At 38.9% G+C, this 72,089-nt stretch overlaps 2 protein-coding genes across 2 annotated transcripts; both read right to left on the bottom strand.

The window, feature by feature from the left end:
• Positions 1–23,301: 23,301 nt before the first annotated feature.
• Positions 23,302–55,303, bottom strand: pdgfra (platelet-derived growth factor receptor, alpha polypeptide). The gene is made up of 29 exons (XM_067383671.1): positions 55,103–55,303; positions 52,564–52,642; positions 51,711–51,971; positions 51,370–51,621; positions 50,179–50,351; positions 48,168–48,330; positions 47,742–47,928; positions 47,032–47,147; positions 46,603–46,893; positions 46,179–46,445; positions 44,515–44,645; positions 44,214–44,382; positions 43,885–44,074; positions 42,657–42,772; positions 41,629–41,755; positions 41,227–41,423; positions 39,706–39,800; positions 37,785–37,917; positions 37,361–37,465; positions 34,836–34,946; positions 34,451–34,604; positions 31,740–31,900; positions 30,748–30,863; positions 29,664–29,786; positions 29,408–29,519; positions 29,211–29,310; positions 29,015–29,120; positions 26,010–26,251; positions 23,302–25,616 (listed from the first exon to the last, which is right to left on the bottom strand). Exons 2-29 carry the CDS (start codon positions 52,619–52,621, stop codon positions 25,472–25,474), a joined length of 4,401 nt encoding a protein of 1,466 aa, XP_067239772.1. The 5' UTR covers positions 52,622–52,642; positions 55,103–55,303; the 3' UTR covers positions 23,302–25,471.
• A 9,031-nt stretch (positions 55,304–64,334) lies between these two features.
• On the bottom strand, positions 64,335–65,617 carry gsx2 (GS homeobox 2). The gene is made up of 2 exons (XM_067382956.1): positions 65,230–65,617; positions 64,335–64,956 (listed from the first exon to the last, which is right to left on the bottom strand). The coding sequence occupies exons 1-2, from the start codon at positions 65,615–65,617 to the stop codon at positions 64,616–64,618; spliced, it is 729 nt and encodes a 242-aa protein (XP_067239057.1). The 3' UTR covers positions 64,335–64,615.
• Between the last annotated feature and the right edge of the window lie 6,472 nt (positions 65,618–72,089).

A 72,089-nucleotide genomic window follows, 5' to 3' on the forward strand; every position in this document is an offset into this window, starting at 1 on the left:
ATTGTGGCCAACGTGTTTTGGAGAAAAACATTTATTTCATAATGTGATTTTCCCCCACTTTCAATTCTTTTCCTTCAATGAAATGTTAGATTTTTGCTAATTTTATGAATTAAAGATCAAAAGGCTAAACAATGCAGATCTATTTTTATAATCATCTTTGATCATATTTACCAAGGGTGCCAATAATTCTGACCACCACTGTATATTGTGAAAATCTGTTAACATCCGGTCAGTGAGGATCACTAGTTTTGATCCTTGACCTCACACAGTATTGTACAGTGCAGAACAAACACAAAGGATGGGAAGAAAAGCAGGGAAGTGCTAATTAGACTTTTCCAAGCTGAGTACTTACAGTAAATTGCATAGAACTGTTATATGTGCTGATTTGTATTTGCTCTAATTGTATGAAGACATCTACAAAACAAATGCTGAGAGTAGCAATCCCCTTTATTTCATTGTCAGCATTAAAAAATGAGAATGATGCCGGTTTGAAAGAAAAAAATGTCTCATGGGGCATGGATTTTTCAAGGATTTTAGTGGGAGTTGGCTTAAAGAAGAGAAGAAGGTTACACAGGGACAATATATTTGAGTAAAATTGAGAGGGACAGAAAGGGACACAGATAAATAAAAAGAGAGAAATGAGAAAATATGACAAAATTTGATTAAATTCTCTAGAAACTAAACTCTATTTTGACTTCATAACCTTTGGCCTCACTTTGGCATGAGGAATTCTTGCAATTTACTGCTCTTGCAAAAAGAAAAGGGTTTGTTCTTCAGGATGTCACTGTTGATCAGATGTTGACCTCATCAAACGCGGCCAGCTGGTGGTAGACAATTGACCCCTTGACATTAAATATTTGTAGGTTATTATGCATTGACCTTCATAGCTGTCCCACTGGGGAGGTCCACTAGTTTTTCCAGTGTGGAAAGTGTTCTTAACATGTGAGGACACTTAGAGAAAGGTTAAGATCACTTCTTGCGTAAAATGATTGGCTGGTTTGATACATACTGCGCTTTTGGAAATACTGTATCTTGAAAGTAATTTTAAAGGTGCCCTTGATTCAAATATTGAATTTATCTTGGCATAGTTGAATAACAAGAGTTCAGTACATGGAAAAGACATACAGTGAGTCTCAAACTCCATTGTTTCCTCCTTCTTATATAAATCTCATTTGTTTAAAAAACCTCCGAAGAACAGGCAAATCTCAACATAACACAAACTGTTACGTAACAGTCGGGATCATTAATATGTACGCCCCCAATATTTGCATATGCCAGCTCATGTCCCCAACATTATGAAAGGGATTACACGTCTGGATGTGCAGAGCTGAATCAACAGACTAGGTAAGCAAGCAAGAACAATAGCGAAAAAAATGGTTCATGAAACATGATCCATGATAACATGATATTTTTAGTGATATTTGTAAATTGTCTTTCTAAATGTTTTGTTAGCATGTTGCTAATGTACTGTTCCCATTCAGTCGGTCACGTTCGACGTACGTCGGACAGACCGACGAATAGGAATCTCGCTAGAGAGGCCAATCTACTTCGAGTGTAACTAAACGAGCCAATGCACATTGGCATGCAATCATATGCATCAGCTGCTCGCCTCGCAGCGCGGGTATATAATGAGCAGCAGGTGCGTTGCATCTTCAGCTTTTCGCTTCGGAGCCGAACGGTGTTTGTTCCTGTTCTCTGCAAGCGAGTGTCTGCTAGAAGACGAGTCAAGCTTTTTGGTTGAACTTCTCTTTTTTTCCGAGTGCGGGCGAACAGCACAGCAGCGGGGTCGACGTCCTCTCTTTTTCTGTTTCGTTTGCCGTTTTTGAGCAAATAGCTGTTTGACAGCGTCAGAAGGCTGTTCTCACGGCCGGTACGGTGCGCTTTTGAGCGCTGAAAAGCCGTTTTTACGGCTGGTAAGAGTGAGCGCCTTCAAAGAGAGAGAAAGCACATGACAGGCTGCACACAATCCCTGTCTGTGTTGCGGTGGCCGTTCCCCTGCGTGCTTCAGCACTTCTAAAAGAGTAAAGTCCCTGAAAGAGCTTACACAAGTAGATTCGCGTCTTTTTAAAGACGACATCCTACTTGTGTTTCTGGATGCGATCGTTCCTGTCCTCACTGACGGCCACGATCACCGTTTCGCATGTCTGGGCGCGTGCTGAAATGATGTTCGTGGGTGTTCATGTTTTCATATGAGAACATGATCACGTCGACACGCCGGTCGTGACTCTTCTTTCTCCGGGAAGCTTGAGTCCCCTCTGTTGTTGGCCAGCTGCCGCTTGTGTGTAAAAGCACAGCCGCGGCTCTGCCCGACACTCTGGGAGACCGCGGAGATCAGCGAGAGCAAACCTCTCGCTCCTCTGCGTGTCGTGTGCCGTCGAGCTGCCAGGCTGCAGCGCGGGTTGTCACGGCAACCCAGCGCTCGCTCGGCGCTCTAGATGCGCGGTTCCCTTGCGTAATCTCCATTGTAGCGCCCTCTCTGGTGCACCAGAAGAGGTCTACTTTGCTGATATGGCTTGGGTGACATGAGGTTGAGGGGTTCCTTCGGGGAACCAACCCCCTAGGGCCCCTCCCTCTCTAGCGCATTGCAAGCTGTGCAGTTTCTGGATTGGATTGCTGGTCCTTTTCATAGGGGAACCTAGCATTTCATTCAGAGCTCCAGCTGAGGGACAGACGTCGATTGCAGCATCGGAGAGAGTGCTGTTATGCTCTGGAAATGAGGGTGACGCTGCCCACTGTAATGGTGTGTGCTTATGCTGACTCAGATTCAGAGTTTACAGCCATGCTTTCCTGGGTCTTCCAGATGTGCATGGAAAACTTGGCAGTATGGGGGTATATTGGTGCCATAAATATGGAATGCCAAAGGTGCCAATCTGCATAAGTTTTTCCTCTCTCACTACCCTCTTGGATGGGGTGGCTGTACACAGACCACACCCACCCTGCATGTGAGGCCAAGGCACTCTTTTTGCATGAGGGTAGTTCTGTGCTGGGGTTGAGCTGCGCTTGTTGACTAACCGTGATCAAAGTCACGGCGCAGGCCCTCAGCCAGACGATGTCCACCTCCGTGGTCCAGAAGTGCCCCCTGGCTTACCTTGTGAGGTGTGAGAGGTTGTCAAGCTAAATGCTTTCTCAATGCTCCCATCTTACGAGGTGGCCTTTCGGTGACACTGTCGAGGACTGAGCCCAGCGGTTCTCCTCAGTTAGTAGCGGATAGGGGAGCTTCCCATGACAAACCATTGAGTTCCTCTTGGGCCGCCCCTCAGTCTGCTCGTCGCCAAGGGTGTCGTCCCCTGCAAGAAACTCCGGCCCAGCAGGCTCTGCTGTATCCATTGCGGGGAGATGACGCCTCCCGTCTCTGCAGCTGTTTAACTGGTTGGTGAAAATCGCCCCTGAGACGGGCGACCCAGAGATGGGTGGGGCTGCTCTTCCACCCCTGGAGGAGGGCCAGGTGGTAAATCCTTTATTGGGTTTGTTTCTGTTCCGCCGCTGACCCAAGAGGCAGCGGTACCCAAATTTTAAAGAGCAGTTCCTCCATTTCCAGGTCTGAAGAGGGTTTGGAGAGCAGTGGGAGGAGAAAAACCTCACCACTCTCATCCCCCTCTTCTGTCGCCAGCGGACAGCAGCGAGCAGCGGGCAGCCAAAGCCTCGACTGCTCCCTCTGTCCATCCGTGGAGCCAGGTAAGTGTTGCCTAGCACACTGTGACGCCGCTTCGGGCCGCCTCACAAAGAGAGCCCCCCGAGCCGCGTCCCTGTGTTCCACCTCGCTGCCCTGCTGCGGGTACACCGGTGGTCCCTTTGGTCCTGCTTGTACGGTCTCTGCGAGCCGGGTTAGCGCTCCCCAGTCCGTCTCGCTGGCTCCTTCGGACCATCAGGGTCGGCTTTGCGATTCAGTTCGCCCGGCTCCCCCCCCAAGTTCAGGGACGTCCTCTTCACTACAGTGAAAGATGCCGATGCCCCTGTCCTGCGTGCGGAGATCGCAGTCCTACTGGCGAAGGACGCGATAGAGCCGGTCCCTCCAGCCGATTTGAGGTCGGGGTTCTACAGCCCCTACTTCATTGTACCCAAGAAAAGCGGCGGGTTACGACCGATCTTGGACCTGCGAGTTTTGAATCGGAGCCTCCACAAGCTACCATTCAAAATGCTCACGCAGAAACGCATTTTCGAGTGCATCCGTCCCCGAGATTGGTTTGCAGCGATTGACCTGAAGGACGCGTACTTCCATGTTTCAATTCTTCCGCGACACAGGCCATTCCTGAGATTCGCGTTCGAAGGTCGAGCATATCAGTACAGAGTCCTACCCTTCGGGCTGGCCCTGTCTCCCCGCGTCTTCACGAAAGTCGTGGAGGGAGCCCTTGTTCCCATGAGAGAACAGGGTGTTCGCATTCTCAACTATCTCGACGACTGGCTCATTCTAGCACAGTCCCGGGATCAGTTGTGCAAACACAGGGATTTGGTGCTCAGACACCTCAGCCAGTTGGGGCTTCAGGTCAACTGGGAAAAGAGCAAACTCACCCCGGTGCAGAGGATCTCTTTTCTCGGTATGGAGTTGGATTCGGTCGAGCAGATAGCACGCCTCACAGAGGAACGTGCTCGGTCAGTGTTGAACTTCCTGAATACATTCAATGGCAGGACAGCGGTCCCACTGAAGTTCTTTCAGAGGCTCCTGGGGCATATGGCGGCTGCTGCGGCTGTAACACTGCTCGGTCTGCTTCATATGAGACCGCTTCAGCACTGGCTTCACGGCCGAGTCCCGAGATGGGCGTGGCAGCGCGGCACATTCCGGGTGCCAATCACTCAGGAGTGCCGCCGAACCTTCAGTCCGTGGTCGGACCCCTTGTTTCTTCGGGCAGGAGTGCCCCTAGAACAGGTGTCCCGGCATGCTGTGGTGTTCACAGATGCTTCTGCCACCGGCTGGGGTGCCACGTAATACGGGCATGCAGTCTCAGGGGTTTGGACGGGACCCCATCTGCATTGGCACATCAATTGCCTCGAGTTGCTGGCAGTACGCCTCGCTCTGAGCCGCCTCAAAGGCCTGCTTCAGGGCAAGCATGTACTGGTCCGTATGGACAACACTGCGACCGTTGCGTACATCAACCGTCAAGGTGGTCTACGCTCCCGTCGCATGTCACAACTCGCCCGCCATCTCCTCCTGTGGAGTCGGAAGCATCTGAGGTTGCTTCGCGCCATTCATGTCTCCGGTGTGCTCAACCGTGTGGCCGACGAGCTATCACGAGCTGCGCTGCCAGGAGAGTGGCGACTCCACCCCCAGGTGGTTCAGCTGATCTGGAGAGAATTCGGAGAGGCTCAGGTAGACCTGTTTGCCTCACCAGAAACCTCCCACTGCCAGTTGTTTTACTCTCTGACCAAGGGGACATTCGGGACAGATGCACTGGCTCACAGCTGGCCCCGGGGCCTGCGCAAATATGCGTTTCCCCCAGTGAGCCTACTTGCACAGACCCTGTGCAAAGTCAGGGAGGACGAGGAGCAGGTCTTGTTAGTTGCGCCTTACTGGCCCAACCGGACCTGGTTCCCAGAACTCTCACTCCTCGCGACAGCCCCTCCCTGGCCCATCCCTCTGAGGAAAGACCTTCTTTCTCAGAGACGGGGCACTCTTTGGCACCCGCGTCCAGACCTCTGGAAACTCCATGTCTGGTCCCTTGGACGGGATGCGGAGGTTCTAGGTGACTTACCCCCTGAGGTACTTAACACCATCACTTCGGCACGTGCACTGTCTACGAGACGTGCTTACGCCTCCAAAGTGGAACCTGTTCGTCGAGTGGTGCTCTTCTCGCCGGGAAGACCCCCGAAGATGCTCGATCAGAGTCGTGCTTTCCTTCTTGCAGTAGGGTTGGAGCGTAGGCTGTCCCCCTCCACCCTCAAAGTCCATACTGCTGCTATATCCGCTTACCACGACCACTTAGATGGCAAATCTGTTGGTCAGCACGACCTGGTCATCAGGTTCCTTAGGGGGCGAGACGGTTAAATCCTTCTCGTCCCCTCTCCATACCCTCTTGGGACCTCACTCTGGTGCTGAGAGCACTTCAGATTGCTCCCTTTGAGCCTTTGCTGTCAGCAGACTTAAAGATTCTGTCTATGAAGACTTTGCTGCTGGTGGCGTTGGCCTCCATCAAGAGGGTAGGGGACCTGCAGTCATTTTCGGTCGACGAATCGTGCCTGGAGTTCGGGCCGGGTGATAGCCACGTGGTACTAAGACCCCGGCCTGGCTATGTGCCCAAGGTTCCTACCACTCCCTTCAGGGACCAGGTGGTGAGCCTGCAAGCGCTGCCCTCGGAGGAGGCAGACCCAGCCCTGGCTTTACTCTGTCCAGTCTGCGCTTTGCGACTGTACATAGACAGAACCTAAAGCCTCAGGACCTCAGACCAGCTCTTGTCTGTTATGGAGGCCAGCAGAAGGGAAAGGCTGTCTCCAAGCAGAGGATGGCCCACTGGATAGTGGATGCCATCGCCCTGGCTTACCAAGCTCAGGGTGTGCCCTGCCCGCTCAGGTTGCATGCTCACTCCACGAGAGGTGTCGCATCCTCCTGGGCGCTGGCTCGTGGCGCCTCGCTGACAGACATTTGTAGAGCTGCGGGCTGGGCGACACCTAACACGTTCGTTAGATACTATAGCCTTCGTGTCGAGCCGGTCTCCTCCCATGTTCTCGCCACAGGTCAGAGGCACGGAGAGGCCCCGGCTTAGTGTCGGCTTGCTGCGCTACATGCGCTTCTTTTCTCCAGAGAGTCCCTACAAGGCAGACCCTGTCGAGTCCTCCGATATCCCTTCGGCAGCCGACGTGGCGGAGCGTCTGGCGCCAGGCCTATACTCCGTTGTATCCTTGAGAACCAGGTTTAGGCTGGGTTCCATATGTGTGACCCTACGGGGATCCCATATGGTTGGTTCCACGGTTGCTCCTAAACGAAGCCCGTGTCTTTCCCTCTGGGAGAACCTACCCTTCATCGGGTTGGAGTCACCCCAGCTCTTCCATATGTAGCACAGCCCTACAGGGTTAGTCCATATGTACTTCTCCACATAACTCCTTCGGGGAAGGATGTGGCTTCCGCAGCGTTCCTTTCCCAGCGAAGGGTACGCTTTCCCAGCGTTATCCAATAGTCTCACTGAATGGGTTTTGGGGAACAGCAGTGATCGACTCTCTCTGTGTTAGCCCTGTCCCACCATCCTCAGGCAAGGGGGTTCAGGTGGCTTACAACAGAGCGCTGGAAGGGGGCAGCTCCTGTGGCGCTTTGGTAGGGATTCCTATTCGTCGGTCTGTCCGACGTACGTCGAACGTGACCGACTGAATGGGAACGTCTCGGTTACAAAGGTAACCCTCGTTCCCTGAAGGAGGGAACGGAGACGTACGTCCCGTCGCCACAGTCGCTGTACCCCGCTGATGCTGCCGCCTATCCGGTTCGGCTCCTCAGCGAAAACCTGAAGATGCAACGCACCTGCTGCTCATTATATACCCGCGCTGCGAGGCGAGCAGCTGATGCATATGATTGCATGCCAATGTGCATTGGCTCGTTTAGTTACACTCGAAGTAGATTGGCCTCTCTAGCGAGATTCCTATTCGTCGGTCTGTCCGACGTACGTCTCCGTTCCCTCCTTCAGGGAACGAGGGTTACCTTTGTAACCGAGACGTTAAATGTGGTTAACATCGTTTCTTACTGTATTCACGGAGAAAAAAGCCGTCGCTGTTTTCATTTTTAAACACTTGCAGTCTGTATAATTCATAAACACAACTTCATTCTTTATAAATCTCTCCAACAGTGTGTAATGTTAGCTTTAGCCACGGAGCACCATCAAACTCATTCATAACCAAATGTAAACATTCAAATAAACACTGTATTAGGCATGCTGCATGACGGACACTTTGTAAAGATCCATTTTGAGGGTTATATTAGCTGTTTGAACTTTTTTTATGTTGTTTAAGGCAAGCGCGAGCTCTTGGGGTGTGGAGCACCAGATTTAAAGGGCCACACACCCTGAATCGGCTCATTTCTAATTATGCCCCAAAATAGGCAGTTAAAAAAAATGAATTAAAAAAAATCTATGGGGTATTTTGAGCTGAAACTTCACAGACACATTCAGAGGACACCTTAGACTTATATTACATCTTTTAAAAAAAAGTTCTAGGGCACCTTTAATTTGATTTCCATTAAAAAAAATGTATCCCTAAATAAATCAAAAATACTTTGAAAAATAGTTTTAAATCAGTTACACTCACATAAAGACTCTAGTACTAAAAGATGTTTTATTTACATTAAATGGGTAGCTTCCTGGTGGTGGCCATGTTGAAATCACGTGACCATAAAAATAACATTAATAACATGCTTTTTCTCTGTAACTCCTCTATTATGATATAAAACAAAGAAAAAAATCCCCAATCTATATTGAACAAAACTAAATAAATGATTAACCTGAGTGAACATGACTGTTATTTACTGCGTTGTCTAGTTGTCACCGTGGCCAAATGTTGTCAATGTATCTATATCACTACATTTCAATCAAAAATACCTTTGCAAGATTGTGAGATTATTTTACTGTCTTCCTGCATGTGTGAGAAAGAGAAAGGATGTTTGTTTCTCAGCTTATACTTTGCCTGTAGCACATTCACATGATAGAGAAAAGCTTGATCTTTGATCATAAGACCCAATAGTCCCTTTATTAGTCTCTCTACCTACTTTTTTTTTTTTTTTTTTTGCTAAATTACAGCACAAAAAGAGAAAACACCAGGGGTATTTGTGTGTAGATAAATATGTGTTGTACTCATTGTATGTGTACATAATGCCTGCCCCCAAGTTGTTTTACTTGTACTTAAGGCAGTTGACTTAACCAGGATGTCTAAAGCTATAGACCAGATGACAACCTGCTGAAAACTGGACAAACATTTCTTACCTGCCAACACATCGTATTGTGGCTGGATTGGTGTTGAAAAAAAAAAAGGTTAATAATATTTACTGAGCAAATATGGATTAATAGTATCAAGCAGCCGTGAAGTACGCTGTGAAAACAAGTCAAAAACAAGTCTGACACATAATGACTCATTTCAGTCTGGCAAATACCTACAATAAAAAAAGTATGAATAAAAGGTATGTATGCCTATTGGAAAATATCAAATGTATGTGAATGATAATGAAATGTAAAAATGTACCAGTTTTTGTCAAAATGCCAGTAGGCTACAGTTATTGTTAATCTGTTATTATCTGTTATAATCTGTTAATCTGTTTTATAACAACACTAAGAAAAAGTAGCAAAATATCTCACAGGACATTGTATCATGGTAATAGCTACTATGTTTTTAGGACATGTTCAATATAAAAACTAGTTGTTTTTTTTTAATCTTGGCATTTACATACTAAAATAGACTATATTAATATTCATTCAACCATTTTGTCATTTTATAGGCCTACAATACTTTTTTTTCTGAGGATTTATAGTTAGGCCTACCATAGTAAATTCTTAGGCCTAAAGCATATGCACTCAGAACCAAGGGAAGGGCCGTTTTTCCTGCGCAGCTTTTGTCAGTTTTCGATTTGTATTTTGTTGCGGCTGTTATTGTCTGAGTGATAAATCAATCAAGGTATCACTTACAGAAATGGCGTTTTAATCTAGATGCGATACCCTGTTCAAACAACAAGAGCGGTCTGAGCACCGGGCCATGGAGACGGGCTGGTAACGAGAGACGGGCTCCGGGGAGGTTGCGGGGTCCAAAGACGACACAGCACAAAAGCCCGTCCGAACTCTCTCTGAGCGATATTCTCTCGACCGAGCCAAGCGATGAGAGGTGATGAGAGAGCAGCGCTATTAAAGCGGGGATTCAGTTACACCTGAAAGACTGAGAGATTACTAATGCGATTATCCTTCACATGCATCTGCAGCCAAATACATCATAAATCCAATTTTACCCCGCTGCTTTCACATAAAGCACAACAAACCAATATCTTATTTCACTTCATTGCTCTCCACGGATTGAGTTAAATCGCATACTCTTTGATACGCCTTACGCTTGCACGCCTTGTTCTATTTGAATCGGTCCAAAATGCTCGTGCTGAGATTGTTTTCTTTTGTAGTTTACAATCTTTACATGACAGAACATGCAAATGTCAGCTGAGCTCAGTGCCCAAAAGTATCACTGGCAGGTAAAAAACAAGACCTGTTGAACTCACTTGATGATAACCCATTCAATGCTGGTAGACTAGCTCGTGCTTAATTTTCAGTGATGATGTCATCCTTAGGCAGGTCTGGGCCGGGAAGGCAGGACTATTGATGAACTATGGAGTTCAGTAATTAGGTGGGAGTATTTCTCTAACTGTCATCAAGAAGATAGGCTATTGTGGGAAAGCGGTTAAGATTATACACACATAACCGCAAATGTCTTCCCCACATCAATGAGAGGTGCATAGGTGGGGCTAATATGACTCTTTTTGAGTAAAGCTGTTAGGCCTATTTGTTGAAGTATTTTGGGGAAGTTTGACCTTTAGTGCACTCTAAAAAATGCTGGGTTAAAAAAACCCAAGCTGGGTAAAATATGGACAAACCCAGCAGGTTGGGTTAAAGGGCACCTATTATGCCCTCTTTCACATGATGTAATATAAGTCTCTGGTATGGTCAAGTTTCAGCTTAAAATACCCCACAAATTTGCCCCTATTTGGGGGTGAGCAAAAACATGCATTTTACTATATTAATATATTGCTGGCTAAAAAAAAAAATTCAAAATTGGTTGAAAAAAATGGCTGGGTAAAAACAACCCAATTCCTGGTTTTGTCCATATTTAACCCAGCAGTTTTTAGAGAGTAATGTTTAAACATGAAAAGTTCAGTAGGTTGATTGGCATTCATATCTGTCTTTACTTACGTGATCTAATCACCTGTGGAAAAAGAAAACAGCGTATGTTTATAAGCAAGCTTTCTTCCACCACATAAGGATAAAAAATACAATGCTTTGGTAAATCGCAATTATAACATAAAATCTTATAATTATGAGGAAAAACTGAATGTTTTGGATGGTTGCCTATCAGTTTAGTATACTTTGAAAATCAACAATTTAAACACATTTAAAGGGGAATCCAGTTTTAAAGGTGCCCTAGAACTTTTTTTTAAAAGATGTAATATAAGTCTAAGGTGTCCCCTGAATGTGTCTGTGAAGTTTCAGCTCAAAATACCCCATAGATTTTTTTATTCATTTTTTTAACTGCCTATTTTGGGGCATAATTAGAAATGAGCCGATTCAGGGTGTGTGGCCCTTTAAATCTGCTGGTCCACGCCCCAAGAGCTTGCGCTTGCCTTAAACAACATAAACACAGTTCAAACAGCTAATATAACCCTCATAATGGATCTTTACAAAGTGTTCGTCATGCAGCATGTCTAATTGTGTAAGTGCAGTATTTATTTTGATGTTTACATTGATTCTGAATGAGTTTGAGGCTATGCTCCGTGGCTAACGGCTAATGCTACACTGTTGGAGAGATTTATAAAGAATGAAGTTGTGTTTATGAATTATACAGACTGCAAGTGTTTAAGAATGAAAATAACAACGGCTCTTGTCTCCGTGAATACAGTAAGAAACTATGGTAACTTTAACTACATTTAACAGTACATTAGCAACATGCTAACGAAACATTTAGAAAGACAGTTTACAAATATCACTAAAAATATCATGTTATCATGGATCATGTCAGTTATTATTGCTCCATCTGCCATTTTTTGCTATTGTCCTTGCTTGCTTACCTAGTCTGTTGATTCAGCTGTGCAGATCCAGATGTTCTGCCCTTGTCTAATGCCTTCCATAATGTTGGGAACATGGGCGGGTATATGCAAATATTGGGGGCGTACACCCCGACTGTTACGTAACAGTTTGTGTTATGTTGAGATTCACCTGTTTTTCTGAGGTCTTTTAAAGAAATGAGATTTATATACGAAGGAAGAAACAATGGAGTTTGAGACTCACTGTATGTCATTTCCATGTACTGAACTCTTGTTATTTAACTATGCCGAGGTAAATTCAATTTTTGAATCTAGGGCACCTTTAATGTAAAAGGAAGCTGATGTGCATTCTAACAAGCAACTAATTTGGATAATAATGTATCTAGAAAATATAATAATATTCACTCGTCCCTTTTCTTAAACGGTGGTTAAAAGGGTTGAAATGTGATGTTTATCATTTTATAAAAACTTTTTGTTTTGAGGATGTTACCATAGACATGGAGTTTTTCTAAAGCATTGCCACCTGAACATGCAGTTCTATTTTAATATTTTAAAATTTCAACTGGTGATTCTTCCCCCAGAATTTAAAGAGTAGTCTATTAATGGTTGTTCTCACTCTCACAACCTGTTTCATCACATGAGGCTATGATGCTGTTTTTAGTCAATAAGCTGCAAGATTGAGGACATTGAGAAGCACATTTATTTTTTATTTTTTTTAAAAAAAAGAAAAGAGTGTTCACAATTCTCCCATTATTCTGCATAGACAACTAAAAAAAACAAAAACAAAAAAAATACATGTAATTTACTAGAGATTCTGACATAATGTTAGTTGCTGCAGTCTATTTACAAAAACCATTAATTATTTTGAATGAATTATTATTTTTTAAAATCAGTTTGAATAAATTATTTATTGACTCAATTACTGTATAAAGATGTCACTTGTTTCATAGATGAATCAACGTTTTTGAACAATTCTATGTAATGAATGATTCAATGACAAATACATTTTAACAATCATTTGTCGCCACCTACTGGTGTAACGAAGTTACTTTCAAAGAGTGATTTACTCTATTTTGTTCACTTCCGATTGGGATGGGGGACTGGTTGTCTTCCTTGGTTGTGAAGAGTTTGGATTTGCTTCCTCGTGAGGTTTATTTATTTGTTTGTTGCATTATTTTTGCAAAATTGTCCACACATGCAAAGTTGGTTGATAACACAACTACAATAGAGTAACAGCCTTTAGTTAGCAATTACTTGTTTACAAAGTGCCATGGAAGTCAAACTATATTTACTTAAAATGCTGTTATACTGAACATGTTAATTCTTGGAATACAACCATTTTTTTTTTTTTTTTCTAATGGGCATATCTGTCAAATAGCAGAACACATTTGACACATGAGGAAACTAATGTTTAGGCAATAATTCAAGAAGATCCATGATTCTAGCTTGGCCTTATGAAAAAGTAGTTCTACCAGAAAGACTTGGGAGGCAAGATAACGTAACAACGATATTTATTACCAAACAGCATGCAGAATATAAAAGGTTAACGTTCTTTGGCGTAGGCCACGTTCGTAGCTCACGTCCTGAGGGTTGCAGACTTTGCGTTTCCTGCCTGAAGCTGAAGGCAGGGGCGTAGCCGACTCCCAGGAAGTATGGACAGGGACCATCCTGGTGGTGGGGAGGATGGAGGTGAAGGTTGGCGTCAGCATGTGCGAACTCAGACGTGGTGTAAGTACCGATTTTTTATACTCCAAGTGTTAGATAATGATTGGTTAGATCTGAACTAATAAGTGACGTAACATTTGAGTCTTCCCGGCAGAACTTGCGTTAGAGCTTCATTTCTTGTAACTGTTTAATCATAGCATTTGTTACAATAAGGATATAATTACAGGTAGACAATTGATGGCTCCTCATTGCACGCTTAGGGCAATTTTTTTCTCTCTTTTTTAAATCTATTCCCTTAAAAGTTAAAATCTACCACAATAAATACAATAGAACGTGATTCATGTTTTCCCCTCTTTTCCTAAGTCTTTTCAGTGGCTGTCTTTAGATCATGTTTGACTTTCTCCATAGCGTTTTACTATATGATGTTTTATAAACGTAGTTCAGGAGGAACAAGTCAAATAAGATACCCAATCATTACATCATCTTAATCATTACGTCATCTCAACCAGCTGTCAAAAATCTGTAATCAACGTATCTACCCAATCGGCATGAGTTCAGGCCTGTATATAATCACAGTCAAACTCACCCAAGGATCCTCGACAGTTTCCAGAATCCCTCCACCACCCCGTCTCCTCACACTCTCTGGATTACTTCATATAATCTAAAAGGAGGGGGGGGGTACTCTGTGTTCGGGCCGATTACCAAGCTCGGAGCCCTCTCCCCGGACAGCACGCCAAATATGTTTACCAATTAATTTAACTGACTTATTTGTAAGTGTGAACTCGTGAAATTTCCAATAGAATTCAAATGGGTTTCACATTTTATCATAGGAACAGCTCGCGCATATCTACACACTTTTGGAGCGCGCTGGTGGACGCGTCAGCTGAGCTTTTATAAGCCACTCATGCTTATAAAAGCTCAGAACGTGCGATTTATACAATTAATTAACAGCCTGATTCTATCTTTCAATGTGGTGGTTAGAGTACTTAGACTGGGTAATTCTGATCTGCTGCCGATTTGATTTCGCCCGGCAACTCAGTCTGGAAACCCGTACATTCATTTCTGCTGCATCTGTTACGCTTTTGCAGGAACCAATCACAGACTGGCTTATCCACCTTGCTCGCTATTGGCAGGTACAGAGCTCTTTCTATGGCTTTGGGCGGGTATAACACGATTGCGTCTCTCGCACGACCGTCAATCCAATTCCTTTTAACCTCTCAACAATGCTAAATGACTTCTTTAGTTTAGAAAAAGAAATCGCTCGACTGGGTGTTAATAACACTCACTTTCATGTTTTTTTGCACAACCTGCAAAAATCGCTCGATGCCATTGCTGCTTCTGCAAACCGCTGATCAATGCTACAAACCAATACAAACTAAGCCTGTCTGGAGTTTTCGCATCGCTCTGCAAAAGTACGTCACCCGGATCGTTGATCTGATTGGTTGAACGACTATCAAATTGCGTAAATAATGCTCGTTGATCACGCCTCTTGTGCAGTAGGAAATACATAGCAAACTCCCCAGACCAATGTTCAATTTTAAATTGAGCTTGGTCTGGTGATAGCCAGACAATAGAGTACTGGCAACATGGGAGAAGTGCCGGTACGCAAGACAAAGCGTGGGTAGGCTACAGATTAAAGAAGTGCCCACTTCTAGCACTGAGTAAGATCACGTGGGTGTTTGTTTGAATCCAGATGGAACGCCGCCCCCCTCGAAATTCACTCCTGAGACGCCGTCCCCCCTTGTGACCCCCCATTTCCACCCCTGATTATGACACAAAAAGTCGAATTTATAAAAAGTCGAAGTCATTTATAAGATAAAAAGTTTATTATGACAAAATAAATAGTTTATCTCATAAGTAGGGTAGGGTGTCTTTTTTTTTTTTTTCTGTGAATAAAAAGTTAAATGTGTCCAGAATAGCTATCATAGTTTTATTGACAATGACATAAATTATAAACCAAGTATGAAAAATGTCCAGAATTTTCAAGTTTTAAGATTTTTAACAAAAATGATATTTGTAACAAGGGGGCATTTTGCCCCACAGGTGGGGTAAAATGCCCCCATGGGTGGGGTAAAATGCCTCCACAAAGCAAGTTGATTTATACATTTACAGCAAAATCAGAGTACAGGCAGTTTTTAGATTTAAAATTAAAAGTAATATAATCATTAATTATGATTTGCAAAATTATAATATCTCATTTAAAAAATATTGTTAGCTGACGCTAACTGGCTATCTAACTAGCTATACCTGATGCTAACTTGAGGTAATTTTTAAATATAAAGTCCACTTTTTTTTCCAACCACCTAGTTAGATACATTTAATTGAAAAACAAAGGATTTGATGTTTAGAACAGAGTAACTACAGTAGGAAGGGGGGCGTTTTACCCTACAGACTATGTTTTAATTTTTTTTTTTTTTTTTTTGTCATTTTGAAAATATAATTATTTTCCTTAAATAACATGTACTCCCTATTTTCAGGCTTTATTATTCTCATACCATATATAATTGTGATGTTCTACAAAACAACAAGCTTTAAAACAATTTTTTTCTGACTGCTGAAAATTAGATCATTTACAGTGAAATCCGTTTTCTTTCAGGTACGTCACCAGTGGAAGCATCACTGTATTTACTTCTACATCACTCTTGTCAAAGTAGTCCATACTTGCAACAAAAATGTATCTTGACTTTATCTAGTGGTTATTTTGGGAAAAACAGTAGGGGGCATTTTACCCCAAGGGGGCGTTTTCCCCCACTCTACCCTATGACTTTGTGTCAATTGTTTTTTGTCATAATGTCAACATTTTATCTTATTGTGACTCAATTGAAGACACCTTTATTTATATAGCACTTCATAGGATACAATACAGAAGATTGTTTCTAGGCAGCTTTACAGTGTTAAACAGGAAAATGATTCAATAATGCAAATTTCATCAAATATTAAACTGTACTGCAGTTCGTATATAGTCTACGGGAAGAAGAAAGTGGGAACTGGCGAATGTTCAACACACTTTAATGCAAAATAAACAAATACAAAACGAAAGTAAACATAATATAATAAAAATAACATAAATCCAGGACTAGTCCTCTCTCGTCCTTCACTTTCATCGCTCCTCCTTTTATGCTTCTGGAGCTCCTCCGTGAGAGATACGAGACCTCACGCCATTCTCTCACCCCGCCCTGCTTGTCACAGAAACAAATTCAAATTCTGCTGTATAGCAACTCTAAAAAGACAATAGTGTCATTATTCAGCTCAAGTCAGTTCAGTGTTGATTCAGTTCGGTATAAGTTCATCAATTAAGAAACAAGTTCAATTCAGCTATAATCAGCTCTATAGAAGACAGTATACTTTATCATAATGGTCACACTTATCAAATTGTCATAATTATGATTTACCGAAGCATGATTTTTTTTTCTTATTAAACTAATCTCCATCTCTTTCTGGTTTATTGCTGCACTCTCCCTCTCACACACTATTGCCGTCCTGTTTGATCTTTCACTGGCTCCGCTTTTGCATAGAACTGTCAAGTGATACTATGCAGCTTTCCAATTTGCATATGTACACACACACACACACACACACACACACACACACAAACACACAGGTTTGCTGGAAGCACCTCTCATTCCCTGGAAGGCAAAAGCAGAATGTTTTTTTCATATTACACCAGATAAAGACTCTGTCCTGCACTTACCCTCAGAAAACCCTCAGTACTCCTGATGTTTCACAAGATTTTATTGCACATATTGAAAATAATTTGGCATTTAAGAATGAGTGGTTAAAAATAAATAGGCTAAGTAAATAACCAGTGTTGGGGGAAACACATTACAAGTAACTTGAGTTACATAATCAGATTACTTTTTCAATCTACAACTAAATATCGAAGTTACTTTTTCAAATAAGTAACACAAGTTACTTTTTCACATTTATTGACTGACAGCTTTCCTGTCCCCATGTTGAGAGAAATAAAGTGCAGAGGCGTTTTGTGTGTAAACATGATGCTAACTGTAGTTCTAGACTGAATGTGAACAGACATTTACTCATCTCACTTGCACAAAAACATTCAGTATTCCTCGAATAAAAACTGTGAAATGCAATCTCTGAATTCTACGCAAACCTGTAAAAATTAACTATAAATTAAATGACACAAATATACTGTAATGTATATAAATGTATTTAATCTCACTTTATTAACCAATGTCTTTGCTGCTGATCTTCAATGATCTAATTCAACCATACTAATAAGCAGAAATGACTTTAGATTAGATTTAGAAATAAGAGTGTTGAACTTCCTTCTCTTGTATCCTATTCTTCTTTATTCCAGAATGGCAGCACAGCTGAAAGGTTTGTTTGAGCTGCGCCATCTACTGTACAGGTGTATATATGCATTTCCCTCTGCTTTAAGCTTATTATAAGAAAATGATATAGGATATTTAGTCTTGTTTCCTGGGGGGGATCTAAATTAAGTGCATTTTACTTAAGTAAAATTAATATCTGCCAGTGTGGTAATAAAAGTAATCTTAATGCATACGGAAAGTGTCGGAATGTCTACCCAGGTGAAAAAATTGCAGTAAAATACACTATTTTAGTACACTTAGTACACTTCCATAATGTACTTAAAGTGCTCTATTTTCGTGCACTAATTTTTTACTTAATATACAAAAAATTCTTCTTTAGTACTTCTTAAGATAATCTTAAGAACATCTAAGTGTACTCAACTGTGCTATTTTGAGACACCATGAATTTGAACTAAAATGTGCTTTTAACATACTATCTCTGTATTAAAAAATATTTAGTTACCACTTGTAGTACACTTGAAGTACTAAAGTACAGCTTTTAGTATATTAAGTACAAAATAAGTACACAAAAATAGAAAACTTTAAGTACATTATGGAAGTGTACAGTGTACTAAAATAAAAAGTATTTAACTTTTTTTCACCTGGGGAAAATGTACTTATAATGAGTACATTAGTAATATATTTGTAAGAAAATCAATGTCATTTAAATTTAGGATTACTATATAAAAGTCTACTAAGATTGAACAAATTTTAAAGCATTGAAAGCACACTTTTAACAAATACACTAATAAAACTCCTCTGTATATTTTTATTTCATTGCACTAAAAATCAATTTAAGTAGTAGTGGTATTTAGTATACTTTTCCAAGTGCAGTGAAGTACTACTGAAGGACAAATATACATTGAATTAGAGTATTTATAGTGTATAACTTTGATACTTTTATTTAGCACCAAAATAAAGAATGTACTACAAATGTACTTGCTTGTATTTAAGTATTTTTTAATGCACTCAAGTATACTTTTTTTTTTTTTTTTCACCTGGGTACTACTAAATGCAAATTTACAGTAGCTCCGCCCACCAATGTCAGATCAGGTTAAAGTTGACATATGTTGCTATGGCTGCAGTGGTGTAGGCAATAGTGTGTTGGGTGTGGAGAATTAACTTGTGATGCGATTGACTGGGTTTGAATCTGCCTTTTGCTGAGCTCGCTATTCTCCCTTTTCCCATCATATATCACATCAGAAAAGCATTTATTTTCAATAAACATGAAGAAAATTTTCTAAAAGTGGAATTGCCTAACGAGTGTTTAATAACGATAAAATCATTTGCACTCTTATTAATGCATCCTGCATTATTTTTTTTTTCTTCTTCTTTGCATGTGGGATACCATGAAAATGAATATTAGTTCAATAACTTACCATTCTACCAGTTTTCACCTTTGATATTATAACAGTGATAAGAATTAAACTTGCATTGACTCAGAAGTATGCGGATGTCCTTTTGTCACGTGCTGTTGCCATGGTGAATCATAATATCAGAGCTCCATTGATGATGGCTTTTCATAGTCATGGTGCACGCGCTTAACTCCGAGTCAACCTACTCAGAGTCGATTGAACTAACTCAATTCAGCTGTTCTGACACTGAAAACTCAGAGTTTCCTATCTCAGAGTAAGTCAACTCACAGTTCAAGTTTCAACTCAGAGTTGGTTGAACCTCCTTTCTGAAATGGGGCCCTGAATGTCTGTTCACATAAAATTATTATTTTTGTATATGGAGTGGCGGCGGCCATCTTGACCGAGGGCTCAGGCGTGGCGGCGGCCATCTTGCGACGAGGCTTAGGGATGGTGGCCATCTTTGGCCCTGTCCCAAATGGCGCACTTCATGTGGACTTTCGGTCTCATGGACTTAAATTGCGCGTGCTCGCCGAGTCTACGAGTCTGTAGGCCGTCCAATTCAGCAGGTCGTCCCATTTAATGCTCTGAAGCCCTTTGTACACTTGAAGCGTTCTTCCGCGAAGCCCGCATAGATGCAGGCTCCGCACTCTTTAACTACCCAGGAATCCTTGCGAAATGCCAATCAGACAACGGATGGGATTTCGCTCAAGAGCAATTGATGATATGGCTGAGAAGAAAATATTTAAGTGTAGGTATCATTACAGTGTACATTTTACCAGTTGTTACCTACAGTTTATACAAACATTATGGTCATCGACCAGTGGTTGATATCTCATACATAATAATAGCGCATTGAATAATACGATTGCATTATGATTCATTAAATAAATAGAACCGAATGTCAGGGCTTTACTGAGTCATATGTAAGCCTAGTATTTATATTTAAACCTGTAAATTTATCTGAAACTCACTTACATGTTTATTATGTGTTAAAATTGTAATCTTAGTTCAAATGGAACATTATGTATTATTACAACTGTATACATTATTTAAAGGTGCCCTAGAACTTTTTAAAAAAAGATGTAATATAAGTCTAAGGTGTCCCCTGAATGTGTCTGTGAAGTTTCAGCTCAAAATACCCCATAGATTTTTTTAATTAATTTTTTTAACTGCCTATTTTGGGGCATAATTAGAAATGAGCTGATTCAGGGTGTGTGGCCCTTTAAATCTGCTGCTCCACGCTCCAAGAGCTCGTGCTTGCCTTGAACAACATAAAAAAGTTCAAACAGCTAATATAACCCTCAGAATGGATCTTTACAAAGTGTTCGTCATGCAGCATGTCTAATCATGTAAGTAGTGTTTATTTTGATGTTTACATTGATTCTGAATGAGTTTGAGGCTGTGCTCCGTGGCTAACGGCTAATGCTACACTGTTGGAGAGATTTATAAAGAATGAAGTTGTGTTTATGAATAATACAGACTGCAAGTGTTTAAGAATGAAAATAACGACGGCTCTTGTCTCCGTGAATACAGTAAGAAGCGATGGTGACTTTAATCACATTTAACAGTACATTAGCAACATGCTAACGAAACATTTAGAAAGACAGTTTACAAATATCACTAAAAATATCATGATATCATGGATCATGTCAGTTATTATCGCTCCATCTGCCATTTTTCGCTATTGTCCTTGCTTGCTTACCTAGTCTGATGATTCAGCTGTGCACAGATCCAGACGTTAATACTGGCTGCCCTTGTGTAATGCCTTGAACATGGGCTGGCATATGCAAATATTGGGGGCGTACATATTAATGATCCTGACTGTTACGTAACAGTCGGTGTTATGTTGAGATTCGCCTGTTCTTCGGAGGTCTTTTAAACAAATGAGATTTACATAAGAAGGAGGAAACAATGGAGTTTGAGACTCACTGTATGCTATTTCCATGTACTGAACTCTTGTTATTTAACTATGCCGAGGTAAATTCAATTTTTGAATCTAGGGCACCTTTAAATAAGCATGTATATATTGTATAATGCCCAGGTGGCAAAAGCAAAAGCAGGCTGTGTAGTTGACATGGAGATAATATTTTGCAAAAGAAAAGAAACCTGTTCTCGGTGCTAAATATTATCCCCGAACCTGCAGCTCCTGTCAAAAAACAACCAGACCGTTATTTCCGGCGTGACGATCGAGTCTGTCCCAAAAATACCTCTCAATGTGCCCTCGTACCAAGGGCCCTATAGGTCTGCACTACATGACATCACCAAAGTGCGGACTCTGAGGAAGTCCACAAGTCCGGAGTGTGTCATTTGGGACAGGGCGTTTATCACTGGACTGAGGACTTGGGGAAGTGCAGGAGGACAGAAATGGACAGATCCATTGGAGGGGTATAAGGAGGGAACCGGCTTAGGGTGAGCTGCTGACGCCATGTGTGTCTTTGATGGGGCTGGATGAGGAAGATACTTTCTTTCTTTAACTTCTTCAACTTCAAAATTAGAACCATTTAAATAGAAAATAAGATTAATAGACTCGACTAGAGAGAAATAACAAGCAGGTTCGCTATAGCGAATAGTATCCTCATCCAGACCCAAGCTAAAACACACAATGAAAGAGGCGTCAGACCAGCTCACCTGATGGGAGAGCTCAAGAAACTCCTCCACATACCTCTCCTAAGGACGGCCATTCTGCCTCAGTCCCCACAGGCAGTCCTCAGCCAGGATCATCTTGTTTGTTGGTCCTGTATTCTGTCACGGTTGGTGTTGTAGCATTCAGTGCACGACAAAGGAGATAACTTCAAATAACATTTATTGGAACACTAGGAACAAGGAACAGGAAAATCCCCAGGAAATAATAACTACAAACACAGTGTAACATAAACAATACAGGACAAAGACTGCACTGAAACTAAGGGCATATATATACAGTGAACTGAGGAGAACTGAAACAATTAACACTGGGAAACTGAAGACAGGGAAAAACATGAAAACAGATGAAAAACAAACTCTAAACGTGACATCTTCAGTGCTGAACCAAGTCACCAAAAAAAAAAGAAAAAAAAAAAGAAGAGATTTTAGAACACCCACACAGGGCCCTTCAGAAACTAACGTCATCAGCCATCAGCCATCATTTACCGCGTGTTCTAAAATGTGTGCAAGAGCTTGCTGTGAAGGGCCCTTCATGATGACCTTTACAAGAGTGCAGCCACTGGACACTTTCCACTAGACCTTCAAACACTTCCATAATTCTCCTCACAGGCTATGCATTTGAAATAAAATCCGTTTGCACAAAATAATGAAGCAATAACATATGCTTACATAATAATAACAACATTGTAAACTCTCTAATGTCGTCTGCATCTTGGTTGTACATCCATATTTCCTCAGAGACATCCTTTAAAGGTGTTTTCCCAAATAGGCTTAAGGATGACTACTTTTAAATAATTGTGGACTTAAATAAACAGCGTTTCACAGAACCCATATCACATTTATCAACCTTCTCTCGCTCTCTTCCCTAATCCACATATTTGCATATCCTGTTGTTGTAAAACCAGAAACTCACTCAATGTTTAACTTCGGTATCACAAGGTAAGACGAAGGCGGTGCCTCTAGAATTCCAGCTGTAACAATATTTAAACAAACCAGGCAAAGGACAGACAAAAAGTACGTTCTCACAATCATACGCTCACGCACGCACACTCACAAATGATGTCATTGCGCACTCTAGTGGCTATATGGTCTCACTACAACATCCTTCTTCATAATTTGCATGTAGGGCAGACGGGGCTAGTTGTCACACTTTTTACTCTAGTGAATATTTTTCAAGGTAGAATTATTTTATTGATAGTCAATTTCTGTACCTTAAAATCGTCTATATATATATTTTTTTTTTTTTTTTTTTTTTTTAAATCTTTAAAAAATGTATATTGCTAAAATAAACTAACAGTAAACAATTATATATCACAAAGCTATTTACTGAACAACAAAAATTTTAAAAGGTAAAATACAAATATACCATATTGTTTTGACCAACAAAGTCTATATTTAATAAATTCTGTAAGTTAAAATTACATATAGTTTAACTCCATTCTTTAAACAGGGGAGTCATGTCCGAATGTACACCGGGCTTTATTGTGCTATAGCAATATATAACCAAATATCTGTCTGGTTGGATACTCTTGCATCAGTTTTTTTATAATCAGAAATAAACTAAAACAAAACTGAAAGACAGAAATGCACAACTACAGAGTCAATTAAATCTCATTTATTGAAATATAAATCTTTTGAATGTACATGGTCATAATGCATATTATAGCAAAAGAATAACATCTGTTAAAGGGAATAACTACCTAGAATTACACATATTGTACCATAGAATATACTTCATACCTCTCCTTTGTTTCCCCTCTTCTTGCACAAGAACATTCACTCTACTGTCTCTTTAAGAATCATTTGCCTTCCTTTTTCAGCATAGACAAATTTTGAACGTCTACACACTCACACACACTAAAAGCAGAATAAGAAATGCTAGAATAAAATTTTCAAAAGAAGAGTTTTAAAAAGTGCAACAGTTTTTTTTTTTTATTATATCTCTCTCCTCTCGACGTGCCACAGTAGAGGGTGAAGATGGGGCAGGCAGTGATATGCTGAAGTCCTGTTATACAATGATACACATTTACAACAAACAGTGATGTATAACATCAAAGTAGAAAATCTAAATGACGTGTCTCTAAGATGCTTCAAGACTACAGGATTTGGCTATGTGTAAATCTACACTATGATTTTCAATTGCTTTGTTCTTGGGGGGGACACACAAATCTTCACAAGCAGCAAACTAGCACTTCTGGCAGGGCATGATTATCTCTGTTTCCCTTTGGTTGATATGAAATCCAATTAACAAGAAGGTAGAACTTGGAGCAGAACCCAAGAAAACTGAAAATGTAACAACTTGATTTCGCAAAGTCTTTCCTCATTACTATACTGCAGTACAAGCTTCAAATCTATGTAAAAGCCCAAAAAGATGATGTGAAACTTCATGAGAAAAGCCATTTCATTTGGATAATCTTTTTCAAGAGATTAGCTTTGAATATCAGTAATGCCTCAGACTAACATACTAGTTAAGAAATCAGAAAATTCTTCACTTTAGTTAGGTAAAAACTTTGGCCACACATAAAGATGTCATAAATAGTGTCATATCAGCATCTTATAAAGGTTGATGTCACAAAAATACATGCGACTCGCAGGTCAAAACACAGTTGCCATTTTCTTCATTTAGGATTACATAATTTCCAAACCCAGTATTCACAAATAATATATCCATACTATCCAAACAGTACAAAAATAAAATTCAAACAGCGACACTTATTGAGACATTGACGATATATGATCAGTTACATTAAACCTATGTCTTATAGGGTTTGTGCTGTTTAGTTGGTGTACTTCTCCTCAAATTACATAAGGTCCTGTGGGAGTGAGAGGAAAAAACAGTCCTGATTCAAAATAGTTGAACGTTGACTCAGTTACGCTGTTTTTTAAAGGTGCAGTGTGTAAATGTTAGCGAAATCTAGCGGTGAGGTTGTGAATTGCAATATTGAGAAACTATGGTGGCCAGCACAGGACAAAGATGTCATCGTCTGAGACAGCAGAGAGTAGCTAGTCAAGCAAACGTGCTCTGTTTGTCCATTTAGGGTTACTGTAGAAACATGCCAGTGCAAAAAGGCGACTTAACATGTAAGAAGACCCGTGGTGTATGTAGATAGAAATGGCTCATTCTAAGGTAATAAAAACATAATGGTTCATTATGTAAGGTCGTTATACACCACTGAAAACATAGTTATGTGTATTTATATTGCAATTCTGTCAATAGAGCCTCCTAAAATTTACACATTGCACTTTTAAATGTTTATAGTGGTTTTTTGTAGCTCAGATGGATTCATTTGAAAGGTAGCAGTTGTGAAACCACCAGGTCACTGATATAATTTTAAATGACATGCTTATATTGCTGATCGGAATGCCCGTCAAAATAAAGATCATATAATTCACCGACACACGCACAAACAAACACAATCACATTACAAACATAAGTGAAATGATATACAGAAACAAATATCTACTCCACTTCCCCTTCTCATTGGTCTTAGCTTCATTTGAGTCACTTAACCACTTACTGAGTCTCATCAAGAGAGCTCATAAAGTCCTGTGGTGCACTGCTCATTCCTCCAGACCTGTAGAGGGCGATGTCTAATCCAAAAACATCAATGACATTCACGCATCAAAGTTTTGTTTTTTGTTTTCTTCTGAAGGCTCCAGGAGAGTGTAGTGAGGAAAATATGATGGAAGGATGCAGAGAGAGATCCATGAACTTGTAATGAATCAGAGGAATGTTTGTCTGAAGATGTCTTTCTCTCTCTTTTTGCATCTTTCTCTTACAGGAAACTGTCCTCCACCAGGTCTCCTGAGTCCAAGCACATCTCGTCCAGCAAGGTGATGTCCTCCAGGGTCTCTCCTTCACGCTTGGTCATGGAGCTGCTAGAGCCTGTCTCTATTGCGCTTTCCTCTGACGTCTGAGAGCTACAGAGAAAAAGAGAGGACGATTCAGTCATTTTTATATTGTACTGAGTAATGGAAACATTTTTTGATACTATTTATGATATGAGATTGTCAATAGTAATTTTTTGTGTCAAATGATCTTTCAGATATTCTAATATGCTGATTTGGTTGAAAACTTAATATTATTGTGGAAACGGTAATACAGTTTTTGTAACATTATAAATGTCTTTACTGTCACTTTTGATCAATTTAATGCGTCCTTGTTGAATAAAAGTATTCATTTCATAAAAAAAAAAAAAAAAAACCCTTACTGACCCCAGACTTTTGAACTGTAGTGTATATGTCCAAAATTCTTAAGAATCATCATCCTAACCTAATACCCCAAAGTGAGAAAATGATGTAATTGGTGGGTACCTGTGGCGATTCCTCTTGCTGTAGTCTTCATTTGACAGCGGGTCGAGGTCCGGCAGAGGAATGATGTAACCGCTATCAGAGCTGAGTCTTTGTTCATCAAAGCCGCTCTCGCGGTCCTTCAGTTTGCCCTGGTTCTTGTAGAGCACGCCCATGTATGCATCATCATCATTGTCAATACACTGCACCCGAGTAACAGCAGGATGATCGCTCTTCAGGAAGTCATGATTCACGCGTTCATAACACTGGGAAGGGAAATATAAATACAATATAAAAAGTTATAAATGAATAATATTCAAATATGTAAAAAAATCATATAAAAAATGCAATATATAAAAATAATACAAATAAAATATAAAAGAGTATTACAGCAATAACAAGTAGACATATAGCTGCAAGCAGCAATTACGGGGTCAAGCCGAATAAGGGGAGAAAAGGAAATATTTGTGGACATCTGTGATCATGAGGTTCAAAGCTGTTTAAATTACATCAGTTAAAGCACTTCTAACATAATAACATGGTTCATAACTTCTGAGCAGTAGGTGGCGCTATGACGAAACTCTGCATGCACCCTCAAATCATGCCTGTGATGACATCAATACACAAAGCTTTTGCAAAGATACAGCCTCATATCCATTTTGATGTGCTCGCAGTCAAATTTGTTGACGCAGTATAAAACAACATTTTGGTCTATCAAAAATCTTTTAATAATTTTTTGTCATGAGTGTCTGTAGATGCTACATGCCAAATTTCATACAAATCGGACAAATTTTGTACAAGTTTCGTAACGATGTATTCATGCATTGGTAAAACAGCATTTTATGACAAAATTCAAAATGGCCCACGCCCAAAATGGCCGTCCAAAGAAAACTGGATATCCTCATGACTTTAGGACAAGACATTATAAAGTTATAAGCAAAAATAGCCATTTTTCCTATCTCGTCACCAGTAGGTGGTGCTGTGATAATTCTGTGCATGTACCCCCAAGTCATGCCTGTAATGACATATACCAAGTGTGGTGTCAATACATCAAATCAATGTGAAGATACAGCATTGAATCCATTTTTGCGTGCTCGCCGTCAAATTCATTGACGAAAAAAACAACATTTTGTTTGAATGTTATGAGCATAAACATGAGTGAACCTTTGAACTGTTGGTGGCGCTAGAGGGCTTGAGGTAGAGACTCCAAAGGTGCGTCCCAATTTGCGTACTAATGCACTATATTACGTTTTTAAGTATAAATAGTGCGAGTAGTGCGTTCACACTGAAAATTCCAAAAAGAAAAAGTACACTTTAAATACCCGGATGATGCACTAAATTAATGGAAAAAACGAAGTGTGGAATGTTGGACACTTCGTGCACTCAACTGTCGCAGCTTTAATTACATGGCGGAGGAGAAGGGGCTGTCAGACTCTGATGTTAAAGGACAAAATAACCTTATACAATTCACGCACTACATGGATGAGTACATAGTGCATAAGTACATAGTGTATAGTGTGTCATTTAGGACGCAACTCAAAATTGCTATGGTAACATTTCAGACTGTCCTCTATCTGTGTGCCAAATTTCACAACTTTTTACCATACGGTTCTATGGGCTGCCATAGACTCATGAACAGAATAATAATAATAAGAAGAAAACTAACGATTTCACTAGGGGTCTTTGCCCCTTCGAGGCTTGACCCTTAAAAAGGAGCATAGAATAGAAAAGTGATTATGTTTATGTGACATAAACATTGTAGTTAATCTCAAATTAAGCTTGCCATTCTCTCTTATTATGCACCGTGCTGAAGGAAATAAGGGAGAAATTGAATCATTTCTGGTAGTTGTAAATAGCACTTCAACGCCACCATAAACACGGCTCAACCCCGATGTTCTGCCCCATTTCTGCAAGCGTTCTGTGGTTACTTGAGGGCTTACAGGCCTATTTACGAACCGCATTTCCCACCACACCCCAGCCCAAGGTGCTATAACAGGAGCTAGTTATTCCCTGGGCCATGTGACTCTGGGAAGCAGAGTTTTGAAGTACCACGTGTGGTGTCTGTTTAATAGGGCAATTATGGCTAGCTGGCGGACGCTAATGGATGCTCCTGGTCATTAGCACTGCTGGGTTTTGCCGTGTTGGGGCGTTAGCCAGCTGGAGCGCTGGTGTGCTAATCTCTGTTAGCGGTCTGGCGGTGTTGCCAATGATGACATAGACATGGCCAAGGCCTCAAAGCCTAGATTGACACACTGCATTTAAGCTACAGGAAGTGGGAAGCCATTTCCACCGTACTTTTATCTGGGCCATTTATTAGGTCATGGTGGGATATATTATTATAGTTTATAAAATGTCACTATTTTATTTTTATATTATAGTTTTCATTTTCAGTTTAGTTTTTTTTTTTTTTTATAGTTTTAATGGAATATAAATAGATAGAAAGATAGAAAGAAAGAAAAGGAATAAATGCTTTCTTTCTTTCTTTTTCTTTTTCTTTCTTTCTTTCTTTCTTTCTTTCTTTCTTTTTCTTTCTTTCTTTCTCACAATTGCAAATTTACATCCAGCAATTCTAACTTCTTTTCTCAGAATTGCGAGATATAAACACAATTTTGAGACAATTATGGGATATAAACATGCAATTTCGAGAAATAAAGTCAGAATTGCGAGATATAAACTTGCAAGATATGACTTATTTTCTCAGATTTGTGAGATATAAACTCGTAATTGTTATAAAGTCCAATTCTGTCCAATTCTGAGTTTATATCTCACAATTCTGACATTATAACTTGCAATTGCGAGTTTATATCACGCAGTTTCGATTGTGAGATAAAAAGTCGCAATAACTTTCAGTCTAATTTTAATCTTGTTTAATTTGGTGGTTCTTTTTTAGGCAAAATACATGGATCAGATGTCTTGGAAGAGATTAATTACTACATCAGATATTTTATTTTTTTATTTTATTAGTTTTTGTTCATATTTGTTCATTTTTTTTCAAAATCATTGTTATTTTATGTATGTTGCAGACTTACCCTCTTATATCCTGAGGGCAGCAGAGAGGCCACCATATCACTCAGGCAGTGGAAAGACGGTCTCTTCTCTGGTTCACTGTTCCAACATTTCATCATAAGCTCATAGCTGCACATCGACAAACAACAGCACATTGGTTAGATATCTGCGCCAGCCAGCCAGAGTCAAGCGCAGCAAAACATTCGAGATGGAACGTACACATCACTGGAAGCATGCTCGGGTTTCGCCATCCGGTATCCGCTCTTGATCTTGTTGTAGAAGCTGGAATCCACAACCATACCAGGATAAGGCGTCCCTCCTACAGAAACGACAAAAACACATTTTGTACTGTGCATTTGTCATTTGTAAAGTATGGAAATAAATTCTAAGCAAATCTATGGTCATATTAAGCATACCAAGAGAGAATATCTCCCATAATAAGATGCCATAAGACCAGACGTCACTGAGTGTAGTGTAAAGGTTGTCAAAAATACTCTCAGGGGCCATCCACTTCACTGGAAGGAAGGTCTGTGTGTGAGAGACAAAAAAGTATTAGAAGACGATTGTTCCAGCTCTTTTTTGCCAAAATAGGACATGCTAAAACACTGGAAATATCCATAATCTAAAACAAACAATCAAAAACACCACATTAGGAATAAGACAACCACTCACACTTCCTTTGGAGACGTAGTTGTTATCGTGCATGATGTCTCTGGCCAGCCCAAAGTCACAGATCTTCACTATCTTGCCTTGAGACAGCAGGACATTACGTGCAGCCAAGTCTCTGTGTACACACTGAGGGAAAAACAGAATAAACAAATGAGTGTGTATGGAACAGAGAGTTACAGTTCAGTTTTAGTGGGTTGTATTATATAGAAAAAATATTTATTTGAGATGGTCAAACATATTTATTTATCTTTTCCCATTTTTCTTCATCCCATGTAGTCTAACGCAGTCTTTGCCAACCTTTTCTTTTGTCATGTACCCTTACAGCCCCATCAAAAGGCTCAAAAATTTGTTTAGCTCTTTATACTATACTGATATTATATTTGATATAATTTAGTATTATCATTAATGTTAAGACATTTTTAAACCACAAAAGGATTAACAGACTCACCAAGTAGCACATTCATACATGAGCACCACACAAATATCTATACAAATATTGTAAAATTGCACACATTATATTTTTTTTTTTAATGATTTATCAGGATTTCTTTTAATTACAAGCAGTTTTATTTGAAATATTATTTTATTAAACAGTCCTAATATTTTATAAGTTTAACAAAGAAATATCCTTATAGAATATTCCTCTCTTTTCCTCAACTCCCTCAGTCTCACTCTCTATCTTTCTTCAAGGGTGGTCTAGAGTCCACCTTTGTGAGATGAGGTTACCAAATTTTAAACAAGAGGTCTAATTAATAGTTGCTATAACATGAAACGATAGCAGCATCATTTTCACTGCTGGGCCTCTCTCCTGAGAGGTTTCGGTTTACCAGGGAAGTTCTGCAAACCCTCATTCCTATGTATTTTAACTATACAGCCACAGCGTATACAGGCGACCATTTTCTCAAATATAGAAACCTGCCATCAAGTCGCCTCCTCCGCAAAGACATCCAGAATCACTTTAATGTAATGTCTCAATCAATGTTATGTCTAAACTGCATGTATAAGCAAGATCAAAAGTGTTTTGAAGCAAATGTTTACAGACTAAACTGACTAGGCAGTTATCCTGCACAAACAGGATTTAACTTACGTTCTTAGAGGCCAAAAACTCCATCCCTCGAGCCACCTGATAGGTGAAACTGAGGAGGTCCACTGTCGTCAGGCCTTCATTGGTGTCATCTGAGAGAAGGTTCTCAACTTCACTGTCTGTTGTTCACACAAACACATTTTGAATGAGAACTACATGCTTAAAATGATTTTGTGTGAGTGTAAAGTCTGAGGAATGGCGGGCAGATGTATGCATTAAGACGTTTGAGCTACAATTACCATCTGTAATTGCAGAGTGCACAGACTGCAGTGACATGGGTGGACCTCTCTGCTATCACTAGCTAAACATCAGTGTGTGTGTGTGTGTGTGTGTGTGTGTGTGTGTGTGTGTGTGTGTCCTACAAATACCAGCCAAACCAGACCACAACATGCCAAACCAACCAGAGTACGTGCAGTAAACGAGGGTTTGACCGAAAAATAAAGTGCCAAAAGAAAAAAATCAGGAGGATTAAGAATGAGAAAACAGAACAGGAAAAGGAAAGAGGAGGAGATGTGATTTATAGTTAAAGACATAGTTCACCCAAAAATAAATACTCTGTCATTATTTATTCACCCTCATGTTCTTCCAAACCTGTATGACTTTCTTTTTTCCAGACAACACACAAGGAGAAAATAGTTTTTCATGTTCTTTTCAATGCAATTTCAATGAACTAGAGCTTTCAAACTTCTTTAAGTCATACAATAGCTTTGTAAATTTGTATAATTAATAGTCTAAAATTTAAGATGTTTTTCTGCTCTTAATCTTGACATGTGCTTTGCTTGGTGAAAGTTCATGATTCGGGAATAAATAATTCATGGAGTCAGATCTTTTCAATGAATCAGTTGATCAGACTAAAACTGTTCCTCAAAGCTATCATATGACTTCAGAAGACACTTTTATGGTGCTTTTGCATACTATTTTCAAGTGATTGGAGAGTAAATGATGACAGAATATTAAATTCTGGGTGAACTATTTCTTTAAAATTGTTCTCTTACCATTTAACTGTCTGTGAGAGGGAGGATGGTCGTAGTCTGATCTCTGGATGGGAGAGTATTTTGAAGCTTCACTCATTTCCAGCATGGGGACGTATTGCATGGTGTCAGCCTGCTTCATGTCCATATAATCACCTTTCCCCTCAAAAGACAGGATGACGTAGCTGCACACACACACACACACATAAATACAGAAATAATAAGTCAGGGGAGAACATCATGCTGTGTATGTCAAATGAAAACACTCAGACTATGTGTATTGTCGGCCATGCTAATGAATGATTAGATCATCTTATAGTAGGTCATCAGAAAGATCTGATGTGTTCTGTAAGTGAATGTGCAGAGATTAGATCACCAATCTTCTCACAGTGGTTTACATCATACGGCCAGTAACCTCCTGAGCATTCTCTGAAAGGTGACAAATGTACCACTTTTGTTTTGTTCCAAAACCTTGTGAGCAACTTAATAATGTTGCCTCCTAAGATACCACATTTTGGTCAAATTAAGGCAGCACTTAATATATTCTGCTCATGGCTGAAATGAAATAAAATATAAATATTTTATAAAAAAACATACACTTGAAAAACTTCAGTGAAAATTTGAGATTTTTCCTTGGCAACTTATGTAAATAAAATGAGTTTAAGTTGAAGTACTAAAATTTAAAATAAATAAATTAAAAGATAATATAATACTATTAAGATAATATAATACTTTAATTTAAAATAAATACATTAAAGATAATACAATACTATAATGACATTGCCTCAGAGAAATGTTGATTATAAATAAAAAGTGTCAATAAATAGATTATTTTGCCAATATTTGTGTGAGCGGGGTATTTGTTTTTGTGTGTATTAGCTTAGCAACATACTAATGCTATAAGTACTGGAAGTCTAAGTCTATGAAGTTGAGTTTCCTGGGCTATTGTTGTGCCATGCAAGATACCGCCTATTTAGAGCATTCCAAATCTGTAGTTTATATAAAAGAGGAAGTCTTTAACCCTCTTGTGCTTTTTGACAGAATAATGTTATGCTTCTTTTTTTTTTCTTTTTTTTTTTACTTCATCGGAATGGTACGAAACTTGGTAAAGGTTTTGGCACTTGCAATGTGAACACACACACACACACACAAAAAAAATAATGGACATAATTCAAAAATCACCTCTTAGAGAATGCTTAAACAGTCCTGATAGTCACACTTGTGTTAAAAATGATCGCATTGGAAATGAATGAGAAACGAATTTCATCTAGTGTAAATTTTTTATACTGCGCCGTAACAAAATCTTACTGAAAGCTCATTTTTTGAGATATCAAGCTCAAATTTGACTTAATTGACAAAATTGACTTAAACAACTTGTTTACATTTATGGTTTAGATTTTCATGCAGTTTTACAGTCAAACGTATTTTGGAAAATATATATTTCAATATAAAATTGAAAAAAGTATTTCTGTGCATTTTCCTAACAATGGGTCTCATTCATGAAACATTCGTAAATATACGAGTAAATATGTGAGAGATTTGCACGTAAAGAGACCTTCCCGAAAACTCTTCTCCTGATTCACAAATACTTCGTAAACGTCAGAAGTGATAGTGAAATGTGTGTGTGTGTTAATGAATTCCAATCAGTCGTAAATGGGACGCGCGTGCACGCTCATTCTCAATTACCATAAATCCCGCCCATTAAATCCGACTGACAACTATATATGGGAATCATATTATGACACCAAACGAAGGATTTTGGCCATTTGGGGCCATTAGTTTACCCAGCCCTATTGAAATCAATTAATTACTTGATTAAAGTGCTCCGTTTGCAGATGCTATTACTGGCTCTCACAATAAACGTAAAAAAACAAAAACGTATGTAATTACTATATAATATTTTTTCAAAATGCTGTGTAATGTACCTTATTAAGGTGAATTAAAATGCAGCCTTATTAATGAGCATAACGTTCGGATGTTAAACGCACTATTTACGCGTGGCTGGGAGCAGGTGTAGATTTCTTTCTTACCAACTAACATTTGGAAAATACGAACATTTTAATGAATCCGAAAATTTACGGCAGAACCGCTTTACACACGATTTACACAAAAATTCGTTCTGCTCGTGTTTCATGAATGAGACCCATTGAACGTAAAATTCTATAACTTTTCACTTATTTAAACTTCACTTTTCACTTCAGCAATAATCTGCCAAGTGTCATCTTTAAAAAGAGACCAAACTTAAGTCTGTGCTCCAAAGCCTTCAAGATTTATGACAGTTTAAGTTGGAAATTTCATTTTCAGGTCTATGCTCAAAAAGTAAATAAATGGATTATAACTACTGAATAAATATAATTTAGTATCATAAAATCCCCTAAAAATACAGAATATTAAATAAAAAATAGTTTTTAAATATAGTACATTAATTTCATTGAAATAATAAAAAAGAATTACAGTCAGTTTTGACCACCACACAAAGAGCACAAGAGGGTTAAGGATAGTGTTCTATATAGGCAATACGAGGCAGCTCACTGTACCACTTTAATTGTCTGTTATCTCTCTCCTTTCATAAATAACTTCACTTACCCAATTAGACTGAAATCCTGACACTCTTAATCTTCAATCAGATTAAAGAGCTAAATAAAAAAAATCCCTAACATCATGTTTTGACCTAAAAACTACATTTTTACATGCAGCAAATCACATCTTTTGTGTGGGTGTGTGTGTTGGCTGACCTCCTACTACTCTCATCTGCTGGGTTGATGCCAAAGATGTCTAGATCTTTCTTGCCCTTTTCTGTGTGACGGCTGAGAAAACCATCTCTGTTCTTATGCAGGTAATTCACCAGGTCTCCATAGAAACAATACTCTGTGATAATGTAGATTGGTCCTGAAAAGAGAAATGGTCAAAAAGAAAGAGAAAGAGTGAGAGCAGTGTTAATAAAACTAGTCTAATCTTATCAGAGACTTGTAAAATGTCTAAAAGCAGGAGGTTAAAGTTCTACATTGCACTTAACTCCGCCCGTTAAAATGCCACACAATAAAAACCCACAAACCAAGAAGACACCACCCTAGAGACCGCCTGTTTGTCTTTGTTATCTGTGTGTTTGTGCATTTTCACCTGATTTAGTACACGCTCCCAGAAGATTGACGATGTTTAGGTGAGGGCCCAGGTGGGTCATAATTTTCAGCTCTGACATCAAAGCCTGTTTCTCACTGGAGCGTGCTGTCGCTGAGGAAGCAATCATATTACCAGTTATATTACCATATTGCCAATAAAAATGAGCTTTCAGTATCATTAATCATCATAATTCATAGATGAGGTATTGCTGTTATTATCAAATTATCTGCTTGTAAACAAATACTCTGCCACCAGTGTAGGGTAAAGTTATAATAAAAGTAATGCATTACAATATTGCGTTAGTCCCTGAAAAAGTAACTATACTGAACAAAATTATAAATGCAACACTTTTGTTTTTGCTCCCATTTTTCATGAGCTGACTTCAAAGATCTAAGATGTTTTCTATGTACACAAAAGGCCTATTTCTCTCAAATATTGTTCACAAATCTGTCTAAATCTGTGTTAGTGAGCACTTCTCCTTTGCCGAGATAATCCATCCACCTCACAGGTGTGGCATATCAAGATGCTGATTAGACAGCATGAGTATTCCACAGGTGTGCCTTAGGCTGGCCACAATAAAAGGACAGTTTTACTGTACTGGGGGGGTCCGGAGGGGTCCGAAAACCAGTCAGTATCTTGTGTGACCACCATTTGCCTCACGCAGTGCAACACATCTCCTTCGCATAGAGTTGATCAGGTTGTTGATTGTGGGCTGTGGAATGTTGGTCCACTCCTCTTCAATGGCTGTGCGAAGTTGCTGGATATTGGCAGGAAATGGAACACGCTGTCGTATACGCCGATCCAGAGCATCCCAAACATGCTCAATGGGTGACATGTCCGGTGAGTATGCTGGCCATGCAAGAACTGGGATGTTTTCAGCTTCTAGGAATTGTGTACAGATCCTTGCAACATGGGGTTGTGCATTATCATGCTGCAACATGAAGTGATGGTCATGGATGAATGGCACAACAATGGGCCTCAGGATCTCATCACGGCATCTCTGTGCATTCAAAATGCCATCAATAAAATGCACCTGTGTTTGCTGTCCATAACATACGCCCCTGCCCATACCATAACCACACCGCCACCATGGGCCACTCGATCCACAACGCTGACATCAGCAAACCGCTCACCCACACGACGGCATGCACGCTGTCTGCCATCTGCCCTGTACAGTGAAAACCGGGATTCATCCGTGAAGAGAACACCTCTCCAAAATTCCAGATGCCATCGAATGTGAGCATTTGCCCACTCAAGTCAGTTACGACAACGAACTGCAGTCAGGTCGAGACCCCGATGAGGATGAGTTTCCCTGAGACAGTTTCTGACAGTTTGTGCAGAAATTCTTTGGTTATGCAAACCGATTGTTGCAGCAGCTGTCTGGTCTCAGATGGTCTTGGAGGTGAAGAGGCTGGATATGGAGGTCCTGGGCTGGTGTGGTTACAAGTGGTCTGCGGTTGTGAGGCTGGTTTAATGTACTGCCAAATTCTCTGAAATGCCCTCGGAGACGGCTTATGGTAAAGAAATTAACATTCAATTCACGGGCAACAGCTCTGGTGGACATTCCTGCAGTCAACATGCCAATTGCACGCTCCCTCAAAACTTGCGACATCTGTGACATTGTGCTGTGTGATAAAACTGCACATTTTAGAGTGGCCTTTTATTGTGGCCAGCCTAAGGCACACCTGTGCAATAATCATGCTGTCTAATCAGCATCTTGATATGCCACACCTGTGAGATGGATTATCTCAGCAAAGGAGAAGTGCTCACTAACACAGATTTAGACAGATATATATTTTGTGTACATAGAAAAAGTCTTAGATCTTCGAGTTCAGCTCATGAAAAATCGGGGCAAAAACAAAAGTGTTGCATTTATAATTTTGTTCAGTGTAATTGCGTTACTTAGTAACTTTTTTATGAAAAGTAATGTGTTACATTACTATTGTGTTACTTTTGGTTGAAGCTGGGCTTCCTTGTTTTTTTAATAACAACAAAAAAGTTCTATTTTTGGCACATGTAAAGGCCCTTTCACACCAAAAGTGAAATGAATAAGCCTTAGGCTGAAGGAAATGCATATTTACGCCTGTACAGTAGAGGGCGCAGCTCAAACAAACCTTTCAGCTGTGCTGCCATTCTGGATTAAAGAAGAATTGGATACAGGAGAAGGAAGTTCAACACTCTTATTTCTAAAACTAAACTAAAGTCATTTTTGCTTATTAGTATACTACAATAATCATGTTCACACAGCACACACAACACCTCTGCACTTTATTTCTCTCAACAAGGGGGCAGGAGAGATGTCAGTCAGTAAATTTTGAAAAAGTAACTTGCATTACTTATTTGAAAAAGTAACTTCGATATTTTGTTGTAAATTGAAAAGTAATTTGTTACTTTACCAGTTACTTGAAAAAGTAATCTGATTACGTAACTCAAGTTACTTGTAATGTGTTACCCCCAAGACTGTCTGCCACGATGCATTTTATATATGCAAATCAGAACTACTAGTTAAACTTCAATTAACTCACGTTTAAGCATTTTTACTGCCACTTTCATCACAGGTTGAGAACGACTAAGTCCATAAGCAGTGCCCTCCACCACTTTCCCAAACGCTCCTGAGCCCAGGACACGGCCTGCAACACACACACAAACTTTTCATTCATTTGCATAGGAGGATGCCACAGAAACATTATCTAGTGTAAGAGAGCATGCAAACACAAAGCACTTTCTGTAACTTTCAGTATTACCACAGTGGTTTCCTGTGCAAGACCATTTTGGATGTTTGAGTCAAAAACCTCAAACAGTCACCACACAAATCACCTAAATAGAATCTGTGCAGTAGATTGTGATGAGGACGGATTACAAAACCACAATCCTATCAAACACACAACCACAACAAAATGTCACTTAAAGATGGCTGAACCACATTGATTCACTACAACTTTAACTCACCCAAAACAAGGCTATCCCGAGAGAACTCCCAGCGGGAGTCATATGGAAGCTGCATGGGATCGACATATATGTATTCGTGACCATCCGGACTGACCGATTCAATCACACGCCATCTGATCTCGTACCGTGGTTTCTGTAACACAGGTGCAGAAGGAGAGAGTGATTCTTATATATTCCGTAAAACAGATAATGGAGGACAGTCAGGCTGTTCCACACTCAGGCTGAGAGGTGTCATTCACACACAAATAAAGTGACATATGTGCAATTTATAATCTCATTTCACTGAAACTCACCCTCACAGAAGCTAACATGACTGTGTCAATGCATTAAAGGGATAGTTCACCCAAAAATGAAAATTCTGAATATATTTTGAAGAAAATGGGTAACTAAACAGTTGATGGTTTACACTGACTTCCATAGTATGAAAAGAAAAAAATACTATGGATGTCGATGGGGCCCATCAAATTGGTTACTGACATTCTTCAAAATATCTTCTTTTGTGTTCAGCAGAAGAAAGAAATTCATACAAGTTTGGAACAACTTGAGAGTGAGTAAATGTTAACAGAATTTTCATTTTTGGATGAACTATCCCTTTATGTCTAGTCATACCTCAAATGTGTATGAGTGACTACAAGAATAAGAATAAGAGAGTGAATTTGGGGATTTGTGAATGCATCAGTGGGTGAATGTCTGAACAGATAAGTTGGTGGGTGAATGAGTGAGTGAATGAGTTTTAAAAAATGTGGGGTCAGTAAGTTTTTTAATGTTTTTGAAAGTCTCTTACGCTCACCAATGCTAAATTTATTTGATCAAAAATACAGTAAAACAGTAATATTGTAAAATATTACTACAATGCAAAATAACTTTTCTAACTGAATATATTTTAAAATGTAATTTATTCATGTGATGGCAAAGCTGAATATTTAGCATCATTACTCCAGTCTTTAGTGTCACATGATCCTACAGAAACCATTATAATATGCTGATTTGATTATCAATGTTAAACAGGTGTGCTGCTTAATATTTTTGTGTAAACTCCAATACATATTTTCAGGATTCTTTGATAGATAGTGTCATTATTGATGAGTTACTGTCACTTTTGATCAAATTTATGCATCCTTGCTAAATAAAAGTATTAATTTCTTAATTTTTTTACAGACACCAATCATTTGATTGGAAGGGTAAGTATAGATTGAAATACCGATTGAATAAGCGCTTCAGTGGGTGAGTGACTTAGGGGCCGTTCACACAGAACGCGTTTTTCTATTCCAATGCGCTACTTTTCCATTGTTTTTCTATGTAAACACGCGCTTAACAGACGTGCATGACCGTTACGCTCGCGTCTCGCGTCTTTTGCAGCGCCTCACACATGAGCGCCGCGTTTTTAAGACGCCGTGTCGAGTTAAAAGAATTTCAACTTTTACACGCAGCGCCGCTCATCAATGTCAGTTCCAAAACAGTGGACCAATCAGAAGAACTCGGAGGCGGGGCAAGCGTTGTGAGCATGACAACTGTTTTATATGACTGCAACATGGCTCATTATTATCTTATTTTCTTTTTTTTTCCATGTCAAAACTTGTATCTGTCAATTCTGCTGTTTGCCTATTTCTATTATTTCCGTTATTGTCGTTTTTGCATCACGTCTCAAAAGCGCGTCTCGAGACCCTCGCGTTCTATGCTGCGCTTTTTTTAAAACCACTCCTGAGCGCTGCGTCTCGCGTTTTTAGACGCAAAGACGCGTTCTGTGTGAACGGCCCCTTAGTGAGTAAATAGTCGAGTAAGTAAGCAAATGGTTGAGTAAATGGTTGAGTCAATGAGTCAGTGTGCATAAATGAGTAAATGGGCAAGTGATAGAGTAAATAAATGAGTGAGTGAGTGAATGAGCCAATGTGAATGAGTGAGTGAATGAATGAGTGAGTACCTGTTTCCAGATAATGACCAGCACAATGAGTGAGATGACGACAATGACCAGCAGCACCAGAACAGCAGCAGCCACAGTGAGCTCCGAGTGCGGACCTGAACACACCAGCATCAATGAGGAAGTGGAGGGTGGATATATGGAAGGAACTCCTTAAGCTAAAGCTAAACTAATGTACCTTATAATGCCATCATAAAGGTATAAACATTTTGAACTGCATCACTCTCATATATTGTGTTAAAGGATTAGTTCACACAAAAATGAAATTTCTGTCATTAATTACTCACCCTCATGTCGTTCCACACCCATAAGACCTTCATTCATCTTCAGAACACAAGTTAAGATATTTTTGATGAAATCTCCATAGACAGCAATATAATTATCACTTTCAAGGTCCAGAAAGGTACTAAAGACATCGTTAAAACAGTCGACGTGACTGCAGTGGTTCAACCTAACAAAAATAACGACTTTATTCAACAATATCTTCTCTTTTGTATCATTCTGATATGTTCTTTACATTCAGCACTTTTTCTAGGTTCAGAACGTTGACTCATTATTGGCTGGCTACTGCGTCAGCATCACATGCATGCATCGTGCTGCTCAAGTGAACAGTGTCAGCCAATACTGAGCCAATACTGAAGCCTTCACTGTGCTTACAATGTCAACTGCATAAGGATAATGACAGGGAAGAGAAGAGATTGTTGAATAAATTATTTTTGTTTTTGCGCACAAAAAAGTATTCTCGTCGCTTCATAAAGTTAAGGTTGAACCACTGCAGTCATGTCGACTGTTTTAATGATGTCTTTAGTACCTTTCTGGACCTTCAAAGTGGTGGTTAAATTGCTGTCATATACTTCTCAGATTTCATCAGAAATATCTTAATTTGTGTTCTGAAAATGAAGGTCTTACGGGTGTGGAACGACATGAGGGTGAGTAATAAAAGACAGAATTTTCATTTTTGGGTGAACTAACCCTTTAATCAAGGTGCCCAGTGTGAGCAATTAATTTAAGCTGTAACTTAGTGAAGCGAAACACCTGCCAACTGCCTGAAACTAGTGTAAACACATATGGATTTGTTTCTAAAAGCAGTGGATGGTCCACCTGAGGAATCTATCACAGGAAAATGACATGGGGAGCCCGATAAGACAGGCATGAAATGAGGCTAACAGATGTAAGGACTACTAAAGTACCATTTGCTGAGTTTAAAGCACCATGATGAACAAATAATCGCACACAAACACATAAATGCAGAGACGTTTCATTACAATGACTGAAATTTCAACAAACAAAACATAACCTCAGTGCAAATCTACTCCCAGGAATTCATCCCTAAATAAACTGTACACCTGTGATTCAAATTAGTTTCAAATCAGCTTGAAACTTTGTTTACCCTGTGAACACATGACAAACCGTGGCACTAAGATATTTAGAGAACTTGAGATGAATGGACTGGTTTATAAAATCAACTTTGACTCTTAAAATTACAAAAAGCAGTCTCTAAAGAGACAAAAACAGGCTTCTTACCATTTGACACAAGTTTAACCTCCCGTGAAACAGCACCAATGTCATTCCTGGCCAGACAGCGCACAGCAATCGTGCTCTCAATATGGTGGAAAATGAGGTGACTCTCAATATGGTTGTCCACATTCATTTGAAATTCCACAGTGATGTCCGTAGAGTTGATCGGAAGCGGCATCCACTGGGAGGAATCGTTGGCACAGCTGGTGGAAGAAAGAAAAGTGAGGTCAGCATAATGTCATTATGGTGACTTGACTTTATCTCTAGGGATGTGACTGTGTCACCTACTTTGGACTTCTTTTATAGAAGGAAAGAGTGAGAAATGATGACTGAATGAAGGAAGACACATAAACCTGTATTTCAGTAACTGTAGGGTAACAGAGCAAAACAAGAAGGAAGAAAGCTTACTGTTTAATGTTTTTGCAGATATACCAGTCCACGTCAGGGGCCGGGGAGCCGCCAACAGTACACACCACTTCCTGACCTGCAGCAGAGCCATGGTGAATGTCCATCAGGTCCACAATCACAGGGGGAACTGTAAGAGGAGACAGATTTTTACTTCCCCTGCCAACATATTCACTGGTTCCACCACATATTTTTTTTTTTTTTTTTTTTTGGGCAACAAAAAGAAATAAATATTTTTATTCAGCAAAGATGCAAAAGTGACAATAAAGACATTTATTTATTGTTCTTTTAAACTTTCAATTTATCAAAGAACCCTGAAAAAAATTGTTTTCCGTAAAAACATTATGCATCTGTTTTCAACATTGAGCAGCAAATCAGCATATTAAAATGATTTCTGAAGGATCATGTGACACTGAAGACTGGAGAAATGATGCTGAAAATTCAGCTTTGCCCTTACAGAAATAAATTACTTTTACAAAAACATTCAAAAATATATAAAAAAGTTTGTTTCTTTTTTTTTTTTAAATGTTTTTTTTATATAATACAAATAAAATATTACTTTTATTAAAATTTGAAACGAAATGCATACAAATATAACTTCATGGAAGCTATGACTTCATACACTTTTTTTGGGAAAATGATACTGTGCAAAACATTATTGATTTGTTTGATGCTTTAGCAAACAGGTTTCATGACAGAAGTTTCCATTTAATATCAGCTTTATTTTTGAGCCTTGAATTGTGAATAAATGTTTATTTTGTGCAAAAACCATTACTTTAACTTGTTTTACTCTACACCTCTGTTTTGAACGCATACAGAACAAAGACATCCAGCACTTCCAGTACTGTAAGTACACATAGCTACAGATTGCTTGACAAAGATCCTCCAGTTGACAACAATAAAAACATAAACAAATGTATGTAAAAAGTGGTGAAGAAAGATATAGAGGTGCACCGAGATAAACCAACAGCAAGCAGAGGCAAAAGCAAACACATGTAAATGTAGGTAAACAGAAAAGGAAAAGGTCCCACCTTTAACCTGAAGGTAGTAATTGTAGCTGGTAGTCAGGTTGCCTATTTCTGCCCTGATGGTATAGTTCCCACTGTCCTCCGCTTTAGCCCTGATCAGGGTCAACACACCCTGGTAACTGAACAAACCACACAACAGCTTTAACTTAACAATTTTAAAATAAATGTTGATGTGTTTTTTTGTCTATTTAAGCACAAAAATAGCTTTTAATTATTTAAAATGTTAAAGGTGCCCTTGATTCAAAAATTGAATCAACAGTTCAGTACATGGAAATGACATACAGTGAGTCTCAAACTCCATTGTTTCCTCCTTCTTATATAAATCTCATTTGTTTAAAAGACCTCCGAAGAACAGGCGAATCTCAACATAACACCGACTGTTACGTAACAGTCGGGGGGTACGCCCCAATATTTGCATATGCCAGCCCATGTTCCCAACATTATGAAAGGGATTACACGTCTGGATCTGCACAGCTGAAACATCAGACTAGGTAAGCAAGCAAGAACAATAGTGAAAAATGGCAGATGGAGCGATAATAACTGACGTGATCCATGATTTCATGATATTTTTAGTGATATTTGTAAATTGTCTTTCTAAATGTTTCGTTAGCATGTTGCTAATGTACTGTTAAATGTGGTTAACATTGTTTCTTACTGTATTCGCAGACACAAGAGCCGTCGCTATTTTCATTATTAAACACTTGCAGTCTGTATTATTCATAAACACAACTTCATTCTTTATAAATCTCTCCAACAGTGTAGCATTAGCCGTTAGCCACGGAGCACAGCCTCAAACTCATTCAGAATCAATGTAAACATCAAAATAAACACTGTACTTACACGATTAGACATGCTGCATGACGAACACTTTGCAAAGATCCATTTTGAGGGTTATATTAGCTGTGTGAACTTTTTTTATGTTGTTTAAGGCAAGCGCGAGCTCTTGGGGCGTGGAACACCAGATTTAAAGGGGCCGCGTACCCTGAATCGGCTCATTTATAATTATGCCCCAAAATAGGCAGTTAAAAAAATTTATTAAAAAAAATCTATGGGGTATTTTCAGCTGAAACTTCACAGACACATTCAGAGGACACCTTAGACTTATATTACATCTTTTTAAAAAAGTTCTAGGGCACCTTTAAAGTACAGCAATTTTAGTCATTGTAAATGCAGAACATGTAAGCAAGCCACAGTGCTTAAATGAGGATGGTGAGGAGGAAGTCGTGGTCACCTAGTCTCGCCGATTTTCTGGAGGTTGGAGCTGATCTCTGCAGCAACATCTCCCAGGATGGAGCCATCCTTTAACCATGTGACTTTGGGGGCAGGGAAGGACTCTATGTCCACCCTGAACTCTCGCACCTCATCCAGCCTAGCAGTCTCCACCGGACCAATCACTGGATTTAGGTGCACAAACTCATGATCTGCACATAAGGGAAGATTAAGACTGCAAATTATTCACTGTCACTGAAATGAAGCATATGTGCAAATCTGCTTTACGCATTGAAAATCATGTGTATTTTATAGCGTGTGCCTGTGTGAATGTATATGTGATCTCTGTACCATAGACTGTAATAGTGAGATGTTTGGTTTGGCTCTCGTTGCTCATAATGTCAGTGATGGAGCAGACGTAGACACCGCTGTCTTTCGGTGAGGCATTAGACACTGTCAGAGTATAATGGATCTCAAGATCTCGCTTATTCTCCTTTACGGTCTTTACTCCTCGATCCGCCTGAGAGAGAACAACAGAGGCAGAATATAAATGTTTTTTTAAATTTTATTTTATCTTGGTTAAACAAGATTTGTAGGAATGTGAAGTGTATTTGTTTTTTTTTGTTTTGTTTTTTGGAGCAGTTTATCTTACCAGTTTCCCAGGGTATTTCCAGTGGTCCTCCAACATCTCACTGCCTCTGGCCACACAGTCAACAGTGATGGTCTCACCCACCAGAAGAGCCTTCTTCTCTGCTCGTAGCTCGACTCTTAAATCAGACCCTCCTGAGAGACAATATAATGACTTCAAGTTCAGTTGGTTCAGTACATGGTAGGGGAAGACACAAAATTTATTCATTCAATCTCATTCAATTCATACAACTCTCAAAATAGTTTTAGCATGTTATTGAATATGGCAACGTTAATGTATTTGGTCTTGGCAGACTAGGAGGCTACTAGAAGTAGAAGGCTACGCTGGTGCTGCTGCAGATCAAGAATGGAATTGCTACTGCTAACAGATACACAGACACACTGCTGTGAGTATGTAGGATATGCTGCTGCTGCATAAACAGACATACATCAATCCTGATCTAAGCAGGTGGAGATGGGGAGGTGGAGGGTTTCAGAAGAACTCTGATGCAGGACTAGCCTACATCAAACGATGCTGAGCAACTTCAAGCAATCTCATTGGCTGCAGGATCAGTAGAGGCCAATCATCTTGTGCCATTAGGTGTGACTGCTTGCAGATTGCGTGTAAAGGACCTATCAGACTGCACCTTCTAGAGTTTCATGACTGAACTAGGTGTGTATATATATATATACAGTCAAACCAAAATGTATTCAGACACCTTGAACATTTCGTTCATTAATACAGTTTATTCACTATAGTTTAAAAAAAATGATAATAAAATATGACAAGATCTCAGAGATAAACTATGTCAAAAAATAAATAAATAATAAAATAAATAAATAAACAAAATAATAATTATGTCAGATAACACTTAAGCAAAACATGGTCAAGTCAAAGTGTCTGAATATTTTTTGTGTATATATATATATATATATATATATATATATACAGTAGTGTGCCACCACCAGCTTTGTTTTATTGTTTTAATGACCATCCATATTCATTTTTCAGTCTCTTTATTAAGATACAAATGAAATATGTACACAAAATGTAAAAAAAAAAAAATAAATAAAATCTGAATTTAGTTAGTATTTATTTTTAGTATTTAGTGTGACCTCCTGTCATATGTCTAGTAGCCTCCTAGTTCTCATGGATTTCCATTTTCTCAAAGAAGAGACTCCGAGAAACTTCTCATCAGATTTTGAAAGTTTTCTTGGCCTTCCAGCCCTTTTCCATTCCATTTAGGTTTAAGAGTGCCAGGTTCCTGCTATTGCTCAAGTGTAAGGGGAAGTCACTAAATACTTGCTATTTTAGCCAATAAAAGCTGTTTTTTCTGATTTTTTTCTTCAGTTTTTTTAATACTGCATACAAATGTACTGTATTTTCTGTTTATGTTCTAATAACGAAACTGAGAAGTAATTATATATGGTCATTATATCATTGCTAAAACAACATCTAATGGTGGCCTAAGACTTTTGCACAGTATTGTATGTATGTATGTATGTATATATATATATATATATATATATATATGTGTGTGTGTGTTTGTTTCTAATCCAATTGCAAATGTTTTAACAATAGAATATTTCGATTTTTTTAAATGTAAAATAAAACAAAAGCACTGATTAACAATGATTTTTGCATTGAAAGATACCACCTGCCATTCACACAATCAAACGCACTCTCACCTGTCCAGCCGTGAACAATGTATTGTATGCTGTCATGCTCCTGTCCTTTAATGACGGCCCTGCAGACATATGTCCCAGCACCGAAGAGGCCAACGAAACCTCTCTTGCTGTCATAGGCGCTGGGCAGAACCTGATCGGTGTCGATGTGAATCAGAGAGACACTGGTGCTGGGGTCTGTCACGCGGCACGGAATCTCCATTTCATCATGACTTGTCAGCACATGGTTTTCAAAAGGGGCCATGGATGGTACAAACGGCGTTTGTGGATCTGTGTGTGTTGATGGATCAAGATGTTTTTAGGGAAGAAATTCAATACAAAAGCCTTCATAACAACATATTATATATATATTTTTTTTTTCAAACAACATCACTGCAACAATCCAGCTTGTACAATAAGAGGGGCAAAAAGACAAATCAGAACCTACCTGGCACATAAATGTAGATGATAGTCTCTTCAGTGTTGTTGCTGAACTCATAGTAGCAGATGTATTCTCCTGTATGAGCGGCTGTCGCATTGTCAATAGTCACAGTGGAGATGAAGAGTCCTTTCTTTTCAGAGTTGGTCTGATCATGAAGATAAACAGGGCTTTGCCAAGCGAGCTCGGCCTGACCTCGACATGTGAGTCGGAAAGTTGAGTGGAGAGACACCTCCATGCTCTCCCTCTGGGGCCACATCACTGGAGCCAGCACTGACTGTGGCAGCACTGGGTACATGGCTGTACAAAAAAAACACTTTGATCATGACAAGTATTTGATTTTCTTATACACGTCATAAATACCAGTGCTTTAGATTTGGGTTTCTGAATCATTGCAGGCACTTACATACATAGTTCAGCTCTTTTGTATAATCATACCTTCAACCAGCAGTTTGAATGCAAATGTTGAAGTCCTGGAGCCAGTCGACGCAACAACCTCATAGATGCCACTGTCCTCCTCTATGGGGTGGTGGAGGACCAGAATATTCTCATACCTTCGTAAGAAAAAGACATACTGTAATGATTACAGTTATTTCAGTGGTATTATTTTACAATCAGGTTCAGTTTGTTAACAAAGGTTAATGTATTATAGGTATCATGAACTAACAAAACTTATATAGCTATTATTAATCTAACTCAATGTATAATCATTTCTATATATACTAATATATTTATAACATTTGAAGTTGCATGAATATTTAAAAATTAAAAAAAAAAAACTTTTTTAACAGTATTAATTCATTTATTTAGGTTAATGTTCATTTTTAAATAAAATAGTTTTAATAGTATTTATTATTTGGTCATATATATATATATATATATAATATATATATATATATATATATATAAAATACATTTCTACCGTATTTATTTATTAAATATGTTATGCTAATTTTTGAATATTAAAAAAATAATAATTGTTACAGCATTTATTTATTTATTTAAGTTAATAAAAAGTGTTCCCATAAAACATTAGTAATATCTTAACAGAAATATATTCATATTTTATAATATGTTTCATAGAAATATTATCAGTAAAAATCAGTTAAAATATTGTCTATTTTGTGAGCAATTTGGTGAAATTCTACCTGAGGCCATTCAGATGAGTGGTTTTGGTGGAGATGTAGCGGTCATCCAGCTGAATGCCATTTTTAAACCACCTGACCTTTGGCTCAGGGTCAGCATCAATGTAAATGGTGAACTCTTTTTCCTCCAGAAGAGACGTAACCTCCACTGGCCCGATACCATTAGATATTACTTCCACGAAAGAGCTCTCTATGGAAAGAAAGAAAGAAAGAAAGAAAGAAAGAAAGAAAGAAAGAAAGAAAGAAAGAAAGAAAGAAAGAAAGAAAGAAAGAAAGAAAGAAAGAAAGAAAGAAAGAAAGAAAGAAAGAAAGAAAGAAAGAACATTGATTGATTGTGTTCCCCACATCTGTTGATCCCATCTCCGTTTACTGGTTTTAATGGTGAAAGCAGAGGTGTGCAGAATCTAAGTGAGAAAGGGAAGTACATACCGTGGACTGTGATCCCAAGGCTGATGGACTTGGTTTGTCCAGTGGATTGGTCAGTTACAGCACACTCATAGCGTCCAGTGTCTGCCACAGTGGCTTTTGGGATTTTGAGGATGTACTGAACCTTGTCTGGGAAAGCCAACTTTATCGGAACAGCCTCTCTGGCCTGAATAGTGAGAGAACAAAGAGAGAAAGTAAAAAGCAATTACACACATTGCATGTTTATTATGGATGTTGATAGCCATCAGTTGCAGGATTTTTCTTTTTTTTTTTCTATAATCTATTTTACCCCATCCATTTTTATATAAGCCTTTACTTTGCAAAGATGTACTTTAGTCTCTGTTACACATATTCTCTTCCAGGACTAATCTGTATCCATATTTCAGTGCAAACTGCTGGAGATAAATCAGCTCTACACAAGTCTTTTAAAGGGCTGTAATCAGACAAGCGCAGCAAACTCATCATAAACAACTCCAGCAGAACCCGACACGGCTCCAGTCCAGACAAGGACTTGGAATCTCTTTATACAATTTCACACTGTTTTCAAAAACCAATGCCTCTCAAATAATCCTTCTGACAGACTCATTTAAAACAAACATGGATGGTGAGCTACATGATCCATTCACACTTACAAGCAAACACACACACAAAGCTAATGAAATAAACTAACGAACTAACTGACATTTTTGATTTGGAACTTCCAACCAAATAAACATAAAAATTCCATCCATCCATCCATCCATTGACTGAATGAACGAACTGGCGTTTTTTGATTTGGAACTACCAAATAAACATAAAAATTAAATCTAACTAAAGCCGGTCACACATTTAACGACTAGCTAAAACATTCTAAGACCGTGCTCAACATACAGCGATTGTTTCTTGCGACTGAAGCAGATTTAAATGCTTTCACATGGAATATGAACACAGACTGTAATCGTCGACTGAACGCAACTGGCTCTGACTGGACCCGTTTGAGTGCGATCAGTCATAAGTATCAATTTACATTCATAATCAGCCTTACAATCGTTAAGTGTGTCTTAACTAACTAACTAGCTAACTAACTAAATAACAAAAATATTTCGAATTGGAACTCATATTCAACATCAAATACTCGTTGATAACTCTAAATATTTTGATGTGGAACTTACATTACTCATCAAATACATACAAAAATTACAACTAACAAGTAACAAACAAAAATATTGTGATTTGCAACTCATATTAACCATCAACTAAAACAAACAAAAACTAACTAACTGATTTAGAACTCACATTAATCATCATATACATACAAAAATTCCAACCAACTAACAAACAAACAAAAATACTTTGATTTGGAACTCATATTCATCATCAAATTACAACAACTAAAACAAACAAACAAACCAACTAACTAACTAACTGATTTAGAACTCACATTCATTATTTGAAAAAATTACAACTAACAAATTAACTAAATCTTTTGATTTGAAATTTGCATTCTTAATGAAACACATACAAAAAATACAACTAACTAACAAACTAACTAACAAGCAGACACCTTTTAATTTAAAACCTACATTAATGATCAAACACACAAAAATATTAACTAAAAACTAACTAAAACTAACAATCAGGCATCTTTTATTTTGGAAGAATCCTTCCATTAACATGTTCATGCAACGTTTCCACACACATGTGGATTCACAAGACCGGAAAAAAACACACATCTGTCTTGAACACTCACAGGATGTGCAGGTCATAGGTCAAAGTACACAGTAAATTAGTGTCACTTCTTTCCTTTGAGGTTTCTAGCTTCACCTTTTTTAAGATTAAATTTTTCATTTCCCTCCTATTGTTACATAAATAGTGAAGGAATACTGAATACCAGAATACACCTCTGCATCACACCAGAAGTCTTCTTCAGTTCTGGAGTTTCAGAGCAGCCTGCTTTGCTTATATTAGGCAAGTACAAAACAGAGAGGGAGAGAGAGGGAGAGAAAAAAAAAAACAAAACAGATAAGGTTCTTGCCTGTTTTTGGGGATGCAGCCACTGCTGGCGGAAAACCTTCCCAGGAGGGGTCTCGCAGGTGAGATTGACAGCGTCCCCTTCTTTCACATCCTCCATACTGGCTCTTAGTTGTATGTAGAAGCCCTGCGCTTCTTCTTCATTTATATTCCATTCCTGATCTTCATCATCGTCATCTTCAATACAATCAAAATCATTCCAAAAATGAACAATGCTGCGATTAAACTCATTTATGCTTAATAGTCTTGTTAATCACAAAAACATGTGTAAGTGAAAACAGGACCAGTTACTTGACGCAAGGACTTAAACTGAGTCCAACACCAATGCAGAAACACCCAATCAGTCTTTCAATCATTTCAGTTTATTGCTGTACAAAATCCTTATGCTGTGGCCTTCAACAGCCCCTAAATATTCTTCTCATGAGTAACGTACAGTGTATGATGATCCAGAATGAAGCAAGTGTGTGTAAGCCCACCCCAACTCAAAATGTCATCACTCTTCGTCAACAAGAATTTGTCATCTCCCTTGGTACTCATGTAATGTCAAAGCTATGAACTAATGTTTCACTTGTCAAAAATGACCCATTATACCGATTGAAATTTTAATAAAAGATAAGACTTTATTCCAATAGTCCACTTTAAACATTCTACTAAGTATAAGTAACTTTGCAACTACATGTCAACTACCAGTCATTAGAGTATTAGTATATGAGTAAAGTATTTAAAGTACATGTAAACTTATTCTACTAACCCTAATCCAACAGTCTACTAATACTCTAGCTAGATCAATAAAGTTCGTAAACAGACAGACTAGATAGATAGATCGATAGATCGATAGATAGATAGATAGATAGATAGATAGATAAACAACCTTGTTGATCCTAGAACAACATTCCAATCAGATTTGAGGGACAAGTTTACAGTTAATGTCAAGTTTAGGCTTACAACCAGGGTTAGGTGCTTCTACATCAGTGTTATTCACTTAACATTTCCCTCTGATTTTAGGGAAAAGTTATGGGTAGGGTTAAGTTTAGAGGTAGGGATAGGGTTAGGACTACATTTTCGGACAGGAATGTTGTTCCAGGATCAACAAAATATATTTGATCTTATTTGGCAAAATAACAGTGTCCGTATGTCTAAAGTGTACTAAAGTTTAACACTCTGAATGTTTAATTATTTGTTGTGCATTAATTACCTGTGCCATCTGTCACATTATAAACGCTGCTCCGAACTGCTTTGCCATTCACGCTCGTCTCGCAAACATATTGGCCTGGTGATAATATACCGAAAAATCCCATTTTGTGGTCGTAAAACAGAGAAACTTCATCCCCACTCTGCAGGTCTCTGAGAATCACTTGAGAATTTGGGTTTGTAGCGAGGCAGGGGATAGTTACGCCCAGATCGTCTGTCTCAACAATAGGTTCAGACACGAATGGAACCTCAGGATCTGTGGAACAAGAGGAGGGATTTCTTTTTACTAATGTATAATGAGCAAATTATTTGCAATATATTCAGTAAGCGTGGACGATAATGTACCTGGAACAAAAATGTAGATATCAGTGTAGTTTTCAGGTTGATCCACACATGCGCAGAAGTAGGAACGCGTGTTTAAGGCCACAACATCAGTGATCACCAAAGTACTGTGATTAAAGCCGGAATGCACTTCACTGTTGGGCGGTAATGGCTCGACCCATCTCACTCTGCTTACTCCGGAGCAAGTGATGTTGAACTCTGAGTGAGGTGTCAGAATAAATTCCTCTTTGTCTGAATTAATAACCGGCCAAGGTTTTGAAACATCTGCAGGGAAATATTTAATATTTAATTAATTATATTGTAGTATTGTAGCTTTTAAGTATATATATATATATATATATATATATATATATATATATATATATATATATATATATATATATATATATATACTTAAAAGCTACAATACTACAATATAATTAATTTTATTTATATAATTAATTATATATATATATATATATATAAAGATTTTTACTGTTTTTAAAAGAAGTAGCTTATCTTATGCTGCATTATTTATTTGATTAAACAGTAAAACTGTTTTCAACATTGATAATAATAATAAATGTTTATTAAGCATCAAAACAGCATATTAGGATGATTTCTGAAGGATCATGTGACACTGAAGACTGGAGTAATGAATAAATTACATTTTAAAATATATTCACATAGAAAACAGTTATTTTAAATTGTAATAATATTTCACAATATTACACAATATTAATGCAGTCTTGGTGAACAGAAGAAACTTCTTTCAAAAACATTAAAAAATAATCCCATATATAGTTATATCCCATATAATCACATATATATATGGGTTTTTTTTTTTATGAAACAAACAGTTTTTTCTTCCACATACCTGAAAATACCCCTAGTAAGACAATCCCCAAAACGAGATGTGTCTCCAGGAATCCCATGGTCACTTAGATTGTGCTCAGCTGAAAGGGGAGAAAAGATGTTACGATTTTAAACATTTAAAGAAAACGTGAAAATAGAATTAAAATAGACAACGGTTTAAAACGATAAAGAAAAAAAAAAATTATACATAAAATAAATTCCAAACACAAGTACAGCCCATTTCTTTGCCAGTTCTGGGTTTGATGTCTTGTGGTTTACTATCCAGTGTAAAAGATGAACCTCTATCCAGTAATAGCTCAGGTAGCCTGAAGAGACCATTGAATCATCGGCAGCAGAAATCTTTGGAAAGGTTCAGTGCCAAGACATAAAATGTCTTTAAAGAGTCTGGACGCTGTTCAGTCAGTAAACGGACGCCAGACTCTTTGTAGGTGAACGCTTGAATTGATCGGTTCAGCTTAGTTTGACCACCAGGTGGAGACACAGTACACAGTATCCCACACAGACCACCGCAGAGAGTAGAATCAACAGATACGAGTTTTTTCAGTGTTCCAAAAGTTAAGAAAAAAATGGTGTTGACATTAGTAAAATATACGGATACAGCCAAATATAAGTTATAGCTAACAACTCATATGGATACATATCAGTATTAAGATTGTTCCTATTTGTAAAGCTTAATAATCTATAAGACTCTGAATATGGTATTGGGTATTGTGAGGGGTTGACGGTTTATTTTTTTTATCGTTCTAAATGAATATGCAATTCAATTTGACCTGAATCTGAATTTATATTTATATTCACACTTTTTCAGAGCGACGAGAGTAAAGAGCGTAAATAAGAATACAGTGCAGCAGCAGCAGAGTTTGTTGCATTCCGTCTTTGTTCCAGTGATTTCAGAAGTCTCGTCACTGCTCTTAAACGCTTGCCGAGTTTCTAATCAGACATTCCGCGCGCGCGTGTTTTATCTCTGTCTGTCTAATCCTCAGACCCCTGGGTTCCATCAGCGCTTCAGCAGACAGTCAGTGTCACTCAATCTGAAGTGGTCAGCTCTGTTATATTGCAAAACTCAATTATCCTAAAGAAATGCAGCACTTATTTAACTGGTCCTCTGTAAAAATAAATACAAATAAAAAATAAAAATCAAGGTAAATAATTGATGAAAGCATGTCCAGTTAGTTTAAATTGTTTGTGAAGAAATGCCACCGCAAGGTCTACTTCAAAGAGAAGGGGAAAAAACTTTTTACAGCCCAGAGAAGACTGAAGCTCTGCCATTTGCTCATGTCAGCCCTCTCAAGCTAATTATCCTTGGTGAATCCGGGGGTGTTCAGTAAGACTGTAATTAGTCGACCCCTTTCTGTGCCGCAATTTGGGAATCCATTGGATTGCCGTGGGAATCAACTCTTGAATGGCAGACGGGTGCGCTTTCGGTACCGCTCATCTGTCCAGCGGTGTCTGGAGCGCAAGTTTCGGCCAGCACCCCCATCACCAGGCGCCCACACACAGATGCGCAACTGGCTGCCAAACACAACCGATCCGCTGCGCTTGACACTCTCGGGCAACAGCTGAGCAAGGGGTGCCATCCAACAACCGGTTACTCCACGCGTAAAAGCGATTTCCATGGGAATAAAGGAAAGTGGTCTAAAGATAGCCTGGTGAGGTGAAGTCTCTAAGAGCAGTTGTAATCGATGCAGGAAAAAAAAAAAATCTTTTATTTCATCCAGTTCCAGCCTGATTTTAGTCAACGCAACATGGTTTCCTTGATCCTTGGTAAATACTACCTAAATTGCATTAAGTTAATCCAGATGTGGGAGAAGTTCCCCATTCATGTAGATTCATCATCGACTCGGACTTCAGCGGCAAAAAAAAAGTTTTTCTAAACTCCTCAGTCGTGAATAAATCTCCATCCCGCTGACTAATCCAACGAATGGTATTCCAATATGGTCATAGGCACCCCATTTAAATTTTGATGGGTAAATCAGGCTCAAAATCCAGTCTGAAACGTGTTTGCCATTAGATGCCAGTGCTGCGCCTCTCCACGGGCTGAGACACCCCCAGCTGCGCGCCTGCGGCTCCAACTGGGATCCAGAACAACCAGGCTTTGACTTTACGGATGATAATGCGGTTCCATGGGGGGAAAAAGTTTATAATCCTCCTCGATGATGTCCAGAATCAAAGTGGAAAGATCCGTCTCTTTTTTCAGAGATGAAACGAATGATTGACTTGTCCATTGTGAGCGTTCAAAAAAAAAAAAAAAAAAAAAAAAAAAAAAAATAAAATCCACTTATCATTAAAAAGTAAAATAATTTAGTGAGTTCATACAGGGCTAAGTGTTTTTTTTTATGTATTATTATTTCTTTTCTTTTTAAACGAATTAAATTAAAACGCAATTGTTAAAAAGGAAATAAAAGAACATATTTAATTAGTCTAATCCTGAATAAGTGCAATTGTGCTCAAAGGTTCAAATGGTTTTGAACGTCTGATGGAAACTTTGCAAGAAAGAAAATACAAAAGAAACTAATTAAACTAATTTAAACATACAATACCTTTTTAATCCCTTTTGGTTGTTCCCTTTGATAAAAGAACAGCCAAAATGAATGGCAAAGCTCTTGTAAAATGCTCTAATCAGTCCAAGGGTCCTCAGTTGTAAAGCAGTAGTAATCCTCTCCCTTGTGCTGTGCTCCTCCGTCCTGCTCCACGGCCACTCACACAAATGCGCCTCTGCAAGAGCAACCTGTAATTGATTCAATGTTACAGTCCATCCTTCCCAGAGAACTAATCATCTGGCTCAAAGTAAATAACTCTCAGGAAACAGCCCCTCCCCTCTCTCCTGCAGCCCCAGGCGTCCTTTTCAAAATAAGAGTCCGTGTTTTCACACTGCAGCTCCGAAGAGGAGTCAGATTACTCCGTGCTCTGCAGTTCTGAAGGAGGTGCATGAAAAGAGGTTGAGCGGGGAAGAAAAGGACCATATGTTTTTTGTAAGTCTAGGGGCCCTTTTGGAATAAAAGAATCTTTTTTTTGGGGTGGGGGGGGACAATGAAGTCAAGTGACCCATTAAAAGTGTTTTTATAGAGGCTTAGGTAGGAAAGAAATCAAAGAATTGGGAATGCCCAATTACATTCAGTAACTCGATTAACCTTGTCATCACGCTTCATTCTTCAGATGGTTGCGCTTTTCAGAGGTGCTTGCTGCTGCTGCAGCTATTTTCACTTTCTTTTATGCATATTTCGATTTAAACTGACTTTCATTGGTGGTTGTTCTGTCATTTCTGCGACTTTTGCAGTGTTTAGTCATTTCCAATCTTACGCCAGTAAGTATATTGAACAACTGCGATTAAAGCCTGAGATTCTCAGATAATATTGGCTTGTTTAATTTTGTGACGAGTGAAATGTTGTTGTGAAATAGGTCATTCAGCAGAGAAAATCAGAAAATTGTGGATCCAACATAGGCACGTGCTGACGCATGCAAGGGGGCGCTCTAACATAAGAAACAAAGTCAGTCGTTCTCGGTCTCTCTCTCTCTCTCGCATTTATTAGCCTACTTTTTTTTTTTTTAAATAAACCAATACATCACTACTCGTGGAATTTGAACTCTATATAGGGCTCATTTGTATTCGATATCCGAAAAGTGCTGCGGAAAGTTCCCTCAAAAAACAAAAACGCCACCACCTCTTCTTCTCTTGTTTTTCTGCTTCAGCGTTTCTTTAAGACATACCAGGCTGCAGATAATGGCTCATTATGAATTAGTACTCTACGTGTCCCTGCACACGGTGTTTCGCAGCTCTCTGTGCAGATGACTGACCCGGTATGTGGTGAGCGAAGCCCCGGGGCAGGCTTGGCCCCCCTCTAGCCCTCTCCGTTCTTCCTGCAGCCGGTCCAGAGGAGCCCGCCTTGCAGTTTACCCTCGCAGAGAAACACACATCTCCAGTTGCTCAGCACAATTATTTCCACATGTTCGTGCCGCCCGGCCGCTCAAAAGAACAGAGTCCCTTGTTCTGGAAACAAAAGACTCTAATCTCTGAGACTAAAACTGAAGTCTTTAGAAATAGCGCGGGATACCTTGATTGGTGCTTTAGTTTGGAATCGTTTAAATGCACTGAAGTGAGCAAAAGATTGGCAAGGAATACGCGCAATTACGCAGGTCTGTTATTGTTTACTTAAGATGTCTGCATTAAAGGTATAAATCAACGAGCTTAAACAGACATGCCAACTACGCCAAATAGAAATATTTGATAATGAAAAGATTCTACAAAGTCTCAAAAAGTGTCCTGAAAAGTTGCTGTGTAAAACTAAGCCATCTTTTCAATCAAAATTTTCCAGTTTTCCGACTGTGCTGTGGTTTTTATTTAATAATAATGTTTAATGCAAATTGTACATTTTATTTAATAAAATGAGTTCCTAAACTACAAAAAATTGACTGCACAACAGGTCTTGTTCTCATTAATAAAGGAGAAAATCCAAGATAACATTAAATATTCCACATTGAGTGATAATGAGGCTATTTATCAGTTTAGAAGAATGTCCAGTATTGGACGAATGCGTGAGCGGGAGGGAGAATGTGTCTCAGCTACGGGACACCAGTAATTCAGTCCACCTCCTCTCAGTGTGTCTGACGCCAAGATGAATAAATCGTTTCGGATGCACATGTGCATACAGAGACAGCCATTTCTGATGTTTCGGCAGAGCTGAGGTTTTAACCTTCATTTTCTGAATGAAGAAAGGCGGTGTGTTGATTTTTTAAAAGATATAACCACATGGTGGCGTATATGTCCATCGGTGAGATAGCCCACATCCATCTCTCTCCTGTCGTTAGTTCAAGTCTATTCAGTGAGAGAGAGAGAGAGGGAGAGGGAGAGGGAGCGCGCGCGAACGAAAGCCCTCTGGGAGTAATAAAATGGAATCGAAGTACAAACCACATCAAAACAAATGGCTTTTACTTTATTAGCACAGCATCTATTTATAAAAAAAAAGGTTGCAATAACAGCAAAGATTTGAGGTTTGACATTTTACTGTAGGCCAATAGTTTACGTCTCTATCTCTCTCTCTGTATGTGTGTGTGTGTGTGTGAGAGAGAGAGAGAGAGAGAGAGAGAGAGAGAGAGAGAGAGAGAGAGAGAGAGAGAATGGCAATGTTTCATGGTGTTCAAAGAAAAGATACGGGCAGGAAAAGAGTAGACTAATCACTTTTTAGCACATTGTACTTTCTACTATAGCGTTGTCAGTTGACTTAACACAAATGCAAATAATTTAGACACAATTCAGATCAATGTCAACTTTTCTTATGGTAAATTTGAGATTAACCCTCCCTCACTCTCAGAAACTCATTAACTGTGTGGTTATTTATCTGTGAATAAATGTATCTGATACATTTCTGTTTTATTTTATCTTATAAAGAACATACCGTTTTTAAGAAATTCGAGAAGGATTAATTTGACCATTTTATAATAACAAAACGATGAGAAATGGATACATCGAACTCGGACTCTTAATCTGTTACTATTTGTTTACTGTGCATTAGTTCGAACAGGTATCAGATCTAGTGAGCAGTAGTTGGTGCTGATATGGAGTCAGACTCTTTAAATGGTCAGTTGTCACTTGGCTCAGTCTGACGCGCTGTTTTCACAGACGCGCTGTCCAGCGTGCTGAAGCTCGCAGTTTTCCCCCCTCTCTATATCGGCTATATATTTGTGGGCGTGTGGCCGAGGCAGAGGCGGTACTGCTCTGCGCGGGGGAAATACTTTAGAATGAATAGAAGGCGCAGAAAACCAAGTCAGCATAGGCGCTTAGCCCGGGAGGGTGTAAAATGTTAAATTAACCTCATAGGACACGCTTTTCCAGTGGGTTTGGGATGCACAGAGATTTCAAAGCAAAAGTGAAACAATAAAATTCACTTTTTGTTCAAATCTGTATGGCAAAATTTATTGGGCGATGAGACTAGTATGTATTCTGCATATATACAATCTGTTACATGGGGTCCCTAATAATAACAACCCTCGTTTTGTCCAGAGTTTCATAAGCTTATGATTTTCTTTCCTAAATGTCTGGTCTGTGGTTATTCCAGATCTTCAGTCCTGCTGGTTTCAAGGAAGCAAGAGCTGCAGAGGGATAGCTGTTGGTCTACAAAGGCCAATCTGCATTAAACTTGGCTTGCATTGTCAACAGGATATTCTGAGGACAAGCACCAAAGTTCGTCAAGTTCTGCCCATTGGGGGCGCTATAACCGAAAAACGCTTATAAAGCCCTGGGTATACTTTTATGTGTGCGCTAGCGCACCTGTAGGCCTCAGTCATCGCTGTAGCTTGAATGCATTTCGGGCTGTTCTGTTTATTCAGTTTTTCTTTGACTACCTGTGAATCAATGCCCCAGGGCAAGGTTGCCACCTTGTGGATAAACGAATTACTGCTAAAACAATTAAATGCGCACGTGCGACCTGACAACAATATTTCAAAATGTGGTTCCAGAGCAGGTGGATGAAGTGGAAAAAGACAAGGCAAAGAAACAGAGGTTTGGTAAGTTAAAGGGATAGTTCACCCCAAAATGAAAATTCTGTCATCATTTACTCACCCTCAAATTTCTTTGTTCTGTTGAACACAAAGGACGACATTTTGAAGAAAGGTTGTAACCAGGCTGCTTTGGTGCACCATTGACTTCCATAGTAGGAAAAATTTCTATGGAAGTCAATGGTGCCCCAGAACTGTTCAGTTTCCCACATTCTTCAAAATATCTTCTTTTGTGTTCAACAGAACAAAGAAATTTATACTGGTTTGGGTGAGTAAATGGTGACAGAATTTTCATTTTTGGGTGAACTATCCCTTTAAGAACAAGACTGTCATGTCAAAAATATGAGTTTCAATTCAGTCCGGTTACAAAAATTCAGCGGTGCGTGCGTGTACAGTACGTGCTTACTTTTTTGATGGCGAAATTCTATCAAGGAAGTTAAATTTGTGGTTTATTTTGTTTCTTTGCTGCATGTACTATAGCCCCTGATAACATTTTGACAAATAAACTGCCAATCAAAGAAGTGAGCCTTTAATTGCACATGGCCATTGACATTTAACATAATCTGTCACTAAACACCAACTTCACATCTTTATGCACAATCTCCCCACAATTCCCTTTCAATAGGCCCTTTCTTCATGAAGTTAGGTATATATTGATTATTTGGCAAACAGAGATGAAAATCAGAATTTTTGACATTGCAGTCTTGTTCTTGTCTTACCAAACCTCTGTTTCTTACCTTGTCTTTTTCCATTTCATCCACCTGCTCTGGAACCACATTTTGAAATCTTGTTCAGTCAGGTTTAGTGTTACAGCCAGAATGCCTTGAGCTGAGACCTATTCGGTCTGGCTCCTCTTGTGCTTGTCCTCACAGAAATATTTTCCTAAAATGTAGCCGTTCAAAGAATCACAATACTTGCTTAAAGGACAACATACAATTGATTACGATGATGTGATATGTTTCTGCATTCATTCAGATTATTTCTCACAGACCTCAAGCCTGCTTTCCCACTTCAATATAATCAACAAATAAAGAACATCAGTCAAGAGAGAGGAAGCAAAGACATTTTATTAATTTATACTCCAAAAATTACATACGTCACTGGCTATGTTTACACGCACACTTTTTGCTTTAGTCTGAATTAATTCATTGCGATTGATGAATCCGAAAGCTAAATATAGTGATTGGGTTGATACTGTGAACACATAAAGGATTAGTTCACTTTCAAATGAAAATTAACCCAAGCTTTACTCACCCTCAAGCCATCCTAGGTGTATATGACTTTCTTCTTTCTGATGAACACAGTCGGAGATATATTAATAAATATCCTGACGCATCCAATGTTTATAATGCAGTGAGCAGGATCAACGAGTATGAGCTAAAAAAGTGCTTCCATCCACATCCATCTATCATAAACATATTCCACACAGCTCCGGGGGGTTAAAGGTGCTAAAGAGGATGTTTTGTTTTATACAATTTTGCAATATTACTTCAAACTGTCTTTACTAACTGATAAAAGACTATTTATTAGGTGCACTGAAAGTAATAATATTAATATTCATCATCCGTGCACGAGGTAGGGCCTTAAAAACATCAGCCAATCAATTGGCCCTCTGGCCTGTCAATCACCGCCATGATGTTCCTTGTGAGAGACGAGTGCGGCTGCGCGCTCCAGTAACTTTCCACACTCCGTAGGCGCTGCATGCAATGTTTTTGTCAGGAGACAGGAGTAACAACTGCAGATTATGAGTTACCTGCGGTGAGTCCGACATAATGAATCCACTAACATGACACAGCGAATGCCGGTGGTAAACACTCGTGTTCCAATACTCGTGCACGAGTTTTGGGAGGCGTTCCCTCTAAATGAGCTGTGAAGGAGGGGGGTTGTTCTTACGCATGCGCTCATTTCAAAAACTCAGTAACAGTCTTTGGATTCTCAGTCGACGAAAAAATCCTCTCTATCACCTTTAATAAAGGCCTTCTGAAGCGAAGCGATGCATTTGTGTAAAAAAAAAAAAAAAAAAAAAAAATATTTAACAAGTTATGAAGAAAAATATCTAGCTTCCACCAGACCGTCTTCCATATTCAAGATACGACAAAACAGAACTGCCATCGTGTCAATTAAGCTTTTTCCTTAAGCTTTTTGAACTGCAAGAGTTTTACACTTGGAATACGGAAGGCGGTCTCGCGGAAGCTAGATATTATACTTCATAACTTGTTAAATATGGATTTTTTTTTTTTTTTTTTACACAAATGCATTGCTTCACTTCAGAAGGCCTTTATTCACCCCCTGGAGCTGTATACATGTTTATGATGGATGGATGTAGATGGAGACACTTTCTTCAGCTCATACTTGTTGATCCTGTTTACTGCCATTATAAAGCTCGGATGCGTCAGGATATTTATTAATATACCTCAGATTGTGTTCATCAGAAAGAAGAAAGTCCTACACCTTGTATCTATCTATCTATCTATCTATCTATCTATCTATCTATCTATCTATCTATCTATCTATCTATCTATCTATCTATCTATCTATCTATCTATCTATCTATCTATCTATCTATCTATCTATCTATCTGCCCTCTAATACCAGACCCCGATTCCCCATATTTCAACCTGAATAAGTTGGCCAAAGTAATGAATAATATTTTCTCCTCTAACATTGTGTGACAGATATAGCCTATAATCATATATTATCTCATTCAAACCTGACCTCTTTTTACAACGGCTATACATTCTAATCCAGCAAAGCCACTAAGCACACTTGATAATATAGTGGGCACGCTCAGAGGCGCAACAATGGGACGCCTTAAAGAGGAGCTGACACGTCTCAGAAAGGGCCCATTCTAGAGAGCGCGACAAAAGCGCTCGGGACATATTGTGTGATGACCGAGTTCCCACTAAATTAAGTTACCATGGACAGCACTGATGGGACACGTGTCTAGAATTCGCAGTTCCATCATCTTTGAAACAATCGGTTTTGTATGGAAACTCAGAGAAGCCCAAACGATGCCGAGAAGCCCGACGAGAGTGTCATATCAACCGCGTTTTCAACATAGTACTTTGCAGTTTAAAGAAGTTATTAAAGAAGCGATTTCCGCGACTGAAGACAAAACAGGTTTTGGAGGCATTCATTGCCCGAGTGCCCCACTTCTCCAAAGGCGAAAGCAGCTGCAAGCGCCTAAATGGGGATTCTATTAATTGCTCTTTGTCATGCGTAATTGCCCATTTTGCGACAGAGCGTAATCTTTTAAAAGCTGAGCTGTACTTTGTTTCCATTTATTATTTAGTTTTAAGCATCGGATTCTCAAATATAGCTATGGTAGGCTACTCAACTGCACCACCCATACAAGTGATATTAAATGCCATAACACCAAATGGAAGCTTGCATTACCTTGCCTCAGCTTGAAACAATTTTATACAACGTAACTATACAAGCCAAACCCAATAAATAATTAAATAAATATATATGTTTTACTTTCAATATCCCAGTTAAATATGAAGATTTCAAAGTTCCAGACTCTTAAATCTGATATTAGTAAAGTGACGTGTCATGGGGTCAGCCGTGTCACGTCTGAAAAACGAGAGTCAGCCTGAAACGGCTGAAAACTCTTTTGTCGGGAGGTCTTTCTCTCTCACACCTGCAAGGGGTGAAGTCTAATTCGATTAATAAGAAATTCAATATATATTCATTAGGTGCCTTCCCTCGATAATATATGATCGTGAAGCGAGACGTGAAAGGAGGCCATTTATTCCCCCTCTGAAAGGACCTGCGTGGGACCAAAATTTCACCTGCTTCCCCTCTCAATTAGGAATGTATCCCAAACTCTGACGGAACACGAGTTAAATTAAGCGTTCGCTAATTTCCTATCACCCCTCCTACGTAATCCCTCAATTTTCAGCATGCCCCCTCAATTTGGCCCAAGTTGAAAGGTTCAAATAGTGCCTAATGAAACAGTGACTAAATCGTTTTCTCGCGCGCGGAGGAACCCTGTAGACGTCTCGTGAAAGGCCTTGAGCTCGCCGCCGTCGGGGGTCCGCCGGCTAAATGCGAGTTCCTGGCAGGACAATCTAACCTGTCAAAGCCTTTGGCCAGCTCTGCGTAGCTTTTTTTTCCTCGTTCGTATTGAAGGAATTGCTACATAAGCAACCAACGTGGGACAAAAACTGCAATTAAACTCCTTTCGGATTAATTGAACAGGGGGACAACCGTCTCTTGAAAAGCACACACAGAATAGGGTCGACGTATAATTGACTATCACCTGGCTCGTGAGATAGAAATTCTCTGCTATAGGCCTTTTGTGGCCTGTGCGCTATATGAGAAGAACAGTGGAAATTAAGTGAAAATATATCTCATATAATGTTTAAATGGTGCTTAAAGACTAAGTGAGCCCCGTGCAGTTGAAATAAAAGATCTAGGCAAACATCCAAAAAAAAAAAAGTCATAATTTTTTAGAAGAACATAAACTGTATGTAACCTATAAATGAGTTTCACATATATCAATTTTCTTCAGGAGGCTTTTAAACAAAGAGATTCCCTTGTTCTCTTTGAAAAGTATTCAAGGGGTCAGAAGGCTTTGTAGTGTTTTCTTAATAAAACAAATGCGTTTGGCGTCTAGCTAAAACACATTTAAAACTGTCTCATTTGTTTACACTATGACACAAATACACATGCAGAACTTCACGTATTGCAGTTTGGCTCTCAAAGTTCTATTCATGTCGAATAGTAATTGATGAGGTTGAACGAGTGTATTTGTGAGTGTATTGTATGGAATACGGTTCGCATCAAACCTGGCTGTCTTTTTCCCAACCCAACTTTTTCAATGCTGATCGTATTTAAACCTGTCAATTAAATATTAATTTGATCAACTTGGCAACCATATAATTAAATATATCCATATAAATATAAATATGCACGTAATATTTTCATTTCATTATGTGGCCACATGAAGGTTTATGTATATAAGATAATGTTGGTTTTAATTTATATATTTAAACAGGTGTATTGTTCCAATAGGACAATTAATACATTTCAGAACTGTTTAGTGTAGTTACAGATGTGATTTATTTTAATAAATACAAATATACACATTTTCTTTAATAGGCACATAAAATTCAGGTGAAAAAAATAACAGCTTCTCAGTAGTCTAGGACAGATTGGATTAACAGTCTGCATATTTACAATATCACATAGGGAGTCTTTTATCTTCTCCATTTGTCTAACATTTATCCTTAAAAGGAACAGGGATGACAGAATGGATTACAGGTGGTCGTTTCAAGAAAAGTTTCACTTAACAAACTGTAAAAGGTTATTGAATTGTATCACTTGCATAACAACTATTATTTCACAATTTGTGGTATAGATAAGACAAACAGCTGACTTGAATGTCAGGGTAAAACAATACTTTGAGAGGAAAGAGGGAAGAAATTGGCAGTAGCTAAATCTCCACACTTTGTGGTTATTTAAAGACGGAAGACAGTGTCCCAAAAAACAGGGTCCGTACTTTTAAATGTGCCATGTAAGGTACCAAACTTAAGTCTATGAGGTTCGTGACGCTCCTAGATCGGTGAAGTCTCCTTCTCCTCTGTGGCTGATACAGGTGACAGAGATTCTTCATCTTCTGAGCGCGGATAGTGTGAGTGGCTGCCCGAGCATTTGCATCCTGCATGCGCGCTCCGTTGCGTACCTTTGCCTTCTTTCTTGTGTTTAACGCGGCGGTTCTGGAACCATATTTTCACCTGTTTCTCTGACAGATTTAAATATGTGGCTATTTCGATCCTGCGTAAGCGGGAGAGGTACATGTTAGATGAGAATTCGCGCTCCAACTCAAGCAGTTGTGTGCTGGTGAAGGCAGTGCGCATCCGTTTGCCGTTCTGTATGTGGCTGTTGTCAGACGCACCTATATGGGAAAAAAAGCAAAAATAAATATTAAAATCACGTCATTGCCTAGTAACTTTGTAGAATAATTCAACGAATGCCGTTAACACGCCAGTTTGGTTATTTGACATGTAAATGTGCAAAACTGCAGATACATACAGTTAATTAAAATATAACGTAAATAAAAAGTAAAACAAATAAAAAAGTAACATTTTGTATTCAACATATTATTTTCCTATGTCAAATAGTCGAGCGTAGGTAACAGGTGTAGTAGCATGCGCGCGCACTCACTCACCTAGAGACAGGCAGTGATACCTCCGAGGGTCAGTGACGCTGTAGCTTGTGGGCGTGCAGACAGGCGCATGTCCGTGTCCCGGGTGCGCTAACGCGGGGCTCTGTTGGTGTGCTATCCTCTGACAGAAAGCCGCCTCACCGGCGGAGAAGCCCTGTCCCTTCAGCAGTGGGATTGCGCCGCGGGGAGAGTGGATATGCGAGGTTACGCACAGCGGACAGACACAGAAGGTGCCGGTCTTCCGGGACGGGCAAACGGGCGCAGTGACGCTCATCACGCCGGGAGAGTGCATGCCAATGGGGATGAGAAAGTCCTGCCCCGTGTGCTCGCTCAGAGCCGGACGCGCGGGATCCTTGATAATCAAAGAGTCTACGTAGAAAGACCTCGACATGATTGCTCCTGTCTGCGTGAGATGCTGATGGTGTGACAGTGATACCACACTGATGGCGTTGCTCCAAGGACTTGCGCAGTACACAGTGGTCTTAACACTGTTCTGAAGCCCTCGGGAGCTGGCTTATGTTTGATAGTTCAACAAAAGGGACCCCGGAGAGGGCCGGCCCTAACGTCACCCACGTGCGCTCACGGCCTAGGGGCTTTAGTACCTCTGGTGTCCCGAGACACGTGATGCCCAGGCGAGCCTCCAATCAAATCTTTGCCCATACAGTCTTGTTAGCTCGCAAAGTGGCACAACAGCTCTGGCAAATATACGCCTACTGAGATATCAACAATTATCCTATTATATTCCCGGTCTAATAGATTCATATTTTGATTTTCAAGATGATGTTGAAGAGAGGTAGGCCTCACAAACTGAGCTATACATTGTCTGTGTGTGTCGAATTAAAAAAAAAAAAAAAAAAAAACCTTCTCCAGCACAACTGGTAAATTACATCTCAGTTGTCAAATTATACAAATAAATGACACAAGGGATCATTTGGCCAAACTAAATGCCACGTCTATAAGAAGTTAACAATCTTCCCTCATCCATAGTGCTCTAATATAGGCTTAAAATCTATTAGAGCATCCCTAACTTGACCTAACCTTAAAATAAATAAATAAAAAATAAATAATAAAATGCAAAACAGACAGTGAAATATGACTAATGCATGTCACATTAAAGTGTGTTCACTGGAGTTATTTTAAACATGGTGCTTACTCAGATGAATTATGTTTCTGCTACACAAAGTATTTTAGTTGTTTGTATAAGGAAAATTGAGTTGAAATTACTTAAATTAGGTCAAATTAAGTCAAACACAAATTAAATGAGTTCAAAATACTTAGAAATCTGATGCAAATAGTTGCCTCATTTGTTTTTACAGTTTTTATTTGATTGTATTTATTTGAGAAATTATAGACACAGTTTAACAAAGAAAAACAGTGTATAGTCCAACCAATGGTGAATAATAATGAACTTCTAAAATAGGCTCAGGATATTAATCTAATAAAACTGAATCTTCGAGTACAATGCAAACCAAATGCAGTTATAATCTTATTGGTTCAAGTCTGTTTGGAAAGATCTCAGGCAGGCAATTAAAGATGTATGATTCTCAGTGGAGTCTGGGCATTTGCAATTTGATAGCGATTAGGATTCAATTAGAAAGTGTTTATTGTAGAGGTTTTTGGAGTGGATAAACAGCCAGCTATTTCAGAAATGCGTTAATCCCTCATCTTGTGACAATAATTAGCAGGTTTGATCTCTCGGCGGGTCAGCAGCGGGTTGAGCTTCCACTTTCATCTGCGCGCGAACGCCTCTTACCTCCAGACACTGCGCGAGGAGGCCAGTGGCGCAAGCGAGCGAGCCTTGACGAGGTTAAGTCTCGCCAAAACGGTAGGTCTGGTATTAGTCTACCTCCTACTTCTTCAGGAGAGACTTAACCTCGTCAAATAGTATCTGAAGATTACATTGAAAAAGCAATGCTGTCAATCTATTCGAGCTCTAGCTATGTAGGCTGCAATTATCTCTGCTCACACTCAATTACAGACCTGACACCTGAGCTTTTCAATAACATGTAAAACACAGTAAAATGAGCTCTCAGCCTACTAATGATGATTGAGGGCAAAGTTCAAGCGCAGTAATGACGATTTCATATCAGCATTTAGCGCTAATATCACCAAGAGGAGATGCTACTGGGTGCTTTGCTTTCATAGACATTTAATTGGTGAAATCAGCGGCAACTCTTATTCTTAAACGAGGTAAAATATGATTTTAAATGGGCTGAATTGGAGAGGCGAAAAAACAAACACATCTGTCATTCCGGCTGTAATTGATGTAATGGTGGAAACACGGCGTATGAGACATGAGAGAAGAGTAAGAGAGAGACAGAGAGAATGAATGACAAGCCATGCGGAATGATTCGCGGCGCGCGCCCATCATACCGTCCAGTCTTCAATATTATTTTTTTTTCTTTCCATAATTCTTCACGATAAAATTTCATTGTCTATTAAGTAATCCCACAAATGAGAGCCTTTATGAGTCTGTAATGAGCTCTAATTGCCACGACTAGCCGGGCCACGTGGAAGGATTTAAGACTTAAGCCGTCGGGTACTGTGCACAGAGTGTTACCTAGCCATTACTTTCATAATTCAAGGGGAAAATTAGCCCATTTAAGGAAAAAATCCTTTGATTCCTTTCATTCTGCTCGGGGTGATAGGAATACATCTTTGTCTGCTTGGGTTAAGACAGAGAGTCTAACAAATGCGTGGCAATGTGCTATTTTCAAAAAGAAACGATTGTGGCTGAATAACGTTAAATTGCAGATAAAACGTTGTGAAGATTTTAATCAGTATTTGAAAACTTCTTTCACTTATACTTTATAGCCTAGTGTTAGTTGGGCCTATGAAGCCCAAGTTCTGACTTTATATTGCAGAGTAAAAGAAATGTTCAACGTGCTTATATCAATACCCATTGTATTGTCCGCAGATTATTTTTGATCCGTCTTCTGAAGGATAAATACCACATCGTGTTTGGTACTTGCTGGACCCAATTCATGTGACATGTCAAGAACATCTAAGAGAATAAAAGCAGAAAAAATTAGTTGTTCATAAAAATAACTGTGATCCTTATTGGCAAATAAATCCTATGGCAAAGGCCACCTGAGGTAACAAAACAAAACAAAAAACATAGTTTCTCTTAAAAACTATACACTCTAAAGAAACAGTTCTAAACAGTACCAAAATAGGTTTCTTAGACTTTTAACAACAGCAGAACCCTTTAAATAGAACCCTTTTTATAAGGTTCCATAAAGAGCCATGCTTTGAAAGTGCTATAGAACCTCAATAGCGCGATAAAGGTGATTGGTAGGAAACCAGTTACAGTTAGAAAGTTAAAATTTGTAGACATTTTAAGAAAGAAAACATTTACCTGTTGAGAGTGTATTGACAGTCTATGTAATTGAACGGCTAAGCTCCAGAAAACCAGTAATGATGTGGCTTTGACAGTTACAGATTTGAAAAACAAAAAAGCGGGAAAAAAAGAACCCTAAACTCTAACACAAAGAACCATTTCAGCATGTAAAGTGTTCTTCAGGGTCATGCGGAACTGTTACTACGTGTAAAGAACCTTCAAAGAACCATCTTTTTTTAGAGTGTACTACACCATAAACACCTGTAAAATTGTTTTGCATAAGAGGGGGTGGATGGATTTTTGGGTCCAAATTATGGAGTTTATTTGGTGAAATACTCATATAGCTATAAAAGTTCGATACAGAAGTTGTTATAAAAAAAGTGAGACATTACGAAAGGCAAAATCAGTTAAATAAACGTGTAAAAAGGGTAAGCGACTGCTGAACTTGTGTTCCAAAATTATTTAATAACCTATACTCATTACTCAAAGGGTTGTTTTATCAGTAGCTATTGATTAAAATGTTAGTTTCCTATATATTTGTGTTCAATAACGTTAAACCAGACATGTTGTGCCCTTATGAAACATGCAAGCATTTTAAATGGATTTAAATTCAAGGATCACAGTGCAAGCTCCAGTTTCTTAGGACAATTAATGTGCAATTATCGGGAGAAATTGCTAACAAAAAAACTGTTGTTATTACCAATTACTGTGGGTATATGTCTCTATAATGTGATGTATTGAAAATGAACACAGTTGTCAGCGTATATGGTGGCAAAAGCTCTCACCTTCAGTCCCGTGCAATATTGCACTATAAGCGGTCCATAACTGCCGTATTGCATAAGTGTCATTAATTTGTGTCAACGCCTTCTCACAAAAGTTGCATTGTGGCGCAAGGGGCCAGCCTGCGGCCCATCCCGACTGATACAGTGGGTGATTCCCCCCATTCCCAGTAACCAAGCAACACACGGTGAATACTGAAAACTGAAAAGAAACACTCGGGTTTTCAATATAGTCTTCAATAGCAAGGGGAAAATGAACAATGATCCCGCAGACAACATAATGCGGCGCAGTGACTTTTCATTGCCAATTATCTCCTTCATCTGAATAGCAGCTGCAGGGCCTGCTCTTCATTTCATCGTTTGGGGGGCTGAGTGGGGGACTTAAATTCAATTGCCTGTGTGTGTCAAAATCTAATTTATGTCTTAATGACGGATACGATTTTTATGAAAAGGAGCCGGAGCCACACACATAGGAATTTCTACAGCAAACTGCAACTGTTGCTTATTCTCTCAACGTTTTTCTTCACGATTAAATGACAGGATATGTTGATTAAGACTGTTTATTTTTCAATAAACACACAAAGAATGGGTGAGAGTGAAAGGGAAGCCTCGTAAACAGCGCGCAATTAGGAGAGGCCTGCAGAAAAACAAGATAAATGCCGACAGATTCGGTGATGCTGAACTCAGCGTTACCCACAGAACCTCCACTAACCTCATTAAAAAAATCCTCTCCCTCATCACCTTATTAGAGCGCACAACTCTTCCTAATAGCCAACAGTTCTTTCCAAACGACTAGACAAACATTCATGACTAAACCACAACAGGCGAGACGCAGGATCAAATAGCCCTTATGCCGATTGCGTTTCGCTTGACATGCTGAAATAAAATCTTGTAAAGGCCTTACTCAAAGGGCCATAGAGAGCTGCAGAGTTAGACCCAAGACACTCTTTAAAAATATGCAAGCCTACTTGGGATGTCCGGTGCTGCAATTTAGCCACAATAGACGTTTACTGGTCCGAGATGAATAGCACCACATTATAATAATCAAATGTTTTTCATGTTTTTCCAATTTAATTCCATTGTAAATGTAAATAAACTTGAATTGGCATCTATATAGATTTTAAGATAGAATTTTATTAACAGAAAATGTTATTTTCATCTATTAAATCGTAGTACAAGTTGAAATCCTGTATAAATCTGAATCAAAAATCATTTTTATATGAAACGATTTAGAATCAATCATTAAATTAATGTCTCAAATTGTTTTGTTTGTCAGTAAAAGGCATCTGAAAAAATATAGTAAGAAGAATCATATGAATAATCAATAAATAAACATTAATATGATCAGAATATTACAAGACATTGCCACATTGTCTTTAACATAAGATGCCAATTAAATTATAAATTCAGTTTACCTCAAGTATTAAAACTACATTTTTAGCAAATTTATTAGAATTGTTATGAAATCATGTTTTTTCATTGGTCTTTTCTGGTATGGAGTTTAAGTTTTCCCTAAGTTGAGGGATACATGGTCTATAACACTAATGCTTTCACATTGAAATTAAACCATAGCTATTATGAGTATTTTATCATTTATAATATAGGATGCAAAATAACACTTTTGGTTTATTTTTATTTTTTTAATAATTCAATAATAAGAATTACAAAAATAATAAAATGCAAAAATAAACAACATAAAACAGAAGCTCACAATACCACATGGAAAAATAAGAAGGCCAGTCCGTTTCCTATTGTCAGAAATGAACTACAAGAAAGTTAGCAGAACACAAATTCGGCAGACACTGATGTTCATTTGTGTTCCATTATTCTGATGAGGGGTTCCTCTGTTCACTCTTTTGTGAGCAGATGCACAATTTATTGATTGGCTTGAGTATAAGAATGGTGTTTTTCTGTCAATTACAGTAATGTTTATCATGGCTCATTACCGCATATTGTTACGCATTTTTACACACAAAAACACACACCATTCTTACAAGATTGCCCTAGGAGCACTAGTTGACTTTAATGACTGCCGTCAACCCTTCCCTCTCTCACACACTCTTTCCCCCATCACTTCCTTTCTGGATGAACGGGGCACACATGCTATAAACAAGCTTATTCTGCCATTTTCACATATTATCTGCTGTGTTATCTGTGTTAGTGGTGAGGGTGATTTTCAGAGATTAGTTTGAGAGAAGAGGGAATGTCATGATATTGCCTAAATTGAGATCAGGCCATTCAGAGCATATTTGGTCAAAGTTATGGGCATTTTGTCAATCTCTGGTTGTCATTACTTTATTTTTTGTGTTATTTTTAACACTGTTGTAATGTTGTGCCCTTTCTGTATTTTCAGCACCACCAAAAAACCCTCAATCTTCTTTAAATGTGCTTTGCAAAATGTCTGTTAGCTACTAGACATTCTTGGGACATACATGCAAAAAAAAAAAAAAAAAAAAAAAATACTTCAGTGTTTTAATATTTAATAACACTTTCACATGTAATGTTGGGCAAATCTCAAAAAGAATATCCAACTTCACAGTGTACGTTATAATGCTGTGATGCCTAAATTCTCTTGTAGCATTTACTGATTTGTGTGTGTGTGTTTATTAAGACAAAAAGGTGTAGAATTTTAATATTGGCTATTTATCAGTTATAAGCCATAACAAGCTGAAAACCATAATTATTGGCTTAGTGGTATCAGCCACACTGTAAAATCTGCTGCAACTCAACTCAATCATATTAAG

Source organism: Chanodichthys erythropterus, chromosome 4 (genome assembly GCF_024489055.1).
Source record: "Chanodichthys erythropterus isolate Z2021 chromosome 4, ASM2448905v1, whole genome shotgun sequence".
NCBI classification, from domain to species: domain Eukaryota; kingdom Metazoa; phylum Chordata; class Actinopteri; order Cypriniformes; family Xenocyprididae; genus Chanodichthys; species Chanodichthys erythropterus.

What these genes read in the sequence shown, in the direction of transcription:
- pdgfra (XM_067383671.1), bottom strand. Translation starts at nt 52,621, where the DNA reads ATGGGATTCCTGGAGACACATCTCGTTTTGGGGATTGTCTTACTAGGG. An exon ending in GGAAATACCCTGGGAAACTG is followed by an intron (nt 44,383 to 44,514) that starts GTAAGATAAACT and finishes GTTCTCTCTCAG; the next exon opens with GCGGATCGAGGAGTAAAGAC. An exon ending in GCAGATGAGAGTAGTAGGAG is followed by an intron (nt 31,901 to 34,450) that starts GTCAGCCAACAC and finishes GTGTGTGTGCAG; the next exon opens with CTACGTCATCCTGTCTTTTG.
- gsx2 (XM_067382956.1), bottom strand. Translation starts at nt 65,617, where the DNA reads ATGTCGAGGTCTTTCTACGTAGACTCTTTGATTATCAAGGATCCCGCG. An exon ending in GTATCACTGCCTGTCTCTAG is followed by an intron (nt 64,957 to 65,229) that starts GTGAGTGAGTGC and finishes TTTCCCATATAG; the next exon opens with GTGCGTCTGACAACAGCCAC.